Genomic DNA, 68,089 nt, shown 5'->3' on the forward strand with positions numbered 1-68,089 from the left:
TAATAATGTATTTATCTTCTCCATGTATGACTGATATACATAAAATGTATCCCCTATATAACAATGACGTGGTCTGTTATTACTGCAGAGAGTGGTGCTGATATCTAATAGTATAATAATGTATTTATCTTCTCTGTGTATGACTGATATACATAAAATGTATCCCCTATATAACAATGACGTGGTCTGTTATTACTGCAGAGAGTGGTGCTGATATCTAATAGTATAATAATGTATTTATCTTCTCTGTGTATGACTGATATACATAAAAAGGAGCCCCTATATAACAACGACGTGGTCTGTTATTACTGCAGAGAGTGGTGCTGATATCTAATAGTATAATAATGTATTTATCTTCTCTGTGTATGACTGATATACATAATATGTATCCCCTATATAACAATGACGTGGTCTGTTATTACTGCAGAGAGTGGTGCTGATATCTAATAGTATAATAATGTATTTATCTTCTCCATGTATGACTGATATACATAAAATGTATCCCCTATATAACAATGACGTGGTCTGTTATTACTGCAGAGAGTGGTGCTGATATCTAATAGTATAATAATGTATTTATCTTCTCTGTGTATGACTGATATACATAAAATGTATCCCCTATATAACAATGACGTGGTCTGTTATTACTGCAGAGAGTGGTGCTGATATCTAATAGTATAATAATGTATTTATCTTCTCCGTGTATGACTGATATACATAAAATGTATCCCCTATATAACAATGACGTGGTCTGTTATTACTGCAGAGAGTGGTGCTGATATCTAATAGTATAATAATGTATTTATCTTCTCTGTGTATGACTGATATACATAAAATGTATCCCCTATATAACAATGACGTGGTCTGTTATTACTGCAGAGAGTGGTGCTGATATCTAATAGTATAATAATGTATTTTATCTTCTCCGTGTATGAATGATATACATAAAATGTATCCCCTATATAACAATGATGTGGTCTGTTATTACTGCAGAGAGTGGTGCTGATATCTAATAGTATAATAATGTATTTATCTTCTCTGTGTATGACTGATATACATATAATGTATCCCCTATATAACAACGATGTGGTCTGTTATTACTGCAGAGAGTGGTGCTGATATCTAATAGTATAATAATGTATTTATCTTCTCTGTGTATGACTGATATACATATAATGTATCCCCTATATAACAACGACGTAGTCTGTTATTACTGCAGAGAGTGGTGCTGATATATAATAGTATAATAATGTATTTATCTTCTCTGTGTATGACTGATATACATAAAATGTATCCCCTATATAACAATGACGTGGTCTGTTATTACTGCAGAGAGTGGTGCTGATATATAATAGTATAATAATGTATTTATCTTCTCTGTGTATGACTGATATACATAAAATGTATCCCCTATATAACAATGACGTGGTCTGTTATTACTGCAGACAGTGGTGCTGTTATCTAATAGTATAATAATGTATTTATCTTCTCTGTGTATGACTGATATACATAAAATGTATCCCCTATATAACAATGACGTGGTCTGTTATTACTGCAGAGAGTGGTGCTGATATCTAATAGTATAATAATGTATTTATCTTCTCCGTGTATGACTGATATACATAAAATGTATCCCCTATATAACAATGACGTGGTCTGTTATTACTGCAGAGAGTGGTGCTGATATCTAATAGTATAATAATGTATTTATCTTCTCTGTGTATGACTGATATACATAAAATGTATCCCCTATATAACAATGACGTGGTCTGTTATTACTGCAGAGAGTGGTGCTGATATCTAATAGTATAATAATGTATTTTATCTTCTCCGTGTATGAATGATATACATAAAATGTATCCCCTATATAACAATGATGTGGTCTGTTATTACTGCAGAGAGTGGTGCTGATATCTAATAGTATAATAATGTATTTATCTTCTCTGTGTATGACTGATATACATATAATGTATCCCCTATATAACAACGATGTGGTCTGTTATTACTGCAGAGAGTGGTGCTGATATCTAATAGTATAATAATGTATTTATCTTCTCTGTGTATGACTGATATACATATAATGTATCCCCTATATAACAACGACGTAGTCTGTTATTACTGCAGAGAGTGGTGCTGATATATAATAGTATAATAATGTATTTATCTTCTCTGTGTATGACTGATATACATAAAATGTATCCCCTATATAACAATGACGTGGTCTGTTATTACTACAGAGAGTGGTGCTGATATCTAATAGTATAATAATGTATTTATCTTCTCTGTGTATGACTGATATACATAAAATGTATCCCCTATATAACAATGACGTGGTCTGTTATTACTGCAGAGAGTGGTACTGATATATAATAGTATAATAATGTATTTATCTTCTCCGTGTATGACTGATATACATAAAATGTATCCCCTATATAACAATGACGTGGTCTGTTATTACTGCTGAGAGTGGTGCTGATATCTAATAGTATAATAATGTATTTATCTTCTCTGTGTATGACTGATATACATAAAAAGGAGCCCCTATATACCAACGACGTGGTCTGTTATTACTGCAGAGAGTGGTGCTGATATCTAATAGTATAATAATGTATTTATCTTCTCTGTGTATGACTGATATACATAATATGTATCCCCTATATAACAATGACTTGGTCTGTTATTACTGCAGAGAGTGGTGCTGATATCTAATAGTATAATAATGTATTTATCTTCTCTGTGTATGACTGATATACATAAAAAGGAGCCCCTATATAACAACGACGTGGTCTGTTATTACTGCAGAGAGTGGTGCTGATATCTAATAGTATAATAATGTATTTATCTTCTCTGTGTATGACTGATATACATAATATGTATCCCCTATATAACAATGACGTGGTCTGTTATTACTGCAGAGAGTGGTGCTGATATCTAATAGTATAATAATGTATTTATCTTCTCCATGTATGACTGATATACATAAAATGTATCCCCTATATAACAATGACGTGGTCTGTTATTACTGCAGAGAGTGGTGCTGATATCTAATAGTATAATAATGTATTTATCTTCTCTGTGTATGACTGATATACATAAAATGTATCCCCTATATAACAATGACGTGGTCTGTTATTACTGCAGAGAGTGGTGCTGATATCTAATAGTATAATAATGTATTTATCTTCTCTGTGTATGACTGATATACATAAAATGTATCCCCTATATAACAATGACGTGGTCTGTTATTACTGCAGAGAGTGGTGCTGATATCTAATAGTATAATAATGTATTTTATCTTCTCCGTGTATGAATGATATACATAAAATGTATCCCCTATATAACAATGATGTGGTCTGTTATTACTGCAGAGAGTGGTGCTGATATCTAATAGTATAATAATGTATTTATCTTCTCTGTGTATGACTGATATACATATAATGTATCCCCTATATAACAACGATGTGGTCTGTTATTACTGCAGAGAGTGGTGCTGATATCTAATAGTATAATAATGTATTTATCTTCTCTGTGTATGACTGATATACATATAATGTATCCCCTATATAACAACGACGTAGTCTGTTATTACTGCAGAGAGTGGTGCTGATATATAATAGTATAATAATGTATTTATCTTCTCTGTGTATGACTGATATACATAAAATGTATCCCCTATATAACAATGACGTGGTCTGTTATTACTGCAGAGAGTGGTGCTGATATATAATAGTATAATAATGTATTTATCTTCTCTGTGTATGACTGATATACATAAAATGTATCCCCTATATAACAATGACGTGGTCTGTTATTACTGCAGACAGTGGTGCTGTTATCTAATAGTATAATAATGTATTTATCTTCTCTGTGTATGACTGATATACATAAAATGTATCCCCTATATAACAATGACGTGGTCTGTTATTACTGCAGAGAGTGGTGCTGATATCTAATAGTATAATAATGTATTTATCTTCTCTGTGTATGACTGATATACATAAAATGTATCCCCTATATAACAATGACGTGGTCTGTTATTACTGCAGAGATTGGTGCTGATATCTAATAGTATAATAATGTATTTATCTTCTCTGTGTATGACTGATATACATAAAATATATCCCCTATATAACAACGACGTGGTCTGTTATTACTACAGAGAGTGGTGCTGATATCTAATAGTATAATAATGTATTTATCTTCTCTGTGTATGACTGATATACATAATATGTATCCCCTATATAACAATGACGTGGTCTGTTATTACTGCAGAGAGTGGTGCTGATATCTAATAGTATAATAATGTATTTATCTTCTCTGTGTATGACTGATATACATATAATGTATCCCCTATATAACAATGACGTGGTCTGTTATTACTGCAGAGTGGTGATGATATATAATAGAATAATAATGTATTTATCTTATCTGTGTATGACTGAGATACATACAATGTATCCCCTATATACCATCGACGTGGTCTGTTATTACTGCAGAGAGTGGTGCTGATATCTAATAGTATAATAATGTATTTATCTTCTCTGTGTATGACTGATATATATAAAATGTATCCCCTATATAACAATGACGTGGTCTGTTATTACTGCAGAGAGTGGTACTGATATATAATAGTATAATAATGTATTTATCTTCTCCGTGTATGACTGATATACATAATATGTATCCCCTATATAACAATGACGTGGTCTGTTATTACTGCAGAGAGTGGTGCTGATATCTAATAGTATAATAATGTATTTATCTTCTCTGTGTATGACTGAGATACATACAATGTATCCCCTATATACCAACGACGTGGTCTGTTATTACTGCAGAGAGTGGTGCTGATATATAATAGTATAATAATGTATTTATCTTCTCTGTGTATGACTGATATATATAAAATGTATCCCCTATATAACAATGACGTGGTCTGTTATTACTGCAGAGAGTGGTACTGATATATAATAGTATAATAATGTATTTATCTTCTCCGTGTATGACTGATATACATAAAATGTATCCCCTATATAACAATGACATGGTCTGTTATTACTGCTGAGAGTGGTGCTGATATCTAATAGTATAATAATGTATTTATCTTCTCTGTGTATGACTGATATACATAAAAAGGAGCCCCTATATAACAATGACTTGGTCTGTTATTACTGCAGAGAGTGGTGCTGATATCTAATAGTATAATAATGTATTTATCTTCTCCATGTATGACTGATATACATAAAATGTATCCCCTATATAACAATGACGTGGTCTGTTATTACTGCAGAGAGTGGTGCTGATATCTAATAGTATAATAATGTATTTATCTTCTCTGTGTATGACTGATATACATAAAATGTATCCCCTATATAACAATGACGTGGTCTGTTATTACTGCAGAGAGTGGTGCTGATATCTAATAGTATAATAATGTATTTATCTTCTCTGTGTATGACTGATATACATAAAATGTATCCCCTATATAACAATGACGTGGTCTGTTATTACTGCAGAGAGTGGTGCTGATATCTAATAGTATAATAATGTATTTTATCTTCTCCGTGTATGAATGATATACATAAAATGTATCCCCTATATAACAATGATGTGGTCTGTTATTACTGCAGAGAGTGGTGCTGATATCTAATAGTATAATAATGTATTTATCTTCTCTGTGTATGACTGATATACATATAATGTATCCCCTATATAACAACGATGTGGTCTGTTATTACTGCAGAGAGTGGTGCTGATATCTAATAGTATAATAATGTATTTATCTTCTCTGTGTATGACTGATATACATAAAATGTATCCCCTATATAACAATGACGTGGTCTGTTATTACTGCAGAGAGTGGTGCTGATATCTAATAGTATAATAATGTATTTATCTTCTCCGTGTATGACTGATATACATAAAATGTATCCCCTATATAACAATGACGTGGTCTGTTATTACTGCAGAGAGTGGTGCTGATATCTAATAGTATAATAATGTATTTATCTTCTCCGAGTATGACTGATATACATAAAATGAATCCCCTATATAACAACGACGTGGTCTGTTATTACTGCAGAGAGTGGTGCTGATATCTAATAGTATAATAATGTATTTATCTTCTCTGTGTATGACTGATATACATAAAATGTATCCCCCTATATAACAATGACGTGGTCTGTTATTACTGCAGAGTGGTGCTGATATCTAATAGTATAATAATGTATTTATCTTCTCTGTATATGACTGATATACATAAAATGTATCCCCTATATAACAATGACGTGGTCTGTTATTACTGCATAGAGTGGTGCCGATATCTAATAGTATAATAATGTATTTTATCTTCTCTGTGTATGACTGATATACATAAAATGTATCCCCTATATAACAACAACGTGGTCTGTTATTACTGCAGAGTGGTGCTGATATCTAATAGTATAATAATGTATTTATCTTCTCCGTGTATGACTGATATACATAAAATGTATCCCCTATATAACAATGACGTGGTCTGTTATTACTGCGGAGAGTGGTGCTGATATCTAATAGTATAATAATGTATTTTATCTTCTCCGTGTATGACTGATATACATATAATGTATCCCCTATATAACAATGACGTGGTCTGTTATTACTGCAGAGAGTGGTGCTGATATATAATAGTATAATAATGTATTTATCTTCTCTGTGTATGACTGATATACATAATATGTATCCCCTATATAACAACGACGTGGTCTGTTATTACTGCAGAGAGTGGTGCTGATATCTAATAGTATAATAATGTATTTATCTTCTCTGTGTATGACTGATATAGATAAAATGTATCCCCTATATAACAATGACGTGGTCTGTTATTACTGCAGAGAGTGGTGCCGATATATAATAGTATAATAATGTATTTATCTTCTCTGTGTATGACTGATATACATAAAATGTATCCCCTATATAACAACGACGTGGTCTGTTATTACTGCAGAGAGTGGTGCTGATATCTAATAGTATAATAATGTATTTATCTTCTCTGTGTATGACTGATATACATAAAATGTATCCCCTATATAACAACGACATGGTCTGTTATTACTGCAGAGAGTGGTGCTGATATCTAATAATATAATAATGTATTTATCTTCTCTGTGTATGACTGATATAGATAAAATGTATCCCCTATATAACAATGACGTGGTCTGTTATTACTGCAGAGAGTGGTGCTGATATCTAATAGTATAATAATGTATTTATCTTCTGTGTATGACTGATATACATAAAATGTATCCCCTATATAACAATGACGTGGTCTGTTATTACTGCGGAGAGTGGTGCTGATATCTAATAGTATAATAATGTATTTTATCTTCTCCGTGTATGACTGATATACATATAATGTATCCCCTATATAACAATGACGTGGTCTGTTATTACTGCAGAGAGTGGTGCTGATATATAATAGTATAATAATGTATTTATCTTCTCTGTGTATGACTGATATACATAAAATGTATCCCCTATATAACAACGACGTGGTCTGTTATTACTGCAGAGAGTGGTGCTGATATCTAATAGTATAATAATGTATTTATCTTCTCTGTGTATGACTGATATACATAAAATGTATCCCCTATATAACAACGACGTGGTCTGTTATTACTGCAGAGAGTGGTGCTGATATCTAATAGTATAATAATGTATTTATCTTCTCTGTGTATGACTGATATAGATAAAATGTATCCCCTATATAACAATGACGTGGTCTGTTATTACTGCAGAGAGTGGTGCCGATATATAATAGTATAATAATGTATTTATCTTCTCTGTGTATGACTGATATACATAAAATGTATCCCCTATATAACAATGACGTGGTCTGTTATTACTGCAGAGAGTGGTGCTGATATCTAATAGTATAATAATGTATTTATCTTCTCTGTGTATGACTGATATACATAAAATGTATCCTCTATATAACAATGACGTGGTCTGTTATTACTGCAGAGAGTGGTGCTGATATCTAATAGAATAAAGACAATACTATAAGTGTCACCTGAGTGATCTATCCCAGTTTTATATTACTGACACATGGAGGATTAGGAAAGATTAGATCTGATAGGTGATGTATGAGGAGTTATATAGCAGCTATACATAGATGGGGGTCATCCTCCAATAAGATATAACACATTATACAAAGAGGAGGGTTGTACAGCGCTAGGGAAATATAAACAACAATAAATAATATACGGCCTGATAAAGATACAAAAATATTATAGTATTTAATATGAAAATATCAAATAATAGAAATTAGAAACATAACACATAGATCATATAAAACATAGGTCACTGGTATTCAGACAAATTCTGATTACAAATAAGTGGGCACCAATAATAGTAAATAGAGAACCAGATATTAATGGTAACGTCACAAGCTAATAGGTGATGGAAAGAAGTTTGGTGCATCCGGGTAATGGCCAGTTGGCAGATAATTATATTACCAGGTTGCTGTGACAGAAGTCCGTCCAGTCTTTAGCAGGAAAGCTCGCAGTGGGTGATGGCTGGCCGGTGTAATCGCTGGATGTTCCCATATTCCTGCTTTCACTCCTGGTCCAGATAAGGAAGGACAAGTGGCCCAACCGTGTCCAGTGGATAAAGTTACTAACGCATTTTGGTGTGGAATTAGACCCACAACCTCATCAGAAGCATGTATTATACAGTATAATATGGCTGCCTTATATACCCAAGGAGCACATCAAACAGGCATCAGGAGGGGAACCATAATTAGTCATGTGATATGTAAGAATAAATATATTACATAGAAAACAATCAGTATCTAATGTATAATCAGCAAATGAGTTTGTAAAAACAATATAAACCCTAAGAATAAAAAGGTCCATTTACCAATTAATGCAGCACAGCAGCCGGGCCCAAGTCCGTGTCACATGATGTATTCAACAGCACATGATCGGAACGAACCAATCATGTTAATCTCTGCAGAGTTCCAGAATGAACTAGAGAGGGAGTCTGGATAATCAGATCCACCCGGTCATGTGATATAAACACACACACATGACTGGAATGGACCAATCAAGGAGATATCTGTAGAAAAACCAGCAAGAGGCTTGGATGATTTGTTCCACCCAGTCACATGGTAAACCGCAATCACATGACCGGTTACACCAGTAACAGTGAGTAAGAGTTGTCATGGGGAAGATATAGAAATACAGGTCTCCAGGAACATAGCATGTGTACAATGTCACATGATGGAGCTGACCAATTCCAATTATCACATGTTATATATATCATAGCGATTCTCCTAAATTATAACACCATAAGGTATAAATTACATACATGATATAGTAAAGATAACGGATTTGTGATCTGTATAGCGGCAGCATCACCGGGATCAAGATCACGTTATAAACACATTATAATATCATATTGCATAGTTATAAGGTTGATAATATTAGTAATAACGTGCGATAGTGTCCACTAGTGAGTCACATGATATGATCACACCCACGCGCCCAATTACACTAATGAGGGCAGATAGATAGATATCTATCTAAGCAAATTAATATTTGTCCTAGGTCACTATTGGAGACTTATTCTGCAAATACTTAGAATATGAAGAGCTTAGATTTAGGCATAATGAGAACCACATGGAAAGTATCACGGTATATTCTGATACTGGAATCATACTTATATAAATATATATAATTTCCTGCGTGTATTAATATTAGATAGTATACATTTTAATGCATCTTTACCAAGCCCTATATTATTTATTGTTGTTGAGATTTCTTTAGCGCTGCACGTTCCTCCTCTTTTTATATTAATGACACATACCAATTATCTGTGGATGAAGAACTTAAAATGCTGTGTGACTGGAGTGTTACTAAAACCATGTTTTGTATTAGTTCATAGAAAAACTTTTTTCATGTGTGACATCTGATGTGTAACAAGGTTCGTTTTACGTGTAAAACATTTCCCACACTCAGAACATGGAAATGACTTCACACCTGTGTGACTTCTCTGATGAATAACAAGATCTGATTTATATGTAAAACATTTCTCACACTCAGAACATGGAAATGGTTTCTCATCTGTGTGACTTCTCTGATGCACAACAAGATTTGATTTCTGTGTAAAACATTTACTGCACTCAGAACATGGAAATGGTTTCTCACCTGTGTGACGTCTCTGATGCACAACAAGATATGATTTCCGTGTAAAATATTTCCCACACTCAGAACATGGAAATGGTTTCTCACCTGTATGACTTCTCTGATGTGTAACAAGAACAGATTTCTGTGTAAAACATTCCCCACATACAGAGCATGGAAACGGTTTCTCACCTGTGTGACTTTTCTGATGAATAACAAGATCTGATTTATATGTAAAACATTTCTCACACTTAGAACATGGAAATGGCCTCTCACCTGTGTGACTTCTCTGATGCACAACAAGATATGATTTCCGTGTAAAATATTTCCCACATTCAGAACATGGAAATGGTTTCTCACCTGTGTGACTTCGCTGATGTGCAACAAGATATGATTTCTGTGTAAAACATTTCCCACACTCAGAGCATGGAAATGGTTTCTCACCTGTGTGACTTCTCTGATGTGTAACAAGATGTGATTTCAGTTTAAAATATTTCCCACATTCAGAACATGGAAATGGCCTCTCACCTGTGTGACATCTCTGATGTGTAACAAGATTTGATTTCTGTGTAAAACATTTACTACACTCAGAGCATGGAAATGGTTTATCACCTGTGTGACGTCTCTGATGAAAAACAAGATCTGATTTATATGTAAAATATTTCCCACACACAGAACAGGGAAATATTTTATCAGGTGTATGAGCTGCTCTATGTGTAACAAAAGCTGAGGTATCAGGAGAACATTGGTCACAATCAGAGGGATCAGATGATATATCTGCACTGTGAGGTACTGGATGTATATTTAGCATAACGGGATTATCTCCTGGAGATTCATGTGTGGTGTTATCTTCTATTTTAATATCTGTAGACAAGATGAGATCTCCCTCTAAGTCATTCCTGCTTGTGCGTCCATCTGCTGGAAATACAATAACTATTATTATTATTCAGAGTTCTTCATAAAGCTCACACATTTCACAGCGCCTTACAGAGAATATTTGGCCAATAGGCTTACAATCTATATTCACAACCATATCTACTTGCACACACAATATGCTTTATTTGGGTCACAGGTCAATTAACCTACCACTATGATTTTTCCAGGAAAAAAAATGCAAAACTCCACACATCACTTTGGTTGAAAATTAAACTCATGAACTTAGTGCTGTGAGGCAGCAATCCTAACCCCACTACACCACCATGTTATAAATTAAGAGGTTTAGCTGTTTAATTTTATGTATAATTTGCATATACAAACAGTGACCACATTATTACATTAACAAATGAACCAACAAGAAACAAGACTCTCATTGAACAGATAAAATGACACAAGCACATTATCTGCACAAGTCATAGATCCAGCCACAAGGACAATCTCAACCAGTGATGGACAATATCCATCTAGACCGCCCTCATACATAAACAGGGGAAACTTGTGGGATAATTACTAACAGCTGCGTCCACACTACACAAAGTTCTCCAGGTGGATACATAAATAGCAAAAGCAGCCTCTATATGGTCCTCTGGTCATCCTCAGGGAGAGAAGCCCCACCAGAGTCATGCTACTAAACTAGGGTAATGATTCACTGTATTTAATTGCTCAGAGGGAGGAAGAGCGATAGGACAGAGCTACACAGAATGATGATGGAACACAGAGGGGGAGGCAGCAGGACAGGGTAGGCAATGTCCAAGGGCAGAACGGGGGAGGCAGCAGGACAGGGTAGAGGAACGGCACAGAGCGGGTGGAGGCAGCAGGACACAGTAGGGGAATAGAGCAGGGCACAGAGGCAGCAGGACAGGGTAGGGGAATAGAGCAGGGCACAGAGGCAGCAGGACAGGGTAGGGGAATAGAGCAGGGCACAGAGGCAGCAGCATAGGGTAGGGGAATGGAGCAGGGCACAGGGCAGGGGAGGCAGCAGGACATGGTAGGGGAACGGCACAGAGTGGGGGAGGCAGGACAGGGTAGGGGGAACGGCACAGAGCGGGGGAGGCAGCAGGACATAGTAGGGGAATAGAGCAGGGCACAGAGGCAGCAGGACAGGGTAGGGGGAATAGAGCAGGGCACAGAGCGGGAGAGGCAGCAGGACGGGGTAGGGGAATAGAGAAGGGCACAGAGCGGGGGAGGCAGCAGGACAGGCTATGGGAACGGAGCAGTACGCAGAGTAAGGGAGGCAGCAGGACAAGGTAGGAGAACGGCAGAGGGCACAGAGTAGGGGAGGCAGCAGGACGGGTAGGGGAATGGCACAGAGCGAGGGAGGCAGCAGTACAGGATAGGGACTATCCAAGGGCAGAGTGGGGGAGGCAGCAGGACACAGCAGAGGAAAGGCACAGAGCAGGGGAGGCAGCAGGACAGGGTAGGGGAATGCCCAAGGGTACAGAGCGGAGGAGGCGGAAGGACAGGGTAGGGAATGTCCAAGGGCAGAGCGAGGGAGGCAGCAGGACACAGTAGAGGAAAGGCAAAAAGCAGAGGAGGCAGCAGGAGAGGGGAATGGCACATAGTAGGGGAATGCCCAAGGGTACAGAGCGGGGGAGGCAGGACAGGGTAGCGGAATGCGCAAGCGTACAGAGCGGGGGAGGCAGCAGGACACAGTAGAGGAAAGGCACAAAGCAGAGGAGGCAGCAGGAGAGGGGAATGGCACATAGTAGGGGAATGCCCAAGGGTACAGAGCGGGGGAGGCAGGACAGGGTAGCGGAATGCGCAAGCGTACAGAGCGGGGGAGGCAGCAGGACAGGGTAAGGTAATGCCCAAGTGAACAGAGTGGGGGAGGCAGCAGGACAGGGTAAGGTAATGCCCAAGTGTATAGAGAGCGAGGGAGGCAGCAGGACAGGGTAGGGAATGTCCAAGGGCAGAGCGGGGGGGCCGCAGGACAGGGTAGGGAATGTCCAAGGGCAGAGTGGGATAGGCAACAGGACACAGTAGGGGAATGACACGGAGCAGGAGAGGCAGCAGGACAGGGTAGGGGAACGGCACAAAGGCAGTAGGACAGGCTAGGGGAATGGCGCAGGGCACAGAGTGGGAGATGCAGCAGGACAGGCTAGGGGGAATAGAGCAGGGCACAGAGCAGGGGAGGCAGAAGAACAGGGTAGGGGAATGGTGCAGGGCACAGAGCAGGGTAGGCAGAAAGACAGGGTAGGGGAATGGCACAGAGCGGGGGAGGAAGCAGGACAGGGTAGGGGAATGGCATAGAGCGGGGGAGGAAGCAGGACAGGGGAGGGGAATGGCATAGAGCGGGGGAGAGAGCAGGACAGCGGAATGGTGCAGGTCACAGATAAGTAACAGCAGAATGAGGAAGACAGCAGGAGGGCAGAGAAGGATACAGAGACAGGTCAGCAGATAAAGTGTAACAGTACAGAGCATCTAGGCACAGAAAGTGAAGAAGGAACTGTGCAATTACGGGTGTGTGGTTGTATCTGTGTGTGTGATGGGTAGTACACAGTATACTGACAATCACATAATATTCAAAAAACATAGTGGGTGCTGTCACATGTGGTAGTGCACAAGCCAGAATCATGGCTGTTATATGGGCTTTCATCAAATTGACCAGTGATTTACTTAGTATAGCTACATCCTTTGCACTGATGTATGAGATACACCAGAGAGTGTGGGGAGGAGACTGGTCAGATCTCTGGGCTGGTAACACACAGTGACATGATGTGAGGGGAGAGCAGGAGTATAATAGGGGCTGATGGCTCCTGATGTATGAGATACACCAGAGAGTGTGGGGAGGAGACTGGACAGATCTCTGGGCTGGTAACACACAGTGACATGATGTGAGGAGGAGAGCAGGACTACAATAGGGGATGATGGCTCCTGATGTATGCGATACACCAGAGAGTGTGGGGAGGAGACTGGTCAGATCTCTGGCCTGGTAACACACAGTGACATGATGTGATGGGGAGAGCAGGAGTATAATAGGGGCTGATGGCTCCTGATGTATGAGATACACCAGAGAGTGTGGGAAGGAGACTGGTCAGATCTCTGGGCTGGTAACACACAGTGACATGATGTGATGGGGAGAGCAGGAGTATAATAGGGGCTGATGGCTCCTTATGTATGAGATAAACCAGAGAGTGTAGGGAGGAGACTGGTCAGATCTCTGGGTTGGTAACACACAGTGACATGATGTGAGGGGGAGAGCAGGAGTATAATAGGGGCTGATGGCTCCTGATGTATGAGATACACCAGAGAGTGTGGGGAGGAGACTGGTCAGATCTCTGGCCTGGTAACACACAGTGACATGATGTGAGGGGGAGAGCAGGAGTATAATAGGGGCTGATGGCTCCTGATGTATGAGATACACCAGAGAGTGTGGGGAGGAGACTGGTCAGATCTCTGGCCTGGTAACACACAGTGACATGATGTGAGGGGGAGAGCAGGAGTATAATAAGGACTGATGGGTCCTGATGTATGAGATACACCAGAGAGTGTGGGTAGGAGACTGGTCAGATCTCTGGGCTGGTAACACACAGTGACATGATGTGATGGGGAGAGCAGGAGTATAATAGGGGCTGATGGCTCCTGATGTATGAGATACACCAGAGAGTGTGGGGAGGAGACTGGTCAGATCTCTGGGCTGGTAACACACAGTGATATGATGTGATGGGGAGAGCAGGAGTATAATAGGGGCTGATGGCTCCTTATGTATGAGATACACCAGAGAGTGTGGGGAGGAGACTGGTCAGATCTCTGGGCTGTTAACATAGTGACATGATGTGAGGGGGAGAGCAGGAGTATAATAGGGGCTGATGGCTCCTGATGTATGAGATACACCAGAGAGTGTGGGGAGGAGTCTGGTCAGATCTCTGGGCTGGTAACACACAGTGACATGATCTGAGGGAGAGAGCAGGAGTATAATAGGGGCTAATGGCTCCTGATGTATGAGATACACCACAGAGTGTGGGGAGGAGTCTGGTCAGATCTCTGGGCTGGTAACACACAGTGACATGATGTGAGGAGGAGACCAGGAGTATAATAGGGGCTGATGGCTCCTGATGTATGAGTTACACCTGAGAGTGTGGGGAGGAGACTGATCAGGGCTGGTAACACACAGTGACATGATGTGAGGGGGAGAGTAGGAGTATAATAGGGGCTGATGGCTCCTGATGTATGAGATGCACCAGAGAGTGTGGGGAGGAGACTGGTCAGATCTCTGGGCTGGTAACACAGTGACATGATGTGAGGGGGAGAGCAGGAGTATAATAGGGGCTGATGGCTCCTGATGTATGAGATACACCAGAGAGTGTGGGGAGGAGACTGGTCAGATCTCTGGGCTGGTAACACACAGTGACATGATGTGAGGGGGAGAGCAGGAGTATAATAGGGGCTGATGGCTCCTGATGTATGAGATACACCAGAGAGTGTGGGGAGGAGACTGGTCAGATCTCTAATTAGGAAACACACAGTGACATGATGTGAGGGGGAGAGCAGGACTATAATAGAGGCTGATGGCTCCTGATGTATGAGTTACACCAGAGAGTGTGGGGAGGAGACTGGTCAGGGCTAGTAACACACAGTGACATGATGTGAGGGGGAGAGTAGGAGTATAATAGGGGCTGATGGCTCCTGATGTATGAGATGCACCAGAGAGTGTGGGGAGTAGACTGGTCAGATCTCTGGGCTGGTAACACACAGTGACATGATGTGAGGAGGAGACCCGGAGTATAATAGGGGCTGATAGCTCCTGATGTATGAGATACACCAGAGAGTGTGGGGAGGAGACTGGTCAGATCTCTGGGCTGGTAACACACAGTGACATGATGTGAGGGGGAGAGCAGGAGTATAATAGGGGCTGATGGCTCCTGATGTATGAGATACACCAGAGAGTGTGGGGAGGAGACTGGTCAGATCTCTGGGCTGGTAACACACAGTGACATGATGTGATGGGGGAGAGCAGGAGTATAATAGTGACTGATGGCTCCTGATGTATGAGGTACACCAGAAAGTGCGTGGAGACTGGTCAGTTCTCTGGGCTGGTAACACACAGTGACATGATGTGAGGGGGAGAGTAGGAGTATAATAGGGGCTGATGGCTCCTGATGTATGAGATACACCAGAGAGTGTGGGGAGGAGTCTGGTCAGATCTCTGGGCTGGTATCACACAGTGGCATGATGTGAGGAGGAGAGCAGGAGTATAATAGGGGCTGATGGCTCCTGATGTATGAAATACACCAGAGAGTGTGAGGAGGAGACTGGTCAGATCTCTGGGCTGGTAACACAGTGACATGATGTGAGGGAGAGAGCAGGAGTATAATAGGGACTGATGGCTCCTGATGTATGAGGTACACCAGAAAGTGCGTGGAGACTGGTCAGTTCTCTGGGCTGGTAACACACAGTGACATGATGTGAGGGGGAGAGTAGGAGTATAATAGGGGCTGATGGCTCCTGATGTATGAGATACACCAGAGAGTGTAGGGAGGAGACTGGTCAGATCCCTGGGCTGGTAACACACAGTGACATGATGTGAGGGGGAGAGTAGGAGTTTAAGAGGGGCAGATGAGTCCTGACTTCCCCACTTGGCAGACACATTTAATGCCTTATGGAGCGTACACACGGTCAGATTTGTCAGACTTGTCAGATTTGTCAGATGAACGATTGAACGATTAAACGATCTGAACGATTTGAACGATTTGAACGATTGAACGATTTTTGACTGCATTAAAATGAATGGAATCGTCCAAGTCTGACTGCAAACCCATCAGATGTCAGAAATCGTTATCTGACCATCGGGAACGCGCATCGTTGATCGTCCATCGTTCAGGCATGTCAGATATGAACGATTTTCCTTCAGATATGAACGACTGAACGATTTTTAAATCGTTATCGTTCATATCTGAAGGAAAAATCTGATCGTGTGTATGCACCATTAGTTTGTACTGAAAAAAGATGGTGTAGGATAAGAGATTGTTGTAGTGACTGAATGAGGAGAATTTGTGAAATTTTTTCAGTAATAAGTGTTTATTACTCACCTGTGCAGATATCTGTAGGGATTTCCTCCTCCTTACACTGCTGATCACCCCTCACATACGTCTCTTCTTCTCCCTCTATATCTTCTGCCTTCATATCAGTCACATGCATCTCTTGTTCTCCCTCTATATCTTCTGCCTTTATATCAGTCACATATGTCTCTTCTTCTCCCTCTATATCTTCTGACTTCATATCAGTCACATACGTCTCTTCTTCTCCCTCTATATCTTCTGCCTTCATATTAGTCACATACGTCTCTACTTCTCCCTCTATATCTTCTGCCTTTATATCACTTACATAAGTGTCTTCTTCTTCTTCTTCTTCTTCTTCTTCTATATTTTCAACCTTTATAAATGCCAGACCTTCATCCTAAATAACCCATAACACAAAAAAATTATTTAAGTCTGATGTAATTACATGAAATAAAACAATAGAATATCAGTGTATAAGACACACACCGCTTCTCTACAGATCATATAGTGACAGTCACTGTTGTATATTGGTGAGACCCTAAATCCCATCTACCTGATGCTCCTGTGGTGTCCTGCGATTCTCCTCTGTACAATCCTGTGAATACAGAGGTCGAGGACATCTCTCTGGGGTATTTCTGTTACTGGGTCCATCTGTAGGAGACACACAGTAACTGGGTACTATATATATATATATATATACATACATACTGTATATGTGATTAAGAGATTACATGTATATAAGGAGCCCCCATACCTGCTCTCCAGTACAGAAAACGAGTCTCCTCTTACCCAGTGATGTGAGGGGCCAATAATTCTCCATCATCAAGTCCTTGTACAGAGCCCTGTATTCCTCTATATACTCCCCTCCTGTATGGAGACATAGACAGCGACATCCTGATATCTTATAGGAACCTGACACACACAATGATAGTGTCATCACCCAGACACATCCCCTGTGTTACTGTATAATGTCCCATTCCCAGCAGTCACCTCTCCAGTCATCACCCAGACACATCCCCTGTGTTACTGTATAATGTCCCATTCCCAGCAGTCACCTCTCCAGTCATCACCCAGACACATCCCCTGGTGTTACTGTATAATGTCCCTTACCCAGCAGTCACCACCCAGACACATCCCCTGTGTTACTGTATAATGTCCCATTCCCAGCAGTCACCTCTCCAGTCATCACCCAGAACCATCCCCCGGTGTTACTGTATAATGTCCCATTCCCAGCAGTCACCTCTTCAGTCACCAGACACATCCACTGGTGTTACAGTATAATGTCTCATTCCCAGCAGTCACCTCTCCAGTCACCACCCAGACACATCCACTGGTGTTACTGTATAATGTCTCATTCCCAGCAGTCACCTCTCCAGTCATCACCCAGACACATCCCCTGGTGTTACTGTATAATGTCCCATTCCCAGCAGTCACCTCTCCAGTCATCACCCAGACACATCCCCTGGTGTTACTGTATAATGTCCCATTCCCAGCAGTTACCTCTCCAGTCATCACCCAGACACATCCCCTGGTGTTACTGTATAATGTCCCATTCCTAGCAGTCACCTCTCCAGTCATCACCCAGACACATTCCCCGGTGTTACTGTATAATGTCCCATTCCCAGCAGTCACCTCCCCAGTCATCACCCAGACACATCCCCTGGTGTCACTGTATAATGTCCCATTCCCAGCAGTCACCTCTCCAGTCATCACCCAGACACATCCCCTGGTGTTACTGTATAATGTCCCTTTCCCAGCAGTCACCTCTCCATTCACCACCCAGACACATCCACTGGTGTTACTGTACAATGTCCCATTCCCAGCAGCCACCTCTCCAGTCATCACCCAGACACATCCACTGGTGTTACTGTATAATGTCTCATTCCCAGCAGTCACCTCTCCAGTCATCACCCAGACACATCCCCTGGTGTTACTGTATAATGTCCTATACCCAGCAGTCACCTCTCCAGTCATCACCCAGACACATCCCCTGGTGTTACTGTATAATGTCCCTTTCCCAGCAGTCACCTCTCCATTCACCACCCAGACACATCCACTGGTGTTACTGTACAATGTCCCATTCCCAGCAGCCACCTCTCCAGTCATCACCCAGACACATCCACTGGTGTTACTGTATAATGTCTCATTCCCAGCAGTCACCTCTCCAGTCATCACCCAGACACATCCCCTGGTGTTACTGTATAATGTCCTATACCCAGCAGTCACCTCTCCAGTCATCACCCAGACACATCCCCTGGTGTTACTGTATAATGTCCCATTCCCAGCAGTCACCTCTCCAGTCATCACCCAGACACATCCCCTGGTGTTACTGTATAATGTCCCATTCCCAGCAGTCACCTCTCGAGTCAGCAGCTGAATGATCTTGTTGGTGAGTTCCAGAATCTTCTGGTTATTGTCTCTCATGTATCAGTGAGTGAGGTGGAGGCACCGTGATGGGGCTCTGGGTCCTGCTCAGTCCTCCTGACACACAGGGACGGCTGCTGGGTGTCTGACACTTACTGGATGTCTTCTTCACTACTGTGTAATCCTGGGTAGTGCAGAAGCCATCAATAGAAGGCTAAAATTATAATTCACCTATATGGAAGTTTTTAATAGTTAATTGTGCATAACTGATATCACTGTGACATTCCCAGATCCCCTCACCTCCCCAGTCATGTCCCTGTATTATTACTATAGATATAAGAGATGTCACTGTGACACTCCCAGACCCTCTCACCTCCCAAGTCATATCCCTCTATTATTACTATAGATATAAGTGATGTCACTGTGACACTCCCAGACCCTCTCACCTCCCCAGTCATGTCCATGTATTATTACTATAGATAGAAGTGATGTCAGTGTGACACTCCCAGACCCTCTCACCTTCCCAGTCATGTCCCTGTATTAGTACTATAGATATAAGTGATGTCACTGTGACACTCCCAGACCCTCTCACCTCCCCAGTCATGTCCCTGTATTATTACTATAGATATAAGTAATGTCACTGTGACACTCCCAGATCCCCTCACCTCCCCAGTCATGTCCCTGTATTATTACTATAGATATAAGTGATGTCACTGTGACACTCCCAGACCCCCTCACCTCCCCAGTCATTCCCTGTATTATTACTATAGATATAAGTGATGTCACTGTGACACTCCCACATCCCCTCCCCTTCCCCAGTCATGTCTCTGTATTATTACTATTGATATAAGTGATGTCATTATGACACTCCCAGACCCTCTCACCTCCCCAGTCAGCAGGTAGATGATCTACAGGGTGAGATTTAGTATCCTCTCAGTCATCTGAATTCTGTCCTTGTCCATCATCAGTGATCAGTAATTTATACAGGACACATCTAACCCTCACATGACTTCTAGTAACAAGGATCTGACTGCACCCTGCACAGAAATCTAGAAATAAATATAATTATTAGAAGCTATTTCTTACCAGTTATTTATCTAGTGAGCACATATTACACAGTGCTTTACAGGGGATATTTAGTCACATCTGTCTCTGCCCCAGGGGAGCTTACAATCTACATTTCCTACCACATGGACAGCGCACACACACACACAATTTATGAAAGAAGCGAACTAACCTACCAGTGTGGCTTTGGAGAGTGGGAGGAATCCAGATCACCTGGAAGAAACCAATGCAAACAGGGGGAGAACATACAGAATCCACACATACAGCACCTTGGTTTGAAATTAAAGTCACGACCCCAGAGCAGAGTAGAAGTGCTGTCCACTACGCTATAGTGTTGCCTATATAAACATAATAGTACACTGAGTGACCACTAATCCCCTCATTCCCGGAGACATAGTCTTGGTCAGTGTTTCTCAGAAGTCCCTCAGACCCAGCTTCATAGGGCTGCTCAGTGACCACCAGACGGCATTGCTGGAGGTCACAAAAATGGTCCTCTCATGGCCAAGAGTCCAGGACCTCCACGACACATACTTGATGCAATTTGCCTAAGGATGCGGACCTGATCAGACACTTGTATTATAGTAAGAACGAAGTCTGCACCACCTGTATTATAGTAACAACTGGGTCTGCACCATCTGTATTATAGTAACAACTGGGTCTGCACCATCTGTATTATAGTAACAACTGAGTCTGCACCACCTGTATTATAGTAACAACTGAGTCTGCACCACCTGTATTATAGTAACAACTGAGTCTGCACCACCTGTATTATAGTAACAACTGAGTCTGCACCAACTGTACTATAGTAACAACTGAGTCTGCACCACCTGTATTATAGTAACAACTGGGTCTGCACCATCTGTATTATAGTAACAACTGAGTCTGCACCACCTGTATTATAGTAACAACTGGGTCTGCACCATCTGTATTATAGTAACAACTGAGTCTGCATCACCTGTATTATAGTAACAACTGAGTCTGCATCACCTGCATTATAGTAACAACTGGGTCTGCGCCACCTGTATTATAGTAACAACTGAGTCTGCACCACCTGTATTATAGTAACAACTGAGTCTGCACCACCTGTATTATAGTAACAACTGAGTCTGCACCACCTGTATTATAGTAACAACTGAGTCTGCATCACCTGTATTATAGTAACAACTGAGTCTGCACCACCTGTATTATAGTAACAACGGGGTCTGCACCACCTGTATTATAGTAACAACTGAGTCTGCGCCACCTGTATTATAGTAATAACTGAGTCTGCACCACCTGTATTATAGTAACAACTGAGTCTGCACCACCTGTATTATAGTAACAACTGAGCCTGCACCACCTGTATTATAGTAACAACTGAGTCTGCACCATCTGTATTATAGTAACAATGGGGTCTGCTCCACCTGTATTATAGTATCAACTGAGTCTCCACCACCTGTATTATAGTAACAACTGAGTCTGCACCACCTGTATTATAGTAACAACTGGGTCTGCACCATCTGTATTATAGTAACAACTGAGCCTGCACCACCTGTATTATAGTAACAACTGAGTCTGCACCATCTGTATTATAGTAACAATGGGGTCTGCTCCACCTGTATTATAGTATCAACTGAGTCTCCACCACCTGTATTATAGTAACAACTGAGTCTGCACCACCTGTATTATAGTAACAACTGGGTCTGCACCATCTGTATTATAGTAACAACTGGGTCTGCGCCACCTGTATTATAGTAACAACTGGGTCTGCACCATCTGTATTATAGTAACAACTGGGTCTGCACCACCTGTATTATAGTAACAACTGGGTCTGCACCATCTGTATTATAGTAACAACTGAGTCTGCACCACCTGTATTATAGTAACAACTGAGTCTGCACCACCTGTATTATAGTAACAACTGAGTCTGCACCACCTGTATTATAGTAACAACTGAGTCTGCACCACCTGTATTATAGTAACAACTGAGTCTGCACCACCTGTATTATAGTAACAACGGAGTCTGCGCCACCTGTATTATAGTAACAACTGAGCCTGCGCCACCTGTATTATAGTAACAACTGAGTCTGCACCATCTGTATTATAGTAACAATGGGGTCTGCTCCACCTGTATTATAGTATCAACTGAGTCTCCACCACCTGTATTATAGTAACAACTGAGTCTGCACCACCTGTATTATAGTAACAACTGGGTCTGCACCACCTGTATTATAGTAACAACTGGGTCTGCGCCACCTGTATTATAGTAACAAGAGTCTGCGCCACCTGTATTATAGTAACAACTGAGTCTGCACCACCTGTATTATAGTAACAACAGAGTCTGCACCACCTGTATTATAGTAACAACTGAGTCTGCACCACCTGTATTATAGTAACAACTGGGTCTGCGCCACCTGTATTATAGTAACAACTGGGTCTGCACCACCTGTATTATAGTAACAACTGAGCCTGCACCACCTGTATTATAGTAACAACTGAGTCTCCACCACCTGTATTATAGTAACAACTGAGTCTGCACCACCTGTATTATAGTAACAACTGGGTCTGCACCACCTGTATTATAGTAACAACGGAGTCTGTGTTACCTGTATTATAGTAACAACTGAGTCTGCACCATCTGTATTATAGTAACAACGGGGTCTGCACCACCTGTATTATAGTAACATCTGAGTCTGCACCATCTGTATTATAGTAACAACTGAGTCTGCGCCACCTGTATTATAGTAACAACTGAGTCTGCGCCACCTGTATTATAGTAACAACTGAGTCTGCACCACCTGTATTATAGTAACAACTGAGCCTGCACCACCTGTATTATAGTAACAACTGAGTCTGCACCATCTGTATTATAGTAACAATGGGGTCTGCTCCACCTGTATTATAGAATCAACTGAGTCTCCACCACCTGTATTATAGTAACAACTGAGTCTGCACCACCTGTATTATAGTAACAACTGGGTCTGCACCATCTGTATTATAGTAACAACTGGGTCTGCGCCACCTGTATTATAGTAACAACTGGGTCTGCACCAACTGTATTATAGTAACAACTGAGTCTGCACCACCTGTATTATAGTAACAACTGGGTCTGCACCATCTGTATTATAGTAACAACTGGGTCTGCACCACCTGTATTATAGTAACAACTGGGTCTGCACCATCTGTATTATAGTAACAACTGGGTCTGCGCCACCTGTATTATAGTAACAACTGAGTCTGCGCCACCTGTATTATAGTAACAACTGAGTCTGCGCCACCTGTATTATAGTAACAACTGGGTCTGCGCCATCTGTATTATAGTAACAACTGAGTCTGCGCCACCTGTATTATAGTAACAACTGAGTCTGCGCCACCTGTATTATAGTATCAACTGAGTCTCCGCCACCTGTATTATAGTAACAACTGAGTCTGCGCCACCTGTATTATAGTAACAACTGAGTCTGCGCCACCTGTATTATAGTAACAACTGGGTCTGCGCCACCTGTATTATAGTAACAACTGAGTCTGCGCCACCTGTATTATAGTAACAACTGAGTCTGCGCCACCTGTATTATAGTAACAACTGAGTCTGCGCCACCTGTATTATAGTAACAAGAGTCTGCGCCACCTGTATTATAGTAACAACTGAGTCTGCGCCACCTGTATTATAGTAACAACAGAGTCTGCACCACCTGTATTATAGTAACAACTGAGTCTGCACCACCTGTATTATAGTAACAACTGGGTCTGCGCCACCTGTATTATAGTAACAACTGGGTCTGCACCACCTGTATTATAGTAACAACTGAGCCTGCACCACCTGTATTATAGTAACAACTGAGTCTCCACCACCTGTATTATAGTAACAACTGAGTCTGCACCACCTGTATTATAGTAACAACTGGGTCTGCACCACCTGTATTATAGTAACAACGGAGTCTGTGTTACCTGTATTATAGTAACAACTGAGTCTGCACCATCTGTATTATAGTAACAACGGGGTCTGCACCACCTGTATTATAGTAACATCTGAGTCTGCACCATCTGTATTATAGTAACAACTGAGTCTGCGCCACCTGTATTATAGTAACAACTGAGTCTGCGCCACCTGTATTATAGTAACAACTGAGTCTGCACCACCTGTATTATAGTAACAACTGAGCCTGCACCACCTGTATTATAGTAACAACTGAGTCTGCACCATCTGTATTATAGTAACAATGGGGTCTGCTCCACCTGTATTATAGAATCAACTGAGTCTCCACCACCTGTATTATAGTAACAACTGAGTCTGCACCACCTGTATTATAGTAACAACTGGGTCTGCACCATCTGTATTATAGTAACAACTGGGTCTGCGCCACCTGTATTATAGTAACAACTGGGTCTGCACCAACTGTATTATAGTAACAACTGAGTCTGCACCACCTGTATTATAGTAACAACTGGGTCTGCACCATCTGTATTATAGTAACAACTGGGTCTGCACCACCTGTATTATAGTAACAACTGGGTCTGCACCATCTGTATTATAGTAACAACTGGGTCTGCGCCACCTGTATTATAGTAACAACTGAGTCTGCGCCACCTGTATTATAGTAACAAGAGTCTGCACCACCTGTATTATAGTAACAACTGAGTCTGCACCACCTGTATTATAGTAACAACAGAGTCTGCACCACCTGTATTATAGTAACAACTGAGTCTGCGCCACCTGTATTATAGTAACAACTGGGTCTGCGCCACCTGTATTATAGTAACAACTGGGTCTGCGCCATCTGTATTATAGTAACAACTGAGTCTGCGCCACCTGTATTATAGTATCAACTGAGTCTCCGCCACCTGTATTATAGTAACAACGGGGTCTGCACCACCTGTATTATAGTAACAACTGAGTCTGCACCACCTGTATTATAGTAACAACAGAGTCTGCACCACCTGTATTATAGTAACAACTGAGTCTGCGCCACCTGTATTATAGTAACAACTGGGTCTGCGCCACCTGTATTATAGTAACAACTGGGTCTGCGCCATCTGTATTATAGTAACAACTGAGTCTGCGCCACCTGTATTATAGTAACAACTGAGTCTGCGCCACCTGTATTATAGTAACAACAGAGTCTGCGCCACCTGTATTATAGTAACAACTGAGTCTGCACCACCTGTATTATAGTAACAACTGAGTCTGCACCACCTGTATTATAGTAACAACTGGGTCTGCACCATCTGTATTATAGTAACAACTGAGTCTGCGCCACCTGTATTATAGTAACAACTGAGTCTGCGCCACCTGTATTATAGTAACAACTGGGTCTGCACCATCTGTATTATAGTAACAACTGAGTCTGCGCCACCTGTATTATAGTAACAACTGAGTCTGCGCCACCTGTATTATAGTATCAACTGAGTCTCCACCACCTGTATTATAGTAACAACTGAGTCTGCACCACCTGTATTATAGTAACAACTGAGTCTGCGCCACCTGTATTATAGTAACAACTGAGTCTGCGCCACCTGTATTATAGTAACAACTGGGTCTGCACCACCTGTATTATAGTAACAACTGAGTCTGCGCCACCTGTATTATAGTAACAACTGAGTCTGCACCACCTGTATTATAGTAACAACTGGGTCTGCACCATCTGTATTATAGTAACAACTGAGTCTGCACCACCTGTATTATAGTAACAACTGAGTCTGCACCACCTGTATTATAGTAACAACTGAGTCTGCACCACCTGTATTATAGTAACAACTGAGTCTGCACCACCTGTATTATAGTAACAACTGAGTCTGCACCACCTGTATTATAGTAACAACTGAGTCTGCACCATCTGTATTATAGCAACAACGGGTTCTGCGCCACTTGTATTATAAGAACAACAAAGTCTGCGCCACCTGTAATATAGTAACAACGGGGTCTGCTCCACCTGTATTATAGTAACAATGGGGTCTGCTCCACCTGTATTATAGTAACAATGGGGCCTGCTCCACCTGTATTATAGTAACAATGGGGCCTGCTCCACCTGTATTATATTAACAACAGGGTCTGCACCACCTGTATTATAGTAATGGGGTCTGCGCCACCTGTATTATAGTAACAACAAAGTCTGCACCACCTGTATCATACAAATAGAGGAGACTTGAATGCAACCCTCCTGCACAATGACAATGCAGCACCAGAGTCAGCTCCATCTGTACTACAGTAAAGTGACACAAGAGTCTGCTCAGCCTATAGAATAATAACATAATTACCTCCTGCCAAACACAATTGCTGCTTCCTGTATCTGCAGTTGTTGGGAATGATAGAAAGAGACTGTATGGGCGTGTAACGTCACTTCCGCCCTCACTCTACGTCACTTCCAGGGAACAAACACTGAAGGGGATCTATAGTCACCCGTTGTTCTTCATGAAGTGATTTGGGCCTCGGGAAAATGGCCGCCGCCTCCGTCTCTTTTGCACACTGGGGACACTTGCTGTAGCTGTACATAGAGTCCTGCTCTAGTGCCCGGAGCTCCTCCCCCTTACTCCAGCAGCAGCATCAGCGTCACATGACCGGCTGCCGTGTGATCCTGTTCTAGCGGCGGCTCCTGCTGTATCCCTGGTAATGTCATCTACTATTATTATACAGGGGGAGCAGCCTGTGGTGTCCTGTTATTACTATTATTATACAGGAGGAGCAGCCTGTGGTGTCCTGTTATTACTATTATTATACAGGGGGAGCAGCCTGTGGTGTCCTGTTATTACTATTATTATACAGGGGGAGCAGCCTGTGGTGTCCTGTTATTACTATTATTATACAGGGGGAGCAGCCTGTGGTGTCCTGTTATTACTATTATTATACAGGGGGAGCAGCCTGTGGTGTCCTGTTATTACTATTATTATACAGGGGGAGCAGCCTGTGGTGTCCTGTTATTACTATTATTATACAGGGGGAGCAGCCTGTTGTGTCCTGTTATTATTATACAGGGGTAGCATCCTGTGGTGTCCTGTTATTACTATTATTATACAGGGGGAGCAGCCTGTGGTGTCCTCTTACTATTATTATACAGGGGGAGCAGCCTGTGGTGTCCTGTTATTACTATTATTCTACAGGGGGAGCAGCCTCTAGTGTCCTGTTACTATTATTATATGGGGGAGCAGCTTGTGGTGTCCTGCTATTACTATTATTATACGGGGGAGCAGATTGTGGTGTCCTGCTATTATTATTATTATACAGGGGGAGCAGCCTGTTGTGTCCTGTTATTACTATTATTATACAGGGGGAGCAGCCTGTGGTGTCCTATTATTATTATTATACAGGGGGAGCAGCCTGTGGTGTCCTGTTACTATTATTATACAGGGGTAGCAGCCTGTGGTGTCCTGTTACTATTATTATACAGGGGTAGCAGCCTGTGGTGTCCTCTTACTATTATTATACAGGGGAGCAGCATGTGGTGTCCTGTTACTATTATTATACAGGGGGAGCAGCATGTGGTGTCCTGTTACTATTATTATACAGGGGGAGCAGCCTGTGGTGTCCTGCTATCACTATTATTATACAGGGGGAGCAGCCTGTGGTGTCCTGTTGCTATTATTATACAGGGGGAGCAGCCTGTGGTGTCCTGTTATTATTATTATACAGGTGGAGAAGCCTATGGTGTCCTGTTATTATTATTATGCAGGGGGAGCAGCCTGTGGTGTCCTGTTAATGTTATTATGCAGGGGGAGCAGCCTATGGTGTCCTGTTATTATTATACAGGGGGAGCAGCCTGTGGTGTCCTGTTACTACCATTATACAGGGGGAGCAGCCTGTGGTGCCCTGTTACTGTTATTGTACAGGGGGAACAGCCTGTGGTGTCCTGCTTTTTTTATTCAGGGGGAGCAGCCTGTGGTGTCCTGTTATTATTATACAGGGGGAGCAGCCTGTGGTGGCCTGTTACTATTATTATACAGGGGGAGCAGCTTGTGGTGTCCTGTTATTACTATTATAATACAGGGGAAGCAGCCTGTTGTGTCCAATTACTATTATTGTACAGGGGGAGCAGACTGTGGTGTCCTGCTATTATAGTTATACAGGGGGAGCAGCCTGTGGTGTCCTGTTATTATACAGGGGGAGCAGCCTGTGGTGTCCTACTACTATATTTGGGGGAGCAGCCTGTGGTTTCCTGCTATTATTATTATACAGAGGGAGCAGCCTGTGGTGTCCTCTTACTATTATTATACAGGGGGAGCAGCCGGTGGTGTCCTGTTATTATTATACAGGGGAGCAGCCTGTGGTGTCCTGTTATTACTATTATTCTACAGGGGGAGCAGCCTCTAGTGTCCTGTTACTATTATTATACAGGGGGAGCAGCCTGTGGTGTCCTATTATTACTATTATTATACAGGGGGAGCAGCCTGTGGTGTCCTTTTACTATTATTATATAGGGGGAGCAGCCTGCGGTGTCCTGTTGTTATTATTATTATACAAGGGGAGCAGCCTGTGGTGTCTTGTTCCTATTATACAGGGGGAGCAGCCTGTGGTGTCCTGTTACTATTATTATACAGGGGGAGCAGTCTGTGGTGTCCTGTTACTATTATTATACAGGGGGAGCAGCCTGTGGCCTCCTGTTACTATTATTATACAGGGGGAGCAGCATGTGGTGTCCTATTACTATTATTATACAGTGGGAGCAGCCTGTGGTGTTCTCTTATTACTGTTATTATACAGGGGGAGCAGCCTGTGGCGTCCTGTTATTATTATACAGGGGAAGCAGCCTGTGGTGTCCAATTACTATTATTGTACAGGGGGAGCAGACTGTGGTGTCCTGCTATTATAGTTATACAGGGGGAGCAGCCTGTGGTGTCCTGTTATTATACAGGGGGAGCAGCCTGTGGAGTCCTACTACTATTTTTGTACAGGGGGAGCAGCCTGTGGTGTCCTCTTACTATTATTATTATTATTTTTTATTTTTTTTTCATCATAGTCAGTTCTCCCCCACTCATGCAGAGCACTAATGCTTACCGCCGGCCGGCTGGTATATGGAGTAGTTCGCTCTGTCGGCAATAAGTAGTCCCAATAATATTTTGCAATGATATCATATTGTCAGCTATTATCACCCATTGTGAGCGCCTGAATGTTATATTTTGTATATTTACAAAATATATTAATCTTCATTATACAGTAACACCAGGGGATGTGTCTGGGTGATGACTGGAGAGGTGACTGCTGGGAATGGGACATTATACAGTAACACCAGGGGATGTGTCTGGGTGATGACTGGAGAGGTGACTGCTGGGAATGGGACATTATACAGTAACACCAGTGGATGTGTCTGGGTGATGACTGGAGAGGTGACTGCTGGGAATGGGACATTATACAGTAACACCAGGGGATGTGTCTGGGTGATGACTGGAGAGGTGACTGCTGGGAATGGGACATTATACAGTAACACCAGGGGATGTGTCTGGGTGATGACTGGAGAGGTGACTGCTGGGAATGGGACATTATACAGTAACACCGGGGGATGTGTCTGGGTGATGACTGGAGAGGTGACTGCTGGGAATGGGACATTATACAGTAACACCAGTGGATGTGTCTGGGTGATGACTGGAGAGGTGACTGCTGGGAATGGGACATTATACAGTAACACCGGGGGATGTGTCTGGGTGATGACTGGAGAGGTGACTGCTGGGAATGGGACATTATACAGTAACACCGGGGGATGTGTCTGGGTGATGACTGGAGAAGTGACTGCTGGGAATGGGACATTATACAGTAACACCGGGGGATGTGTCTGGGTGATGACTGGGAGAGGTGACTGCTGGGAATGGGACATTATACAGTAACACCGGGGGATGTGTCTGGGTGATGACTGGGAGAGGTGACTGCTGGGAATGGGACATTATACAGTAACACCGGGGGATGTGTCTGGGTGATGACTGGGAGAGGTGACTGCTGGGAATGGGACATTATACAGTAACACCGGGGGATGTGTCTGGGTGATGACTGGAGAGGTGACTGCTGGGAATGGGACATTATACAGTAACACCGGGGGATGTGTCTGGGTGGTGACTGGAGAGGTGACTGTTGGGAATGGGACATTATACAGTAACATCGGGGGATGTGTCTGGGTGATGACTGGAGAGGTGACTGCTGGGAATGGGACATGATACAGTAACACCGGGGGATGTGACTGGGTGATGACTGGAGAGATGACTGCTGGGAATGGGACATGATACAGTAACACCGGGGGACGTGTCTGGGTGATGACTGGAGAGGTGACTGCTGGGAATGGGACATGATACAGTAACACCGGGGGACGTGTCTGGGTGATGACTGGAGAGGTGACTGCTGGGAATGGGACATGATACAGTAACACCGGGGGACGTGTCTGGGTGATGACTGGAGAGGTGCCTGCTGGGAGTGGGGCATGATACAGTAACACCAGGGGACGTGTCTGGGTGGTGACTGGAGAGGTGACTGCTGGGAATGGGACATTATACAGTAACACCAGGGGACGTGTCTGGGTGATGGCTGGAGAGGTGACTGCTGGGAATGGGACATTATACAGTAACACCAGGGGACGTGTCTGGGTGATGACTGGAGAGGTGACTGTTGGGAATGGGACATTATACAGTAACACCAGGGGACGTGTCTGGGTGATGACTGGAGAGGTAACTGCAGGGAATGGGACATTATACAGTAACACCAGTGGATGTGTCTGGGTGATGACTGGAGAGGTGACTCCTGGGAATGGGACATTATACAGTAAAACCAGGGGATGTGTCTTGGTGATTACTGGAGAGGTGACCGATGGGAATGGGACATTATACAGTAACACCAGGGGATGTGTCTGGGTGATGACTGTATCATTGTGTGTCAGGTTCCTATAAGCTGTCAGGATGTCACTGTGTATGTCTCCATGCAGGAGGGGGAGTATATAGAGGAACACAGGGGTCTGTACAAGGACGTGATGATGGAGAATCACCGGCCCCTCACATCACTGGGTAAGAGGAGACTGTAATTTATTTTACAGGGGAAAGCAGATATGGGCCCCCCTCTATATACACATCACCTGATAATCACATATATACAATGTACTCAGTCACTGTGTGTCTCCTACAAATGGACCCAGTAACAGGAATACCCCAGAGAGATGTCCCCATCCTCTTTATTCACAGGTTTGTACAGAGGAGAATCACAGGACCCCACAGGGGCATCAGGTAGATGGGATTTAGGGGCTCACCAATATACCACAGTGACTGTCACTATATGATCTGTAGAGAAGCTGTGTGTGTCTTATACAATGATATTCTACTGTGTAATGTCTATTAACAATATCAAACATTATTAAAAAACTATTTCTGTTTAGTGTGCAGCGCTGACTAATATTAAGATAGAAGATATAGAGGGAGAAGAAGAAACATATGTGACAAATAATAAGGCAAAAGATATAAAGGGAGAAGAAGAGACGTATGTGACTGATATGAAGGCAGAAGATATAGAGGGAGAAGAAGAGACGTATGTGACTGATATGAAGGCAGAAGATATAGCTGGAGAAGAAGTGACGTATGTGACTGATATGAAGGCAGAAGATATAAAGGGAGAAGAAGAGACGTATGTAACTGATATGAAGGCAGAAGATATAGAGGGAGAAGAAGAGATGTATGTGACTGATATGAAGGTAGAAGATATAGAGGGAGAAGAAAAGACGTATGTGACTGATATGAAGGCAGAAGATATAGAGGGAGAAGAAGAGACGTATGTGACTGATATGAAGGCAGAAGATATAGAGGGAGAAGAAGAGACGTATGTGACTGATATGAAGGCAGAAGATATAGAGGGAGAAGAAGAGATGTATGTGACTGATATGAAGGTAGAAGATATAGAGGGAGAAGAAGAGACATATGTGACTGATATGAAGGCAGAAGATATAGAGGGAGAAGAAGAGACGTATGTGACTGATATGAAGGCAGAAGATATAGAGGGAGAAGAAGAGACGTATGTGACTGATATAAAGGAAGAAGATATAGAGGGAGAAGAAGAGACGTATTTAACTGATAATAAAGCAGAAGATATAGAGGGAGAAGAAGAGACATATGTGACTGATAATAAGGCAGAAGATCTAGAGGGAGAAGAAGAGATATATGTGAGGGGTGATCAGCAGTGTAAGGAGGAAATCTCTACAGATATCAGCACAGGTGAGTAATAAACATTGATTACAGAAGCATCACATATTCTCTCTTTTCAACCACTAATATAATTTCTTATTTTACACCCTCCTCTGTCAGTACAGACTAATGAGGGAAATGTTCCTGTCACTGTGTGTGATATAATACATTGCCCATGCCTGCACTCTATTACACATACTGAGATGAATATACAGAGAGTGTGAGGACATAGGGTGCAGCTAGTATGACCTGTGTGTGATATGTATAGACCATGCCTGCACTCTACTACACATACTGAGATGAATATACAGAGAGTGTGAGGACCTAGCAGGGTGCAGCTAGTATGACCTGTGTGTGATATAATGTATAGACCATGCCTGCACTCTATTACACATACTGAGATGGAGATCCGGAGAGTGTGAGGACACAGCAGGATACAGCTAGTATGACCTGTGTGTGATATAATGTATAGACCATGCCTGCTCTCTGTTAGACGCCTGACATTTCCCTGACGCCGGGAGACTGGCGCCCGGCATCCCAATCGAAGGGATGCCGGGCGCCGCGAGCTGGCATCCGCGGGGGGGGAGGGTTAGGTTTAGGGCACCCGGGGGGATTTAGGATTAGGCACCCCCCCCAGGAAGGTTAGGGTTAGGCACCCCCGGGGGGACTTAGGGTTAGGAACCCCCCTGGGGGACTTAGGTTTAGGCAGCGTGTAAGGGGGGTTAGGGTTAGTCACTTAGAGGGGGGATTAGGGTTAGGCACTTGGGGGGGAGGTTAGGGGGTTAGGTTAGGGGGTTAGGTTAGGTTAGTCAGTACTTACCTATACACGATCGGGATTTCCAGCGCTGTCGGGCTTCCGCTGCCGGGAACTCTGCTGTTGCCGGCCATGCGCCCGGCGGTATTTCATACCGATTCCGTTCTGTGTGTGATATAATGTATAGACCATTCCTGCACTATGTTACACATACTGAGATGGAGATACGGAGAGTGTGAGGACAAAGCAGGGTGCAGTTAGTATGACCTCTGTGTGATATAATGTATAGACCATGCCTGCACTCTGTTACACATACTGAGATGGAGATATGGAGAGTGTGAGGACACAGCAGGATACAGCTAGTATGACCTGTGTGTGATATAATGTATAGACCATGTCTGCGCTCTGTTACACATACTAAGATGGAGATCGGAGAGTGTGAGGACACAGCAGGATGCAGCTAGTATGACGTGTGTGCTATAATGTATAGACCATGCCTGCACTCTGTTACACATACTGAGATGGAGATACGGAGAGTGTGAGGACACAGCAGGATGCAGCTAGTATGACGTGTGTGATATAATGTATAGACCATGCTTGCACTCTGTTACACATACTGAGATGGAGATATGGAGAGTGTGAGGACACAGCAGGATACAGCTAGTATGACCTGTGTGTGATATAATGTATAGACCATGTCTGCGCTCTGTTACACATACTAAGATGGAGATCGGAGAGTGTGAGGACACAGCAGGATGCAGCTAGTATGACGTGTGTGCTATAATGTATAGACCATGCTTGCACTCTGTTACACATACTGAGATGGAGATACGGAGAGTGTGAGGACACAGCAGGGTGCAGCTAGTATGTCCTGTGTGTGATATAATATATAGACCATGCCTGCACTCTGTTACACATACTGAGATGAAGATATGGAGAGTGTGAGGACACAGCAGGATGCAGCTAGTATAACGTGTGTGATATAATGTATAGACCATGCCTGCACTCTGTTACACATACTGAGATGGAGATACGGAGAGTGTGAGGACACAGCAGGATACAGCTAGTATGTCCTGTGCGTGATATAATGTATAGACCATGCCTGCACTCTGTTACACATACTGAGATGGAGATATGGAGAGTGTGAGGACACAGCAGGATACAGCTAGTATGACCTGTGTGTGATATAATGTATAGACCATGCCTGCGCTCTGTTACACATACTGTAATGGAGATATGGAGAGTGTGAGGACACAGCAGGGTACAGCTAGTATGACCTGTGTGTGATATAATGTATAGACCATGCCTGCGCTCTGTTACACATACTGAGATGGAGATATGGAGAGTGTGAGGACACAGCAGAGTGCAGCTAGTATGACCTGTGTGTGATATAATGTATAGACCATGCCTGCGCTCTGTTACACATACTGAGATGGAGATATGGAGAGTGTGAGGACACAGCAGAGTGCAGCTAGTATGACCTGTGTGTGATATAATGTATAGACCATGCCTGCGCTCTGTTACACATACTGAGATGGAGATATGGAGAGTGTGAGGACACAGTAGGATACAGCTAGTATGACCTGTGTGTGATATAATGTATAGACCATGCCTGCACTCTGTTACACATACTGAGATGGAGATATGGAGAGTGTGAGGACACAGCAGGATACAGCTAGTATGTCCTGTGTGTGATATAATGTATAGACCATGCCTGCACTCTGTTACACATACTGAGATGGAGATATGGAGAGTGTGAGGACACAGCAGGATACAGCTAGTATGTCCTGTGTGTGATATAATGTATAGACCATGCCTGCACTCTGTTACACATACTGAGATGGAGATATGGAGAGTGTGAGGACACAGCAGGATGCAGCTAGTATGTCCTGTGTGTGATATAATGTATAGACCATGCCTGCACTCTGTTACACATACTGAGATGGAGATATGGAGAGTGTGAGGACACAGCAGGATACAGCTAGTATGACCTGTGTGTGATATAATGTATAGACCATGCCTGCACTCTGTTACACATACTGAGATGGAGAGTGTGAGGACACAGCAGGATACAGCTAGTATGTCCTGTGTGTGATATAATGTATAGACCATGCCTGCACTCTGTTACACATACTGAGATGGAGATATGGAGAGTGTGAGGACACAGCAGGATACAGCTAGTGTGACCTGTGTGTGATATAATGTATAGACCATGCCTGCTCTCTGTTACACATACTGAGATGGAGATATGGAGAGTGTGAGGACACAGCAGGGTGCAGCTAGTATGTCCTGTGTGTGATATAATGTATAGACCATGCCTGCACTCTGTTACACATACTGAGATGGAGATCCGGAGAGTGTGAGGACACAGCAGGGTGCAGCTAGTATGTCCTGTGTGTGATATAATGTATAGACCATGCCTGCACTCTGTTACACATACTGAGATGGAGATATGGAGAGTGTGAGGACATAGCAGGATACAGCTAGTATGACCTGTGTGTGATATAATGTATAGACCATGCCTGCACTCTGTTACACATACTGAGATGGAGATATGGAGAGTGTGAGGACATAGCAGGATACAGCTAGTATGACCTGTGTGTGATATAATGTATAGACCATGCCTGCACTCTGTTACACATACTGAGATGGAGATATGGAGAGTGTGAGGATACAGCAGGATACAGCTAGTATGACCTGTGTGTGATATAATGTATAGACCATGCCTGCACTCTGTTACACATACTGAGATGGAGATATGGAGAGTGTGAGGACACAGCAGGATACAGCTAGTATGACCTGTGTGTGATATAATGTATAGACCATGCCTGCACTCTGTTACACATACTGAGATGGAGATATGGAGAGTGTGAGGACACAGCAGGATACAGCTAGTATGACCTGTGTGTGATATAATGTATAGACCATGCCTGCACTCTGTTACACATACTGAAATGGAGATATGGAGAGTGTGAGGACACAGCAGGGTGCAGCTAGTATGTCCTGTGTGTAATATAATGTATAGACCATGCCTGCACTCTGTTACACATACTGAGATGGAGATACGGAGAGTGTGAGGACACAGCAGGATACAGCTAGTATGACCTGTGTGTGATATAATGTATAGACCATGCCTGCACTCTGTTACACATACTGAGATGGAGATAAGGAGAGTGTGAGGATACAGCAGGATGCAGCTAGTATGTCCTGTGTGTGATATAATGTATAGACCATGCCTGCACTCTGTTACACATACTGAGATGGAGATATGGAGAGTGTGAGGACACAGCAGGATACAGCTAGTATGTCCTGTGTGTGATATAATGTATAGACCATGCCAGCACTCTGTTACACATACTGAGATGGAGCATGCATGCCGACATTTAGCCCCCTCCTTCCGGGAGGGAGCTGTCGGACTTACAGGGCTGGGGGCGTGACGCGGCCAAAGGGGGCGGGACCCGGCACATGACGCGGCGTTGGAGGCGGAGCATGGGGCGTGAACGCGTCATCGTGGCTCCGCCCCCTCTTCATAATGCCGTGATTCATGGCATTGTGCAGCCGGGGGCGGAGCCGCGGTGACGCGATTCAGCGCGAATCGCGTCACCGGCCCCCCTGCTGCCGGTGTTTCTATTTAAAAGCGTGGGGGGGTCCGGACACATCGCCGGGGCCGGGAGGATTGCCTGCCTTCCCGGGAGGTCGGGAGCGGCACCCGATTTTCGGGAGGCTCCCGACCAAATCGGGAGGGTAGGCAAGTATGAGATGGAGATATGGAGAGTGTGAGGACACAGCAGGATACAGCTAGTATGTCCTGTGTGTGATATAATGTATAGACCATGCCTGCACCCTGTTACACATACTGAGATGGAGATATGGAGAGTGTGAGGATACAGCAGGGTACAGCTAGTATGTCCTGTGTGTGATATAATGTATAGACCATGCCTGCACTCTATTACACATACTGAGATGGATATATGGAGAGTGTGAGGACACAGCAGGATACAGCTAGTATGTCCTGTGTGTGATATAATGTATAGACCATGCCTGCACTCTGTTACACATACTGAGATGGAGATACGGAGAGTGTGAGGACACAGCAGGATACAGCTAGTATGTCCTGTGTGTGATATAATGTATAGACCATGCCTGCACCCTGTTACACATACTGAGATGGATATATGGAGAGTGTGAGGACACAGCAGGATACAGCTAGTATGTCCTGTGTGTGATATAATGTATAGACCATGCCTGCACTCTGTTACACATACTGAGATGGAGATACGGAGAGTGTGAGGACACAGCAGGATACAGCTAGTATGACCTGTGTGTGATATAATGTATAGACCATGCCAGCACTCTGTTACACATACTGAGATGGAGATACGGAGAGTGTGAGGACACAGCAGGGTGCAGCTAGTATGTCCTGTGTGTGATATAATGTATAGACCATGCCTGCACTCTGTTACACATACTGAGATGGAGATATGGAGAGAGTGAGGACATAGCAGGATACAGCTAGTATGACCTGTGTGTGATATAATGTATAGACCATGCCTGCACTCTGTTACACATACTGAGATGGAGATACGGAGAGTGTGAGGACACAGCAGGATACAGCTAGTATGTCCTGTGTGTGATATAATGTATAGACCATGCCTGCACTCTGTTACACATACTGAGATGGAGATATGGAGAGTGTGAGGACACAGCAGGGTACACCTAGTATGTCCTGTGTGTGATATAATGTATAGACCATGCCTGCACTCTGTTACACATACTGAGATGGAGATATGGAGAGTGTGAGGACACAGCAGGATGCAGCTAGTATGTACTGTGTGTGATATAATGTATAGACCATGCCTGCACTCTGTTACACATACTGAGATGGAGATATGGAGAGTGTGAGGACACAGCAGGATACAGCTAGTATGTCCTGTGTGTGATATAATGTATAGACCATGCCTGCACTCTGTTACACATACTGAGATGGAGATACGGAGAGTGTGAGGACACAGCAGGGTGCAGCTAGTATGTCCTGTGTGTGATATACTGTATAGACCATGCCTGCACTCTGTTACACATACTGAGATGGAGATCAGGAGAGTGTGAGGACACAGCAGGATACAGCTAGTATGACCTGTGTGTGATATAATGTATAGACCATGCCTGCACTCTGTTACACATACTGAGATGGAGATATGGAGAGTGTGAGGACACAGCAGGGTGCAGCTAGTATGTCCTGTGTGTGATATAATGTATAGACCATTCCTGCACTCTGTTACACATACTGAGATGGAGATATGGAGAGTGTGAGGACACAGCAGGGTGCAGCTAGTATGACCTGAGTGTGATATAATGTATAGACCATGCCTGCACTCTGTTACACATACTGAGATGGAGATATGGAGAGTGTGAGGACACAGCAGGGTACAGCTAGTGTGTCCTGTGTGTGATATAATGTATAGACCATGCCTGCACTCTGTTACACATACTGAGATGGAGATATGGAGAGTGTGAGGACACCGCAGGATGCAGCTAGTATGACCTGTGTGTGATATAATGTATAGACCATGCCTGCACTCTGTTACACATACTGAGATGGAGATATGGAGAGTGTGAGGACACAGCAGGATACAGCTAGTATGTCCTGTGTGTGATATAATGTATAGACCATGCCTGCACTCTGTTACACATACTGAGATGGACATATGGAGAGTGTGAGGACACAGCAGGATGCAGCTAGTGTGTCCTGTGTGTGATATAATGTATAGACCATGCCTGCACTCTGTTACACATACTGAGATGGAGATATGGAGAGTGTGAGGACACAGCAGGATACAGCTAGTATGACCTGTGTGTGATATAATGTATAGACCATGCCTGCACTCTGTTACACATACTGAGATGGAGATATGGAGAGTGTGAGGACACAGCAGGGTGCAGCTAGTATGTCCTGTGTGTGATATAATGTATAGACCATGCCTGCACTCTGTTACACATACTGAGATGGAGATATGGAGAGTGTGAGGACACAGCAGGATACAGCTAGTATGACCTGTGTGTGATATAATGTATAGACCATGCCTGCACTCTGTTACACATACTGAGATGGAGATATGGAGAGTGTGAGGACACAGCAGGATGCAGCTAGTATGACCTGTGTGTGATATAATGTATAGACCATGCCTGCACTCTGTTACACATACTGAGATGGAGATATGGAGAGTGTGAGCACACAGCAGGGTACAGCTAGTGTGTCCTGTGTGTGATATAATGTATAGACCATGCCTGCACTCTGTTACACATACTGAGATGGACATATGGAGAGTGTGAGGACACAGCAGGATGCAGCTAGTGTGTCCTGTGTGTGATATAATGTATAGACCATGCCTGCACTCTGTTACACATACTGAGATGGAGATATGGAGAGTGTGAGGACACCGCAGGATGCAGCTAGTATGACCTGTGTGTGATATAATGTATAGACCATGCCTGCACTCTGTTACACATACTGAGATGGAGATATGGAGAGTGTGAGGACACAGCAGGATACAGCTAGTATGTCCTGTGTGTGATATAATGTATAGACCATGCCTGCACTCTGTTACACATACTGAGATGGAGATATGGAGAGTGTGAGGACACCGCAGGATGCAGCTAGTATGACCTGTGTGTGATATAATGTATAGACCATGCCTGCACTCTGTTACACATACTGAGATGGAGATATGGAGAGTGTGAGGACACAGCAGGATACAGCTAGTATGACCTGTGTGTGATATAATGTATAGACCATGCCTGCACTCTGTTGGTAGTGACAGTTTTAACGTTGGTATCTACCAGTGTAGCATATAGATAAGGTGTCTGAATACATTTCAAGAAATCCCAGGTTTATGCCCATATGTTGCGCCCATTGTACATAACATGTCATAAGAGAGAGATTTTGGGGGAAATGTATCAAACCTTAGAGAGAGAGATACAGAGGAGAAATTGCCCACATCACCCAATCAGCTTGTAGCTTTTATTATCAAGTACAGTTTGTAAATGACAGAAGCTGATTGTTGCAAAGAGCAACTTCTCCACTTTGCCTCTGTGAGGTTTGATACATCTCCCCCTTTAGTAACTACTCCCCAGCCAGTGTTACTCCTAAACCCTAATCCTCCTCATGACAATCATCAGTACATACACAATGAAGTCACTGACTGTATGGAGATATTGGGGTACAGCCGGGCATGTCTTATTATAGTTACACAGTATGGAGATGTTGGGGTACAGCCGGGCACGTCTTATTATAGTTACACAGTATGGAGATGTTGGGGTACAGCCGGGCACGTCTTATTATAGTTACACAGTATGGAGATGTTGGGGTACAGCCGGGCACGGCTTATTATAGTTACACAGTATGGAGATGTTGGGGTACAGCCGGGCACGTCTTATAGTTACACAGTATGGAGATGTTGGGGTACAGCCGGGCACGTGTTATTATAGTTACACAGTATGGAGATGTTGGGGTACAGCCAGGCACGTCTTATTATAGTTACACAGTATTGAGATGTTAGGGTACAGCCAGGCACGTCTTATTAGAGTTACACAGTATGGAGATGTAGGGGTACAGCCAGGCACGTCTTATTATAGTTACACAGTATGGAGATGTTGGGGTACAGCCGGGCACGTCTTATAGTTACACAGTATGAGATGTTGGGGTACAGCCGGGCACGTCTTATTATGGTTACACAGTATGGAGATGTTGGGGTGCAGCCGGGCACGTCTTATAGTTACACAGTATGAGATGTTGGGGTACAGCCGGGCACGTCTTATAGTTACACAGTATGGAGATGTTGGGGTGCAGCCGGACACATCTTATAGTTACACAGTATGAGATGTTGGGGTACAGCTGGGCACATCTTATAGTTACACAGTATGAGATGTTGGGGTACAGCCGGGCACGTCTTATAGTTACACAATATGAGATGTTGGGGTACAGCCGGGCACGTCTTATTATAGTTACACAGTATGAGATGTTGGGGTACAGCCGGGCACGTCTTATAGTTACACAGTATGAGATGTTGGGGTACAGCCGGGCACATCTTATTGTTACACAGTATGGAGATGTTGGGGTACAGCCGGGGACATCTTCTAGTTACACAGTATGGAGATGTTGGGGTACAGCCGGGGACACCTTATAGTTAGACAGTATGGAGATGTTGGGGTACAGCCGGGCACGTCTTATAGTTACACAGTATGAGATGTTAGGGTACAGCTGGGCACGTCTTATAGTTACACAGTATGAGATGTTGGAGTACAGCCGGGCACGTCTTATTGCTACACAGTATGGAGATGTTGGGGTACAGCTGGGCACATCTTATTATAGTTACACAGTATGGTAAAGTTCTGCAATAAGGCTAATTCCCATATAATTATTCTTTTCCCAGCAGATGGACACAGCAACAGGAATAACTCGGGGAGACGTCTCATATTATCTCCAGATTGTGACCTAAATGATAACAACTTCTCACAGGACTCTCCAGGAGAAAACCCCATTATCCCCAGTATACATCAAGCATCTCACAGAGCAGATATATCATCTGATCCCTCTAACCACGAAGAATGCTCCCCTGATACTCCCAGTAGTGTTACACACAACTCAGATCACACAGGTGATAAACCATTGTCATGTTCTGAATGTGGGAAAAGATTTACCAAGCAGATCAGTCTTTCTATACATCAAAAGAGAGTACACACAGCTGAAAGGCCTTTTTTATGTTCTGAGTGTGGGAAATGTTTTACATGTAAATCATATCTTGTTAGACATAAGAGACATTACACAGGTGAAAAACTATTTTCATGTTCTGAGTGTGGGAAATCTTTTACACAGAAATCAGATCTTGTTATACATCAGAGAAGTCACACAGGTGAAAAACCATTTCCATGCTCTGAGTGTGGGAAATGTTTTACACATAAATCAGTTCTTGTTACACATCATAGAAGTCACACAGGTGAGAAACCATTTCCATGCTCTGAGTGTGGGAAATGTTTTACACGGAATTCAGAACTCGTTCAACATCAGAGATGTCACACAGGGGAGAAACCATTTCCATGCTCTGAGTGTGGGAAATGTTTTACACGGAAATCATTTCTTGTTATACATCAGAGATCTCACACAGGTGAGAAACCATTTCCATGCTCTGAGTGTGGGAAATGTTTTACACATAAATCAGTTCTTGTTATACATCAGAGATGTCACACAGGTGAGAAACCATTTCCATGTTCTGTGTGTGGTAAATGTTTTACACAGAAATCAGAACTTGTTACACATCAGAAACGTCACACAGGAGAAAAGCAAAGTATATGAGCCTATAGAAATATATAGAAATTGCAGCGGTATTTGCAGTAGTGTAATATCATTGGGAATTGTCAGAACAAGCATAAATACAATGTTAGACTAGATTGCTGTCCATGTTGATGGAAGGTAAATGACATTTACATTATCACACTATGGACCTAATTCAGCAGTGGAAGCAAATGCAGCTGCACTCTCTTACAGATCGCAGGTGCTAATATATGCTAATGCTGAGGCACAGCCGCCATAACCGCGCCCACTGCTGCCTTCTCCTTACCGTCCAATGTCGACCTCCTGTGTAATAATCGGTACCATCGCCGCACATCACGCAGTCACAGCATTTACATCATGTCTGACCAGCCGCAAACACTGCAGCTCTCCTGACACGCAGAGAGGTCTCATGCTGCAGCTGCCATCGTTATGGCTAATTTATACACGCCCATGACATGGCGATCACACGGACAGACATGCCTGCAGGACATGGCGATCACATGGACAGACAAGCCCATGACATGGCAATCACACGGACACACACGCCTGCAGTTTTCTGTCCACCCCCGTTACCTCCCCCAAACGCTGTCACCCTGCAGCTCACTATGTGATGAATTCCTCTGTGCGTCCATAATAGCAATGTGATCGCTGTGTGTGCGCAGTGTGACTTATACGCAGGTGTGATCGTAAACATTCGCTCTATCTGCGTAACTATCGTCATTGTGTCCTCTGCTGAATCAGCCCCTATATACTAATATATTACATTATATTATATATCCACAGGGATGTCACCAACATAGGGCTCCAACATGTTCCTCATGTAATGGCTTTCAGTTTCCTTATTCTATCAGATCAGAGGTTCCCAAACTCCTCTTATTACAGGCCAAGTATTAAGGATATCCATGCTTGAGCACAGGTCACTTAATTAGTGCCTCAGTCAGTTTGAATTAACAATGTGGATTAAAACATGGATATCCTTAAACCTTGGATTGTAATGGCAGAGTTTGGGAAGCTCTGTATTAGAATATTATTGTGCTATTGGCCTATTTGCACAGTAACAAGACCACATGATGTAATATAGGGACATAACTAATCTGTCATCATGACAATGTGCTGGGAAGTGGGAAACTATGACATCATGTGATGACTGGGCTGTAAGTGATGGGGTGAGATGGGTGATATAATGACATCTGTAACCTCTGATTTTATCTCGCTGGATCCAGTATTCTCTGGTTGGGTTTCCTGGTAAATGGATCTCTAATCTCCTTACAGCAGTCTGATGTCTGGTTCCTTCTAATTAGATCCTCTGTAACCTACTATTTACACTGTTCCATAAGATAAGGACATTAATATCATGATCACTTATGTAATTATACATTATTAGATAATGTAATTCGTGTTGGGACACAGGAAGCTGCTGGTCCTGGTATAAACCACTAACAGTAATGTACATTAGGTGCATCAGGCTCCCGATATCCCCAGCAGAATACAGATGTGAGCAGGGTACGTAGTAATGGAGGAATAATACAGGGACATCACAGGATAAGTAGGATCAGTACAGATTGTCCTCAGTATGTCCTGCACTGTCTCACCTCCCACAGTGGTGACACCACCAGTAATGTGCATCAGGCTCCCGATATCCCCAGCAGAATACAGATGTGAGCAGGGTACGTAGTAATGGGGGAATAATACAGGGACATCACAGGATAAGTAGGATCAGTACAGATTGTCCTCAGTATGTCCTGCACTGTCTCACCTCCCACAGTGGTGACACCACCAGTAATGTGCAGGGTCAGGAGATGGAGATTATTTGGTAGTGAGGAAATCACAGAAAGGACAATACAAGCTTTGTTATGGAGCATACAAACGGTCAGATTTGTCAGATCTGTCAGATGAACGATTTTACCAAAGATTTGAGCGATTTGAACGATTTTTGACTGCATTAAAATGAATGGAATCGTCCAAGTCTGACTGCAAACACATCAGATGTCAGATATTGTTATCTGACCATCGGGAACGCGCATCGTTCAAATCGTTCATCTGACAGATATGTCAGATTTTCCTTCAGATATGAACGATTGATTGATTTTTGAAATCGTTATCGTTCAGATCTGAAGAAAAATCTGGCCGTGTGTATACTCCATTATAGACCTACAAGTATATGAGATAAAGAGTTTGGTAACAAGTAAGAAAAGCAAACACTGCACGGACCTGTCTGACGTCCATGTGGGGTAACACAGCTGCGTGTGGCGCTTGTTAGTATTTACCACACTTTTTAGTACATTGTTAGTAAAGCTGGAATAGTGTCCAGTTGCCCTCTCGGTGGTGCACATATTCTGTGATGACTGTCAAGGAGAAAATATAATTTCCCTTATGATCAAAAGCATTTGTATGAAGTGAGTTATGCTATTAAAATGATTAGAAATGATACAAATATTGATAGGTAATATTACCATATATATCTTAACTAGAAGTAATGTTTTACATTAATAAAACTTAACATATAGATGCACATTGTAAATATTTATGTATTTTAAACTTCCAAGAGGGCAAGTTGCCTAAAAAGTTGAGTGATATATAAATCATGTTTCTCCTTCATCCACTAGGGGACACTGGAGTCTTCATGACAGTGGGGTATAGATGGTGCTAGGTGGGAGCTAGCACTTTACATTTTAGAAGTGTGACTAGCTCCTCCCCCTCTATACCCACTACAAGTCTTAGATTGTCCCTCGTTAGTTAAAACCGCCACTGGCAGCCAGGCAGTTTGTAAGTATGCCCTGGCTACCTTGATTAGCGAGGTAGCCAGGTTAAACACACAGGCAGTGTTTAAGGCAGCAGTGGCTCCGATTGGTGGAGTAAGAACAGACAGGCTGGGTGGGGTCTCCTTCACACAATGTGCATTTTGCTTTGAAGTGAGCACCATAGCGGGGGCGGAGCCTAACTCCAGACTCCTGCTCCTTCCTTCCAGTGCTTCTCAGAAGTGTGCTGGCGGCCATTAAATGGAGGAGACTATACTGCTGGTGCTGCACTGAGACTGAGAGCCAGACCTGTCCTGTAAGTGCACAGTAGGATTTAGGCTGGTTAGGAGAGCATTTAGGCACAGTAACTACTTTATTCGCAATATAGTTACTTGGTAAAAGTGCCTAGCATTTTTCTGCCCTCTCCTACCTCTGCATATCTCAGTCTTTACCTGTTAACCCTCTCCACTACACTTTACCGTTGTTTGTGTGGGGTTTGTATGTACCATGGCTGGAAGGGGCTCTAAAGCTTATCAGAAATCATTTACCTGTGTGCAGAAAAGTATACACGGGCAGTCATCTAGCCCCATATTCTGTGACAAGTGTAATCCACAGCAAGAGTCTCCACGGATGACAGAACCGCCGTCTTGGGCGGAAGAGTTTGCATCCGTTATGTCACATCTCTGCTGAGCTGGAGGCTTCTCATAAAGAGAGAGACATTTCTAGGTCAGCTACTATAGAAGTACCTAAAGACCATGCCTATGCCGGTTCATCTATGGAGGGAATGACAAAATCCATGTTGTTGTCTTGTGCCACGTCGTCGGGACCTTCACCGCAGGTCTCAAAAAAGAGACTATTACCCTCAGTTCTCCAGTCGGACGACTCAGAGGAGGAGGAAATGCCGGCTCTAGAGGATGGCGAATATACTCAGGATTCACCTGAGGAGCTCCAAGAGGAGATTGAGCCTGTGTCCTAAGGGATAGAAGGGTTAATCTGCAATCCGACAAGTATTGCAGATAGATGATGAGGAAAAGGGGCCTGCACGGCAGTCTTTTTAGCGAAACAGAGGCAGGTTACTTTTCCAATTTCAGAAGAACTAGATTCTCTCCTGGTTTCAGCTGGGAACATCTGGATAAAAAATTTCAGATGCCCCGACGATTGTTATCTTCCTATCCTTTTCCTGCAGATAGCAGAAAATCTTGTGAGACTCCTACAGTAGATTCTTTGTTCTCTTCTATCTGAAAAGACTATTCTACCGGTCCCTGGTGCCATGTCTTTGAAAGAGACATTGGACAGGAGGCTGGAGAATACTGTCAAGTCCATTTTTATTGCTGAGGGGGTGACTTTCCGTCCTGCGATTTTAAGCTGCTGGACTAACAAAGCTATTGAGGTTTGTGCAAAACGATTAGCTGAAGGGATGAGACAGGCTCCCGGTGGAACTTATTCCTCTAGAACACATAGGAGAAGCTGCAGCCTACCTTGGAGAGGTGTCCAAGGATGTTTGTAATCTCGCCTCCAGAACTTCAGCTCTGGTGGTTTCAGCGCGCAGGGCGCTTTGGCTTCATCAATGGCAGGCGGACGTGGATACGAAAAAAGCTGTGGAAGCTCTTTCCTTCAAGGAAAAAATCTTATTTGGAGCGGAACTTGATAAGTGGATTTCTGATGCTACTGGTGGTAAATCCACTTATTTTCCATCACGGGGTCCGCCTCCTAGAAGGCCCTACTTGGGGCCCTCGTTTCGGTCCTTTCGTTCCCCAGGTCGTTTCCATGGTCGCTCAAGAGGACCTACTACCCGTGGTTCCAGAGGTCATGGCAGATTCGCAGCAATAGCTGCTCAACAGGAGAATTAGTCTGCCACCCAATCGAGTGCATGACGGGCTTCCCTCTCACCTGGGGGACACCAGGGTGGGAGCACGTTTTCAGGACTTCATAGAAGTATGGACAGAATCTTGTACAGACACTTGGTTTCTGGACCTCATCACCCAAGGATTCAAGCTCGATTTTCAGTTTCAACCTCCCCTCCAGTTTTTCACAACAAGTTTGCCAGTTTCCAATGACAGGAGTGTCATATTACAGCAGGCAATAGACAAACTTCTATCCGCGAGGGTTTCAGTCCAGGTTCCCAGGCATCAAACTGGACAAGATTTCTACTCCAGTTTGTTCGTGGTTCTGAAGCCGGACGGCTTGGGCAGACCTATTCTGAACTTAGATCTCAATCCCTACCTGATGATTTTCAAGTTCAAGATGGAGTCCCTTCAGTCTGTTATTGCAGGTCTGGAGGAAGGCGAATTCATGGTATCTTTAAATATCAAGGACGCCTACCTTCACATTCCTATCTGGCCGCCTCACCAGGCGTTTTTTAAATTTGCCTTTCAGACCTTACCCTTCGGCTTATCAGCCCCCAGGGTATTCACGATGGTCAGGTCTCCTTCGGATACAAGGGATCACAATCATCCCTTACCTAGACTATCTCCTTCTGAAGGCTCATTCCAGAGAACAATTACAGCAGAACATAGTGACTCACAAGCTCCTCATAGGTCACGGGTGGATCCTGAACTTTCCCAAGTCTCATCTGCAACTGACACAAAGGCTCCAGATTCTAGGAATGATTCTGGACATGCTATGTCAGTGGGTTTTCCTTCCCCAGAGAAAGGCAGCCTCCATACAGCAAATAGTGAGGTCAGTCCTTCGACATCATCTGGTATCGGTGTACGTCTGCATTCAACTCCTGGGAAAGATGGTGGTGGCATTCCAGGCCATTCCTTACAGACATTTCCACTCCAGACCGTTTCAGCTCAACCTTCTCTCCCAATGGTCAGGATCCCATCTTTTCCTCCACCAACGTGTGAGGTTAAGTCCCAAAACTCAGATATCCCTTCTATGGTGGCCGAAATCGTCGCAGCTATTGGAGGGCAAGAGATTCGGAGAGTAGGATTAGACTCTCCTCAGCACAGATGCAGATCTGAGAGGGTAGGGGGCAGTGATTTGGGAACACCACTTCTAAGGTCACTGGACCTCACGGGAAGCGAATCTGCCGATAAACATCCTGGAATTACGAGCAGTGTTCTACACTCTTCAACTAGCACATCACCTGTTGCGGAGCCGAGCAGTTAGAGTCCAGTCGGACAACGCCACGGCAGTGGTGTACATAAACTGATGGGGCGGCACTTGAAGTCAGGCAGCAATGAAGAAAGTAAGCCGCATCCTACTCTGGGCAGAAAAGTTTGCGGTGGCAATTTCAGCAATTTTCATTCCAGGCGTCGACAATTGGGAGGCAGACTACAGGACTTGCTCCCAGGGGAATGGGCGCTCCATCCTTAGGTGTTTTCGACAGCTTGTCCAATGGTGGGGTCTTCCACAGGTCGACCTCATGGCATCCAGACAAAATCATCAACTGCCTCTGAACTGCTCTCGAACGAGAAAGCGGGAGGCAGTGGCAGTGGACGCACTTTCAACACCATGGTGATTCCGTTTTTGTTCCTCTTCTCCCTCGGATTCTACAACGCATCAAGAGGGAGAGCTTGGTATTCCAACCTTCGCCTTCTACTGATCGACAATCCGTGGCCCATACCTCTGATAGAGGATCTCTTACTACAGGGTCCTTTAATCTATCCATACTTAATGTGGCTACCTTTGACGGTGTGGCTGTTGAAAGAGTCATATTACGATGAAAAGGAATCACATCCAGGGTAATCCCTGCTATGCTTTGAGCTCGGAAAGAAGTTACTTAGAAACATTACCACAGTATTTGAAAGGGTTGTTTCATGGTGTGAAAGGCGAGAGTCACCTCCTACAGTTTTTAATCTAGCCAAACTCCTGCTTTTTCTGCAAGCAGGCTTCTCGGCCGGCCTACACCTGGGTTCTCTGAAAGTTCAGATTTCAGCACTGTCTGAATTTTTCCAGAAGAAGCTGCCCTTGATACCAGATGTTCAGACCTTTCTGCAAAGAGTTATTTGGTTACAACTACCCTTTGTGCCTCCTACAGTTCCATGGGATCTGTATCTGGTCATTTTCTTCTTACAATCTCTTCTGTTTGAACCTTTGGAGGCTGTGGAGTTTAAATTTGGTACTTTTACTTGCGCTGGCCTCAGCCAGACGGTTGTCAGAGCTTGGGGCTCTATCCTTTCGTCCTCTATACTTGGTATTTCATTCAGATAAGGCAGAACTTTTCCCAAAGTGGTTTCAGCTTTCCACATTAATCAACCTATTGTGGTACCGATTCTTCCACAGGACTCGCCAACTTCAAGATCCTTGGATGGCTCTTTGGATCTATGTGAAATGGACAGCAGCAATATGTAAGACAGACGATCTGTTTTGCCTTATATGGTGCTGCTCATCCTGGTTGGCCAGATTCCAAACAAATGCCTGCTAGATTAGTCTGACCATCAGTCACGCATATGTGACCTCCTCCAAGGAGTGTCCTTTTTCTATTATTGTGCATTCCACTCGTTCAGTGGGTTCCTCATGGGTGGCTGCTCGCGGGTTTCCATGTAGTTACTTTGTCGGCTATTTGGTCTGGCCGACATACCTTTCTTTGTTTTTAGAGTTGACATGTTTGTGGCCTCTGCAGCGCAGTACGGCCGTGCTGATTTTCAGGGTTCTCAAGCTCGCCCGCCCTTAATGGGAGCTCTGGGACTTCCCCACTGTCATGAAGACTCCAGTGTCCCCTAGTGGATGAAGGAGAAAACAAGATTTTGGTACTTAACGATAAATCCCTTTCTCCGATTCCATAGGGGACACTGGACGCCCACCCTGCACTGTTCCTTCCTGCCATGGTTATAGTCATTATGTTATGACTGATGTTTTCTTTGTACTGTAATTTCAAACTTGTGACACGTTCCGTGTTGTGGTTGTTATGTGTACATGCTTCACCTCCTTCTCTTACGTTTGTTTCTTCCAGCTCTCCTCGGGCACAGTTTCCTAAGACTGGGCTTGTAGGGGGGTATAGAGGGGGAGTAGCTAGTCACACTTCTAAAATATAAAGTTCCAGCTCCCACTTAGCACAATCTATACCCCACTGTCATGAAGACTCCAGTGTCCCCTATGGAATCAGAGAAAGGGATTTATCGGTAAGTACCAAAATCCTGTTTTCTGAGACTCACATAAACTTGTGACCGTCTGAGAGCCCATAGATAAGATCTGCTCTGGTGGGTCACACCAGTGACTAAGTACAATCACAATGACCACCTTAACAAGCCCTGTGTGACCATCTGTGACCAAGTGACTTCATTTCCTGATATTATGGAGAAGCCAAACCAAGCTGGCACAATATTAGCCGATCCCCTGTATGATGTATGAGACATTCCTGGAATCCAAGAGGACTCTGGACCTATGGAGATTGAGTTACAGCCTAGGACATTTGCATACAAGCAATAGGAATTAGGTAATGTTACTTTACAGTCTCCAAGATGAAGACTGAGGACACCGATTAGATGTTGGCACTGGTTACTTATGAATATTGTAATGAGATAATTAGCTTTTAGAATTCAAGCTGAAACATGCATGTAGCTGCTGCTGACTGCACAATATCTATATGCCAATGACTGCTGACTTGTAATTCCCTGATATAGAAACATCATATAAAGATGATTTATGTTTACCTTTTGCATGGTGTTCAAGTTATTTATGTATCACTGATATGTGGTATTAGTTTTATTATATAGGGGGAGAGGGGACCGTACAGTGATATATGAGGGGGAATAACACAGCTCCCAGCACACACTAATATGTGGTATTATTATATAGGGGGAGGGGACTGTACAATGATATGAGGAGGAATAACAGCTCCCATCACACACTGATATGTGGTATTATAATATAGGGGGAGGGGACTGTACAGTGATATATGAGGGGGAATAACAGCTCCCAGCACACACTATGTGGTATTATTATTATATAGAGGGAGGGAACTGTACAGTGATACATGAGGGGGAATAACAGCTCCCAACACACACTGATATGTGGTATTATTATATAGGGGGAGGGGACTGTACAGTGATATGAGGAGGTATAAGAGCTCTCGGCACACTGATATGTGGTATATAGAGGGAGGGGACCGTACAGTGATATATGAGGGGGAATAACAGCTCCCAGAACACACTGATATGTGGTATTATTATATATAGGGGAGAGGGGCCCATACAGTGATGTGATAGGAGGAATAACAACTCCCAGCACACACTGATATGTGGTATTATTATATAGGGGAGAGGGGACAGTACAGTGATATATATTAGGGGGAATAACAACTCCCAGCACACACTGATTTGTGGTATTATATAGAGGAGGGGACTGTACAGTGATATATGAGGAATTGCACAACTCCCGGCACACACTAATGTGTGGTATTATTATATAGGGGGAAAGGGGACTGTCAGTGATATATGAGGGGGAATAACATTACTCCCAGCACACAATGATATGTGGTATTATTATATAGGGGGAGGGAATTGTACAGTGATATGAGGAGGTATAACAGCTCTCGGCACACTGATATGTGGTATTATATAGTGGAGAGGGGACCGTACAGTGATATATGAGGGGGAATAACACAGCTCCCAGCACACACTGATATGTGGTATTATATAGTGATATATATTAGGGGGAATAACACAGCTCCCAGCACACACTGATTTGTGGTATTATTATTATATAGAGGAAAGGGGACTGTACAGTGATATATGAGGGGAATAACAGCTTCCAGCACACACTGATATGTGGTATTATATAGGGGGAGAGGGGACTTGTACAGTTCTATATGAGAGGTAATGACACCTCTCAGCACACACTATGTGGTAGTATTATTAGAGGAGAGGGGACTGTACAGTGATATATTTGGGGGAATAACAGCTCCTGGCACACACTGATATGTGGTATTATATAGGGGAGGAACTGTACAGTGATATATGATGGGGAATAACACAGCTCCCAGCACACACTGATATGTGGTATTATTTTATAAGGGGGAGGGGACTGTACAGTGATATATGAGGGGAAATTACAGCTCCCAGCACACACTGATATGTGGTATTATATAGGGGGAGGGGACTGTACAGTGATATATGAGGGGAATAACACAGCTCCCAGCACACATTGATATGTGATATTATTATATAGGGGATAGGGGACTGTACAGTGATATATGAGGGGAATAACACAGCTCCCAGCACACACTGATATGTGGTATTATTATATAGGGGGAAGGGGACTGTACAGTGATATATGAGGGGGAATAACACAGCTCCCAGCACACACTGATATGTGGTATTATATAGGGAGAGGGGACTGTACAGTGATATATGATGGGGAATAACACAGATCCCAGCACACACTGATATGTGGTATTATTTTATAAGGGGGAGGGGTCTGTACAGTGATATATGAGGAGGAATAACACAGCTCCCAGCACACACTGATATGTGGTATTATTATATAGAGATAGAGGGGACTGTACAGTGATATGAGGGGGAATAACACAGCTCCCAGCACACACTGATATGTGATATTATTATATAGGGGATAGGGGACTGTACAGTGATATATTAGGGGGAATAACACAGCTCCCAGCACACACTGACATGTGGTATTATATAGGGAGAGGGGACTGTACAGTGATATATGAGGGGGAATAACAGCTCCCAGCACACACTGATATGTAGTATTATATAGGGAGAGGGGACTGTACAGTGATATATGAGGGGGAATAACAGCTCCCAGCACACACTGATATGTGGTATTATTATATAGGGGAGAGGGGACCATACAGTGATATATGAGGGGGGATAACACAGCTCCCAGCACACACTGATATGTGATATTATATAGGGGATAGGGGACTGTACAGTGATATATGAGGAGCAGCGGCGGGCTGGGCCGGGGGGCAGGGTGACAGATGCCCCCCGGGCCGGTCCCATTTTCAGCACTTTGGGCCGGTTGCGCCAGCGACATGTGCAGTAAACTTCCATTGGGCAGACTGTGTCAGTCAGTATGACACAGCTGCCCGTACAGCACCGCGGCATCCAGCCCCGCCCCTTACAAGTCAATGGAACGGACTCCTGTCAGCCCAGACCCTGCTGCCTGAGTCCCGCATGCTGATTCAACCAATAACCGCTACCGTTTCCTCCGCTGGAGGGAAAGGTAGTGGTTATTGGTTGAATCGGCATGCGGGAATCAGGCAGCAGGGTCTGGGCTGACAGGAGGCCGTTCCCGTGACTTGTAAGGGGCAGGGCTATGGCTTTGCCCTCAGTCTCTCGTTTCCCCTGCCAGAGGACAGCGCGGCCATAGCTTAAAATGTTATGAAATACAGGTGCCTGCTGCGAATGCGGGTGAGAGTACCGCAGCGCACCTGGCCTCCAGTAATCCCCGGCTTTCTGCCTGTAATGCCCGCCTCCCCTCCATTCCTAATACCCAGTCACCCAGCTCCTTCTGCTGCCCCTGTCTATTCCTTTTGTCCCCAGCTCCCCTCCCCCTCTAATACCCGGTGGCACCCAGCCCCTTCTTCTGTCCCTGCCTACTCTTCCTGTTCCTAGTTCCCCTACACCTCCTCCTGTACAGTATGTGGCTTCCCTTAACATTTAATACCCAGAACCCAGCTTTCTCCTGTCCCTGCCTACTCCCCTTGTCCCCAGGTCCTCTCCACCTCCTCTGTATGTAGCTCCTAACCCACTCTAATGCCCAGTGGCACCCAACCCCTTTTCCTGTTCCTACCTACTTCTTTTATCCCCAGCTCCCCTCTACCATCTCCTTTATGGGGTTCCCCTTCCCCTCTAATACTAAGTTGCACCCAGTCCCTTTTCCTGTCCTTGCCTACCCCTCCTGCTCCCAGTTCCCCTCCCCGATTCCTCCTATAACCGGCTCCTCACCTCCTATTCCCTGCTCTCCACCTCCTACTCCAGTCCCTGACTTCCCACCTCCTATTCCTTTCCCCTACTTCCACCTACTACTCCTGTTCCCGGCTCCCCACCTCCTACTCTTGTCCCCGACTCCCCATCTCCTACTCCTGTGCCCGGCTTCCTACCTCCTACACCTGTCCCCAGCTCTGCCTCCCACACATCAAGAAGACGAGGAGCCATAAGGACCTGTAGCATGAGCGCAGCCACCCTCATCCAGCTCCCACAGAATAAAAGGACAGAAGAGTGCACAGCTAGATGCAGAGAATTCCTTGAGCATATTTGTTCAAAGGTAAGAGAACAAAATCTTTTTGGCATATTTTTATAATGTACGGTATTTATTGGTTTGTCGCTTTTCATAAAATTATGCTACAGTTTCTGCATAATTTTATGCATCACCGCATGTAAGAACAGTCTAATGCAGAAGATTTCACAGAAATCTCTTGCAGAAGGCTAACTACCGTAGCAGACTGCAGTCCCCATTAATGTCAATGGGGACTACAGTCTGACCTCTAGGTATAAAGCTGATGCTATTGGGTAGAGCTGATTTCCCCTTGGCGCTAGGGACCTGGAAGTGATGTGAGTGAGGGTGGAAGTGCAGTTCCATGCCCATAAAGGCCACCTAAAGAAGAAACTTGTTCCCTCGCTATGCTCGCCACACTTTGGGCTCGGTGGCTCGCTGCAGTATTGCATTTCCCCTCTATGCCCACTTGGATGGTAGGGAATAACGTTGGACAGTAGCTGAAAACATCAGGGCCCTCTCCTTGAAGTGAATCTAGACAATACCATGCTATTGGGGGTATCAGCTTGGCATTCTAGGGGTATGTAGGGATGTGTAGTGGTATATGGGGAACGCTAAAACATAAATTGTGATGGGACCCAGAAATGGTCAGGTAGGGCCCTATTTTTTTTAAGTGGAGGTCCCTGGGACCCACATATTTTGTCACTCAGCGCAATCACTGGGCCAGTGATTTTTTTTTGTGTGAAACAAAGCGTCAATACCAGAAAAAGCTCATATATAAGCCCTGTCATCACCCATATAGAGCATTCCCCCTTGTCACGTTACCACCTAGTGTGTGAGGAAAAGCAAAGTAGGTCTGTGATTTCACTTTTACATGTAAAGCAGAAACCTCTGACCTGTAAGGTTCAAAAAGAAACATATGGCTGGAGGGGCCCCACATAACTGCTTACAGAGGGTCGGATATCAGGGTGCCATCCATACTTGCCAGGGCCGCTTGCATGCATTTGCCCCCCAGGCTAAAAGTTGCCAGCCAGCCCCTGATGAGGAGGAATAACAGCTCCCAGCACACACTGATATGTGGTATTATATAGGGGGAGGGGACTGTAGTGGTGATATATGAGGAGGAATAACAGCTCCCAGCACACACTGATATGTGGTATTATTATTATATAGGGGAGGGGGGACTGTACAGTGATATATTAGGGGGAATAACACAGCTCCCAGCACACACTGATATGTGGTATTATTATATAGGGGGAGGGGACTGTACAGTGATATATGAGGAGGAATAACAGCTCCCAGCAAACACTGATATGTGGTATTACATAGGGGGAGGGGACTGTAGTGGTGATATATGAGGGGGAATAACACAGCTCCCAGCACACACTGATAATGTGGTATTATTATATAGGGGTAGAGGGGACTGTACAGTGATATTTTAAGGGGTTGCTGCCTAAAAAGGCTTATTTCATGGACACAGGGATCGCGGTCACACAGAGGATTGTCTGCTCACGTATCTCCTGCCAAGGTTTATATACAGGGTGCGGCATATGCAGTCTGCCGATAAAGGTAATATCCTATACACAGTAGTGGACATCTCACTCTCCTGATGGAATGATGGAAAGAATTAGTAATGACTACATCTGTATGCTGGAGAGAAGAGGATGAGAAATGCAATGACAAGCTGTTGCCATAATGACACAGCTTCCCCACCTCCCCTGTAGCCTCCTATATGTCTACTGCAGGAACTGGGGACAGATAAAGATTAGATAAGTAGACTTATTTTACAAACCCTCTCCATTGTTCAAATGTCTAATAACCCTTTCACACAGCCAAAAACCCAGGTGTTTGCATGTGACTGTGCATCGACCCGGGTCTGGCATATGTGTGAAAGGTCCAACCATGCTTGACAGTCCTGGGTCCACAACCATGGTCCCTATCAGGGTTTTTCACGGAACTTGCAACCAGGGTCAAAGACCCGGCTCAAGTCTGAGAGGTGCGACCTGGGTCTTGATTACCAGGGTCATACCTCAAAGAATTTGATTGGCCGGGGACAGTAACGCTTGGAGATTACATAATCTATATACATGTAGGGAAGGGGAAGATGAGTTCAATTGCACAGGAGATATGGTTCCTAATATCACACAGACTTGGGTTGGGTGGGTGTAAGGAGGTGCCCCCTAGTGTATATACTGTATATAAGGGAGAGAGAAAAGAGAATTACTCCTTTGGTAAGGGGAAAGTGAATGGGAGGGTTTATATAGTAAAACTTACCTTTATTGGTTTAAATTAAAAATACGGCATGGCACATATATTAACAACAGACTGGTGTGCACAGAACACAGTAATGATAATAATATGTGCATCTATGCACTGGATTATAGATGAATTAGTCACATACTGATAATGCCACTATTAGTGTGTATTATGGATGTGATATACCGGTGTAGACCATGTGCGGCTGGGTTACTATCAGCAGTAGTATATATATAGATACAGGATGTTTATACAAACAGTCAAAACCTTCCTATTGGTTACATTGAATGTGTAAGTATATAATGCATAAATAAAGCTGAGGAATCACACGTCGCACACCCACAACAGGTTACACTCAGCTAAGCCGCTGTACAAATGAGATATCACATGTCACACACCCATAACAGGTTACACTCAGCTAAGCCGCTGTACAAATGAGATATCACATGTCACACACCCATAACAGGTTACACTCAGCTAAGCCGCTGTACAAATAAGAGATATCACATGTCACACACCCACAACAGGTTACACTCAGCTAAGCCGCTGTACAAATGAGAGATATCACGTCACACACCCACAACAGGTTACACTCAGCTAAGCCGCTGTACAAATGAGAGATATCACGTCACACACCCACAACAGGTTACACTCAGCTAAGCCGCTGTACAAATAAGAGATATCACATGTCACACACCCACAACAGGTTACACTCAGCTAGGCCGCTGTACAAATGAGAGATATCACATGTCACACACCCATAACAGGTTACACTCAGCTAAGCCGCTGTACAAATGAGATATCACACGTCACACACCCATAACAGGTTACACTCAGCTAAGCCGCTGTACAAATGAGATATCACATGTCACACACCCATAACAGGTTACACTCAGCTAAACCGCTGTACAAATGAGAGATATCACATGTCACACACCCATAACAGGTTACACTCAGCTAAGCCGCTGTACAAATGAGATATCACATGTCACACACCCACAACAGGTTACACTCAGCTAAACCGCTGTACAAATGAGAGATATCACATGTCACACACCCATAACAGGTTACACTCAGCTAAGCCGCTGTACAAATGAGATATCACATGTCACACACCCATAACAGGTTACACTCAGCTAAGCCGCTGTACAAATGAGATATCACATGTCACACACCCATAACAGGTTACACTCAGCTAAACCGCTGTACAAATGAGAGATATCACATGTCACACACCCATAACAGGTTACACTCAGCTAAGCCGCTGTACAAATGAGATATCACATGTCACACACCCATAACAGGTTACACTCAGCTAAACCGCTGTACAAATGAGAGATATCACATGTCACACACCCATAACAGGTTACACTCAGCTAAGCCGCTGTACAAATGAGAGATATCACATGTCACACACCCATAACAGGTTACACTCAGCTAAACCGCTGTACAAATGAGAGATATCACACATCACACACCCATAACAGGTTACGCTCAGCTAAACCGCTGTACAAATGAGAGATATCACATGTCACACACCCATAACAGGTTACACTCAGCTAAGCCGCTGTACAAATGAGATATCACATGTCACACACCCATAACAGGTTACACTCAGCTAAACCGCTGTACAAATGAGAGATATCACATGTCACACACCCATAACAGGTTACACTCAGCTAAGCCGCTGTACAAATGAGAGATATCACATGTCACACACCCATAACAGGTTACACTCAGCTAAACCGCTGTACAAATGAGAGATATCACACATCACACACTCATAACAGGTTACGCTCAGCTAAGCCGCTGTACAAATGAGAGATATCACACGTCACACACCCACAACAGGTTACACTCAGCTAAGCCGCTGTACAAATGAGAGATATCACGTCACACACCCACAACAGGTTACACTCAGCTAAGCCGCTGTACAAATGAGAGATATCACGTCACACACCCACAACAGGTTACACTCAGCTAAGCCGCTGTACAAATAAGAGATATCACATGTCACACACCCACAACAGGTTACACTCAGCTAGGCCGCTGTACAAATGAGAGATATCACATGTCACACACCCATAACAGGTTACACTCAGCTAAGCCGCTGTACAAATGAGATATCACACGTCACACACCCATAACAGGTTACACTCAGCTAAGCCGCTGTACAAATGAGATATCACATGTCACACACCCATAACAGGTTACACTCAGCTAAACCGCTGTACAAATGAGAGATATCACATGTCACACACCCATAACAGGTTACACTCAGCTAAGCCGCTGTACAAATGAGATATCACATGTCACACACCCACAACAGGTTACACTCAGCTAAACCGCTGTACAAATGAGAGATATCACATGTCACACACCCATAACAGGTTACACTCAGCTAAGCCGCTGTACAAATGAGATATCACATGTCACACACCCATAACAGGTTACACTCAGCTAAGCCGCTGTACAAATGAGATATCACATGTCACACACCCATAACAGGTTACACTCAGCTAAACCGCTGTACAAATGAGAGATATCACATGTCACACACCCATAACAGGTTACACTCAGCTAAGCCGCTGTACAAATGAGATATCACATGTCACACACCCATAACAGGTTACACTCAGCTAAACCGCTGTACAAATGAGAGATATCACATGTCACACACCCATAACAGGTTACACTCAGCTAAGCCGCTGTACAAATGAGAGATATCACATGTCACACACCCATAACAGGTTACACTCAGCTAAACCGCTGTACAAATGAGAGATATCACACATCACACACCCATAACAGGTTACGCTCAGCTAAACCGCTGTACAAATGAGAGATATCACATGTCACACACCCATAACAGGTTACACTCAGCTAAGCCGCTGTACAAATGAGATATCACATGTCACACACCCATAACAGGTTACACTCAGCTAAACCGCTGTACAAATGAGAGATATCACATGTCACACACCCATAACAGGTTACACTCAGCTAAGCCGCTGTACAAATGAGAGATATCACATGTCACACACCCATAACAGGTTACACTCAGCTAAACCGCTGTACAAATGAGAGATATCACACATCACACACCCATAACAGGTTATGCTCAGCTAAACCGCTGTACAAATGAGAGATATCACATGTCACACACCCATAACAGGTTACACTCAGCTAAGCCGCTGTACAAATGAGAGATATCACATGTCACACACCCATAACAGGTTACACTCAGCTAAACCGCTGTACAAATGAGAGATATCACACATCACACACCCATAACAGGTTACGCTCAGCTAGGCCCTGACAAATGAGATATCACATGTCACACACCCATAACAGGTTACGCTCAGCTAAGCCGCTGTACAAATGAGAGATATCACACGTCACACCCACAACAGGTTACGCTCAGCTAGGCCCTGACAAATGAGATATCACATGTCACACACCCACAACAGGTTACACTCAGCTAGGCCCTGACAAATGAGATATCACATGTCACACACCCATAACAGGTTACGCTCAGCTAAACCGCTGTACAAATAAGAGATATCACATGTCACACACCCATAACAGGTTACACTCAGCTAAACCGCTGTACAAATGAGAGATATCACACATCACACACCCATAACAGGTTACGCTCAGCTAAACCGCTGTACAAATGAGAGATATCACATGTCACACACCCATAACAGGTTACACTCAGCTAAACCGCTGTACAAATGAGAGATATCACATGTCACACACCCATAACAGGTTACACTCAGCTAAGCCGCTGTACAAATGAGAGATATCACATGTCACACACCCATAACAGGTTACACTCAGCTAAACCGCTGTACAAATGAGAGATATCACACATCACACACCCATAACAGGTTACGCTCAGCTAGGCCCTGACAAATGAGATATCACATGTCACACACCCATAACAGGTTACGCTCAGCTAAGCCGCTGTACAAATGAGAGATATCACATGTCACACCCACAACAGGTTACGCTCAGCTAGGCCCTGACAAATGAGATATCACATGTCACACACCCACAACAGGTTACACTCAGCTAGGCCCTGACAAATGAGATATCACATGTCACACACCCATAACAGGTTACGCTCAGCTAAACCGCTGTACAAATAAGAGATATCACATGTCACACACCCATAACAGGTTACACTCAGCTAAACCGCTGTACAAATGAGAGATATCACACATCACACACCCATAACAGGTTACGCTCAGCTAAACCGCTGTACAAATGAGAGATATCACATGTCACACACCCATAACAGGTTACACTCAGCTAAACCGCTGTACAAATGAGAGATATCACATGTCACACACCCATAACAGGTTACACTCAGCTAAGCCGCTGTACAAATGAGAGATATCACATGTCACACACCCATAACAGGTTACACTCAGCTAAACCGCTGTACAAATGAGAGATATCACACGTCACACACCCATAACAGGTTACGCTCAGCTAAACCGCTGTACAAATGAGAGATATCACATGTCACACACCCATAACAGGTTACACTCAGCTAAGCCGCTGTACAAATGAGAGATATCACATGTCACACACCCATAACAGGTTACACTCAGCTAAACCGCTGTACAAATGAGAGATATCACACATCACACACCCATAACAGGTTACGCTCAGCTAGGCCCTGACAAATGAGAGATCACATGTCACACACCCATAACAGGTTACGCTCAGCTAAGCCGCTGTACAAATGAGAGATATCACACGTCACACCCACAACAGGTTACGCTCAGCTAGGCCCTGACAAATGAGATATCACATGTCACACACCCACAACAGGTTACACTCAGCTAGGCCCTGACAAATGAGATATCACATGTCACACACCCATAACAGGTTACGCTCAGCTAAACCGCTGTACAAATAAGAGATATCACATGTCACACACCCATAACAGGTTACACTCAGCTAAACCGCTGTACAAATGAGAGATATCACACATCACACACCCATAACAGGTTACGCTCAGCTAAACCGCTGTACAAATGAGAGATATCACATGTCACACACCCATAACAGGTTACACTCAGCTAAACCGCTGTACAAATGAGAGATATCACATGTCACACACCCATAACAGGTTACACTCAGCTAAGCCGCTGTACAAATGAGAGATATCACATGTCACACACCCATAACAGGTTACACTCAGCTAAACCGCTGTACAAATGAGAGATATCACACATCACACACCCATAACAGGTTACGCTCAGCTAGGCCCTGACAAATGAGATATCACATGTCACACACCCATAACAGGTTACGCTCAGCTAAGCCGCTGTACAAATGAGAGATATCACACGTCACACCCACAACAGGTTACGCTCAGCTAGGCCCTGACAAATGAGATATCACATGTCACACACCCACAACAGGTTACACTCAGCTAGGCCCTGACAAATGAGATATCACATGTCACACACCCATAACAGGTTACGCTCAGCTAAACCGCTGTACAAATAAGAGATATCACATGTCACACACCCATAACAGGTTACACTCAGCTAAACCGCTGTACAAATGAGAGATATCACACATCACACACCCATAACAGGTTACGCTCAGCTAAACCGCTATACAAATGAGAGATATCACATGTCACACACCCATAACAGGTTACACTCAGCTAAACCGCTGTACAAATGAGAGATATCACATGTCACACACCCATAACAGGTTACACTCAGCTAAGCCGCTGTACAAATGAGAGATATCACATGTCACACACCCATAACAGGTTACACTCAGCTAAACCGCTGTACAAATGAGAGATATCACACATCACACACCCATAACAGGTTACGCTCAGCTAGGCCCTGACAAATGAGATATCACATGTCACACACCCATAACAGGTTACGCTCAGCTAAGCCGCTGTACAAATGAGAGATATCACACGTCACACCCACAACAGGTTACGCTCAGCTAGGCCCTGACAAATGAGATATCACATGTCACACACCCACAACAGGTTACACTCAGCTAGGCCCTGACAAATGAGATATCACATGTCACACACCCATAACAGGTTACGCTCAGCTAAGCCACTGTACAAATAAGAGATATCACATGTCACACACCCACAACAGGTTACACTCAGCTAAGCCGCTGTACAAATGAGAGATATCACATGTCACACACCCACAACAGGTTACACTCAGCTAGGCCCTGACAAATGAGAGATATCACGTCACACACCCACAACAGGTTACACTCAGCTAGGCCCTGACAAATGAGAGATATCACATGTCACACACCCACAACAGGTTACACTCAGCTAGGCCCTGACAAATGAGATATCACATGTCACACACCCATAACAGGTTACGCTCAGCTAAGCCACTGTACAAATAAGAGATATCACATGTCACACACCCACAACAGGTTACACTCAGCTAAGCCGCTGTACAAATGAGAGATATCACATGTCACACACCCACAACAGGTTACACTCAGCTAGGCCCTGACAAATGAGAGATATCACGTCACACACCCACAACAGGTTACACTCAGCTAGGCCCTGACAAATGAGAGATATCACATGTCACACACCCACAACAGGTTACACTCAGCTAGGCCCTGACAAATGAGAGATATCACGTCACACACCCACAACAGGTTACACTCAGCTAAGCCGCTGTACAAATGAGATATCACATGTCACACACCCACAACAGGTTACACTCAGCTAAGCCGCTGTACAAATGAGAGATATCACATGTCACACACCCACAACAGGTTACACTCAGCTAGGCCCTGACAAATGAGAGATATCACATGTCACACACCCACAACAGGCTACACTCAGCTAAGCCGCTGTACAAATGAGATATCACATGTCACACACCCACAACAGGTTACACTCAGCTAAGCCGCTGTACAAATGAGATATCACATGTCACACACCCACAACAGGTTACGCTCAGCTAGGCCACTACAAATGAGAGATATCACATGTCACACACCCACAACAGGTTACGCTCAGCTAAGCCACTGTACAAATGAGAGATATCACATGTCACACCCACAACAGGTTACGCTCAGCTAAGCCACTGTACAAATGAGAGATATCACAAGTCACACACCCACAACAGGTAATGCTCAGCTAAGCCGCTGTACAAATGAGAGATATCACACGTCACACCCACAACAGGTTACACTTAAGCAAAGCCGCTGTACAAATGAGAGATATCACATGTCACACACCCACAACAGGTTACACTCAGCTAAGCCGCTGTACAAATGAGAGATATCACAATTGGACTCGTATTCACTGCAATTATATACTAGAAAAGAACAGGCTCTTTACACATATCAGCAGTTTGCTATAATAACATATTATGTTATGTACATAACCAAATTGGTGATAGTCCTTATATGCACTATCCTGATACACAGGTAACACAAAAGTATATACATGCAATAGCAATCAGCAAGCATTTGCAATGTATGTGTACCTTTGGCAGTAGTGGGCATTCAAAGGCAAACAATGAGAGACATGAAACAAAGTGCATCAGGGAGGGACCCTCGTGTGACAAAGGCGAAAATAAAGAGAATACAACAATAAACAAAGGTGCAAAATACACAATATATTAAACGGCTGTTCCCCAGGAACCCATCCCAATTAGTTATCTCAATGAATATATAATAGTTAGAGGCGTACCTCCATTCTACCCGGGAGAATACGATACAAACCTTTTAATCTATCAGATGTGAAAATCAGAGGCTGTGCACTTATAGGTCAGGGATCTACTTTCCAATGTCTTACTGAGTATAGGAGGAAGAATGAGAGTCACTGGCACATAGAGAACAGTGCAGACGGCTTCTGCTGTTAGTGTCTGGACACTCTGACATCCCTGATGCACGTAGTAGCGCAGGGAATCAGGTGACGGCAACTAATGAGAGAGCAGTGAGAAGATAAAGTAAAAGATTCCTGTAGCTGATCTCTCCCAAGGAATAGGTTTGCGGTGTGGGGGTCCGCAGTGCGCATTGAGGTACCCCCCTATCTGGCTGGCTGACTTGCGTTTTGCCAGAGGCTTTGTCAGCTAAGTTGTTGGCACTGTGTATGAGAGCTGTTGGTGAGTGCGCACTCTGTACAGCAGTTACTAATTCCTGTGTATCGGGCTTTGAGCTGGCTACCGAGCAGCAAACACAAATCCAGCTACTGCATGAAGATGAGGGAAATAAGAAAAGGTGGCAGATCGTGGAGTTTTTCACAGCTTCAAGTGATATTGAGGCATTCTTGTGCACTTTTGAACGTACCGCCGCCCGATTAAAGTGGCCAGAGGAGGAATGGGCTGCCCGGTTAGCTCCCTGTCTCACAGGGGAATCACAGCAAGCCTATACTGAGACTGACAATAGCGGAGGCTAGCTCATATCATCCTCTAAAGCAGGCCATTCTTAGCAGGATCGAGGTGATTGGCCCCAGTAAAGCTCAGGAGTTCCATGATTGGCGGCTGAACCCCTCTGTGCCTCCCAGAGTTCAACCGGCTAAGCGTGAAAGGGTGGTTACAGCCAGAAAAACATGCAGCGCTATACATAGTAGAAATTGTTGCCTTAGACCATGCTATACGGTTATTAGACCATGGGGTACAACACTGGGCCCTGCAAGCTGACCCCCAGACATTTGAGGAGTTAGCTGTGGTAGTTGAGCGGCATTCTACCTTCGGAAAATTAACCAAAACTAAGCAAGGGTGGCAACCAGTGCCGAAGCCCAGAACCCAGGTACCCATTGCTAAGGACAAAACCCTGTTTCCTGTGGTGTGTTTCAACTGCGGTGCGTCCTGTCATATGCGGCGGGACTGTCCAAAACAGGATGAAACGATGGACTGCAGCTCTGGGAAAGTAACCCAATCTATGGTCAGCATGGCTGCTGAGACCATCTCTCCGGCAGAAACCACCCTGTTCTGTATGATGGTACAAGTGAATGGCCGGCAGATCTGGGAACTAGTTGATACTGACTAGATTAGAATATGACTAGCCATAACGTAAACATTAATATTTAGACATATAACACACATAAATACCGTATATAAAAAAAATGTATTGGTTGTACGTATTTTTTTTTATATGCGGTATTTGTTGGTATTTATGTATGTGTTACATGTCTAATTATTAATGTTTACATTATGGCTAGTCATATTCTAGTCAATAAATATACATTGCATATAAAATATACTAATAAATGTATATATATTTTTTAGTGAACATCAGACCCCCCGATTATTCTATTTTTATTTAATAATAAATGGTGTCGTATTAGCGCAAATAGACCTTTCTCTTTGTAATTCATGAGAAGGGGGCAACAGTATAAGAGACAGGGGATGGGTGAGACGTCCACCACTATCCAGAAAGACGTCATTTTTAACCTCTCCTCCTACGATCTGTCCGATAGTGAATATAGTTTATTATCTAAAGGACTATCGTTTGTACCCAACACAAATTTTGATGAATTTACATGGAATATTGGGAAACGTGAACTAACATGCAAGTTGAAGTTAAAAGAATTAAGGATGAGAAAACATTAACTACAAACCCGATCCCACAACAGCTAAAAAATTTAAAAATAAATCATCGTTTGAGCCTCAGTCACACAATCTGAGTATAAAAACTTTTTCTAGTTTATTGGAACCGGAAGTAAAAAACAATATGAAAATAATACCACCACCACATCCTAATTTGTCTCCATTGGAACGGCAGGCCTTAAACAATCTGTCACGCAACAATAAACCGATAATTCGCCCTGCTGATAAGGGGGCGCCATTGTACTTCAAGATTTAGCAGACTATAACAAAGAAATTGTGCGACAATTACCGGAACCATTGGTTTATAAGAAACGTAGTGGCGATCCAACTAACATCTGTAAGTAAAAGCTGTTTAATACTCATAACTAATACATTAGCAGTGGATTGTGGTCTTGTTACTGAACAAATCAAAGAAATATTGTTACCAGAATTTCCTCGAGTACCAACTCTACTATCCCTAAAATAAATAAGGGCTTAGACCCGCCTCCAGGTCGCCCAATTGTGTCAGCCCAAGGCTCTTTATTTCAGCCCACAGTGACATTTTTGGACTCTCTACTTCAACCATTAATTAAAAAATAACCTACATTTCTTTTGGATACAACTAGATTGTTGAATAAACTGGGTACACTATCAGAACTTCCTGATGAATGTTGGTTCTTTAGTGTTGATGTTATCAATCTATATACCATAATTCCGCATGACATGGGCCTTATGTCTTAAGATTTTTTTTACACCAAGAAAGTAATTATGACATGACACAAATTGAGATTACACTTTATTTGATTTGCTTTTGAATAATAATTATTTTGTGTATGATGACCATTTTTTTCTTCAAACTCAAGGCTGCGCTATGGGTTCTGATGTGGCTCCGTCATATGCAAATATATTCATGTTTGCAGTTGAACATCAAATATTGTTTTGCAAATAAGAAAATGGTTGATCAAATTTTACTGTTTAGTAGATTCATATATGATCTCTTAATTCTTTTGTGTGGAGATAAACAAATTATTTGTGATCTGACAGATGATCATAATAGCTCAGACAGCCTAGTGAAATTCACATATCAATTTAGTTGTAATAATATTGATTTTCATGATGTAAACCTTGTAATTCTAAATAAGCATATTAAAACCACCGTATATTCCAAACCTACCGATCACAACACATTTTTGAAAGCTCAAAGTTATCACCCTGGGAGACTTATCAATGGCTTACAATATTCCCAGTTGATTCGGATTAGACGAATAAATAGTGATATAGGCACAGCGGAACTACAAATTGACTCATTAATAAAAAAAAAATCTAAAAAGGGGATATGATAGAAATAACCTGTATACATGTAAAAATAAAGTATTAGCTCTGGAAAGACAAACATTACTGCAGAAACCAGACTGTAGAAGAAGATCTAGCAAAATTTCCATGGGTTAATAAATACCATTCTGCTTCATATATTATCAACAAAATGGCTAAAAAGGTTTGGTTTAGTGCACTCAGATGAGGCAGTTCATGTGTCCGATTATAATTTATTGCCTTGTTATACCAGAGGCCGTAATCTCAGAGACATTTTAATAAAAACTGAAATTTCAACTAAAGTGCAGTGAAACAATACTTTCTGCGCAGAACTAAATTAGACTGCTTTAAATGTACATGCATTAA

General features: G+C 43.5%; 2 protein-coding genes across 6 annotated transcripts; one reads left to right on the top strand and one right to left on the bottom strand.

Annotated features, from left to right (window-relative positions):
- Positions 1-8,245: 8,245 nt before the first annotated feature.
- On the bottom strand, positions 8,246-26,820 carry LOC148450965 (uncharacterized). Of its 5 annotated transcripts, none has more exons than XM_088462420.1 (6): positions 26,759-26,820; positions 19,454-19,690; positions 17,885-17,962; positions 17,649-17,746; positions 17,126-17,492; positions 8,246-11,078 (listed from the first exon to the last, which is right to left on the bottom strand). In XM_088462420.1, the coding sequence occupies exons 3-6, from the start codon at positions 17,916-17,918 to the stop codon at positions 9,916-9,918; spliced, it is 1,662 nt and encodes a 553-aa protein (XP_088318546.1). In that variant the 5' UTR covers positions 17,919-17,962; positions 19,454-19,690; positions 26,759-26,820; the 3' UTR covers positions 8,246-9,915. The 5 variants fall into 5 exon arrangements, with proteins under 5 accessions (XP_088318546.1, XP_088318548.1, XP_088318547.1 ...); XM_088462422.1 differs by having other exon boundaries at positions 19,454-19,643; positions 26,759-26,781; XM_088462421.1 differs by lacking the exon at positions 26,759-26,820 and adding an exon at positions 20,344-20,503 and having other exon boundaries at positions 19,454-19,643.
- A 182-nt stretch (positions 26,821-27,002) lies between these two features.
- LOC148450966 (uncharacterized) lies at positions 27,003-46,434 on the top strand. The gene is made up of 6 exons (XM_088462424.1): positions 27,003-27,107; positions 31,396-31,474; positions 31,840-32,280; positions 32,359-32,668; positions 41,825-42,444; positions 46,096-46,434. Exons 3-6 carry the CDS (start codon positions 31,954-31,956, stop codon positions 46,432-46,434), a joined length of 1,596 nt encoding a protein of 531 aa, XP_088318550.1. The 5' UTR covers positions 27,003-27,107; positions 31,396-31,474; positions 31,840-31,953.
- The last annotated feature ends 21,655 nt before the right edge of the window (positions 46,435-68,089 follow it).

Source organism: Taudactylus pleione, unplaced genomic scaffold, assembly GCF_031769625.1.
Source record: "Taudactylus pleione unplaced genomic scaffold, aTauple2 ptg001238l, whole genome shotgun sequence".
Taxonomy (NCBI): Eukaryota; Metazoa; Chordata; class Amphibia; order Anura; family Myobatrachidae; genus Taudactylus; species Taudactylus pleione.

Coding starts and splice junctions, on each gene's coding strand:
- LOC148450966 (XM_088462424.1), top strand. CDS start 31,954: ATGAAGGCAGAAGATATAGAGGGAGAAGAAGAGACGTATGTGACTGAT. Junction 32,669..41,824: donor CTCTACAGATATCAGCACAG/GTGAGTAATAAA, acceptor TTTTCCCAGCAG/ATGGACACAGCAACAGGAAT. Junction 42,445..46,095: donor TTACACGGAATTCAGAACTC/GTTCAACATCAG, acceptor CACGGATGACAG/AACCGCCGTCTTGGGCGGAA.
- LOC148450965 (XM_088462420.1), bottom strand. CDS start 17,918: ATGATGGAGAATTATTGGCCCCTCACATCACTGG. Junction 17,747..17,884: donor TTGGCCCCTCACATCACTGG/GTAAGAGGAGAC, acceptor TGTCTCCTACAG/ATGGACCCAGTAACAGAAAT. Junction 17,493..17,648: donor GGACACCACAGGAGCATCAG/GTAGATGGGATT, acceptor TGGGTTATTTAG/GATGAAGGTCTGGCATTTAT.